This window comes from Perognathus longimembris, chromosome 6, assembly GCF_023159225.1.
Source record: "Perognathus longimembris pacificus isolate PPM17 chromosome 6, ASM2315922v1, whole genome shotgun sequence".
In the NCBI taxonomy this organism is placed as follows: domain Eukaryota; kingdom Metazoa; phylum Chordata; class Mammalia; order Rodentia; family Heteromyidae; genus Perognathus; species Perognathus longimembris.
The window spans coordinates 30,001,078-30,073,166 of NC_063166.1; positions in this window are offsets into that span (position 1 = coordinate 30,001,078).

Consider the following 72,089-nt stretch of genomic DNA (forward strand, 5'->3'; position numbering starts at 1 on the left):
GGCTTACACCCTATAATTACAACTATTCAGGAGGCAGAGATCTGCAAATCCAGGATGAAGCCAGGCCCAGCAGAAAAGTCTTTGAGATACTTATCTACAATTAACCCACAAAAGGTGGAAAATGGGATTGTGGCTCAAGTGGAAGAATACTAGCCTTGAGCAAGAAAGGTAAGGGACAATGCCCAGGCCCTCAAGTTCCAGCCTGAGTACAACACAAAAACAACAAAAATATCCCCCAAACCATAATCCAATAGTTCACTTAGAAATTCAACATGAAATATAAAAAAAGATGAACTTTCCTTTCTACTCCTTACAGTTTGGTCCCACTTGTCGATGTATAGATGATGTTAATTACTACCCTTGGCTTCGTACTTACATTACATACATTACTTCTCTAAGATTTTTTTTTATCATACACATACACATGGGCCCATACACACACGGGATATCCTAGAAATTAAGCTATATTATTTACATATCACATCATATATAACCAACATACCGACACTTTTTTCTTTGAAGTATTTATTTTTATATGTTTAAGACTAGTTCATCATTTTAAAGATGATCATGCCAGTATGTACATGTAATCTACTGTAGTATCACCCTTTCCCACTAAACAATGGCTCTGCTGTGTCTGTTCTTACATCAGAATAGTTCTTCTTAATTCATTATCATAATTCATTATATCATAAACAAGATTTCAATTTTATTGGATGATCTTTACATTTTGGAGAGGAGTAGTTTTCTTTTCATCTGCTAGCTAGTGTAATAAATCTATTGATAGTTTTTCTAAAGTACATAATGGTCTTGAATCCATGGACAGCCCATAAATTATTCTAGATGAATTAATTTATATGTTCACAGGCTAGTTGATTAATTCAGTTTGATGATACTTTAAAAATGTTTGGACACTTGTTTTGAACAAGAACACTAACTTCTAATGAGATTAATCCCTACTTTCATACATTGTCCTTTACTAGCTTTGGTATCAAACTTCTTAATCTTTATAAGTTCAGTGTCCCTGGAAAGTAGTAAATTGGGGTCACGTGTTTGAGTGTGCTTGAGCACTGCTATCTCCATATTTGATCTTTATCTTCTCATAGGTTTCCATCTCTTCCTTAGGCAGTTTTGGCAAGTTATATTGATAAGAGGCCTTTCACTTCATGTGAGTTTTCCAGTTATTTCTACCAAGTTCATTGTGTTGTTATATTATTGCCATATCTCCTTTCTTTGTTACTGAGTAGCCTTTTTCAAAGTTAGATGTGTTAGCTATAAACTTGTACTATCTCTTTTTTTTCATTATTTTTTCTTTATTGTCAAAGTGATACAGAAGCGGTACAGATTCATATGAAAGACAGTGAGTACATTTCTTGTTCTACTTGTTACCTCTTCCCTCATTCTTCCCTCCCCCCTTCCCTGTCCCCTCTCCCCCCAAGAGTTGTACAGTTGGTTTACACCAGATGATTTCATAAGTGTTGCTTTTTTCTCTTTTTTGTATTAAACCCACAAACCTGTGTCAATTGACATTTACATTCTACTCTAATCCTCTCATCTTCATCAGTTTTTTGGTCTGATTTTTTTTTCCTTACACTTGCTAGATTTTGTATTGTTTTTCTATTTTGAACAAACAGCTAAAATTTTGCTGTTTTCCAATTTTTGGCTATTTTCTAGCTTTTTTCAAATTTTATAATATGTTCTGAACAATATAATAATGTTCATAACAATAGTACATATGACTTGAGTAGATACTCTCATGTTTTCAGAGTTTATACCTTGTTATTATTTAGTTCTAGATATTTTCAAGTTTCCATTTATATTTTTATATCTTTAATCCTTCCTATTAAAAACAAAATCACAATATCAAGGGTAATAAAGTCAGTTACAGTGACATCAGGGGTAAAACCACCAGAAAGAAATACAAAAGAGAAAGGGCACAATTTCACTTGGTATGTTGAAAATAACAACAACAATGATACATCACTTGTTTCCATAACTTGGAGTTCATTTTGCTTAGCATTATCTTATGTGCTCATATGGGCATAGCTGTTGAGCTATTGTGATCTGTTAGGACTATCCTAGACATGTACTAATTATTCCCAATGAGGGATACGACAAAGTCTATGTTTCTTTGGGTCTGGCTCACTTCACTTAGTAGTATTTTTCTAATTTTAGTACCCTGGTTATTGTATATAAGTGTATTGGAACTAGGGAAGGGAAAGGGAATACCAAAATTGAGACACAAAGGATAAAAGGACAAACCAATGCAACAGCAATACTTACAAACCTATATGGTGTAAACGAACTCTATGACTCATGAGGGAGGGAGAGGGAAATGGGAATGGGGGAGGGGGGGAAATGAAGGAGGTAACAAGTTGAATAAGAAATGTACTCACTGCCTTATGTATGAAACTGTACCCCATTGTAAATCACTTTGACAATAAAAAAATGAAAAAAAGACAAAAGATGCAAAAATAACAAAAGGAGAGGAAACAAAAAGAAAAAACCCCTCTTAGTTCTATTGTTCGTTTTGACAAACATCAGTTATATGAAAAAAAAGAAAACAAAACCACAGTCTTAATAAAATGAAATTGCCATTTAATCTGTAAGTTATGTGGAAATGTGGGGATAAGATTTGTAACTTTTAAAAGGTTTTGCACCATTATTTCCCTGATATCTTTGGCAATTCAAGTCCCTTTCAAATGCTTTATTTGTTGCAATTTTGCATGTTAAGAGCTTGTTCTTGGCCAAATTTTATCTATGTGAATCTTTGAAACATATTGCTTATTCTGAGAGAGCAAGCATTTGCTTTTGCTAGCCATCTCTGAATTACCATCATTGATTAGAGTAGCCCTCCAAATAACTATCTAAATTTTACTTTAATTTTCATTTCAAATTTCTTCATTCACACAGAAATAATGCATTTCAACTTTAGTCTCTTTTGAAGGTATGCCAAGCATCCGTTTTTTTTTTTTGCAAGTTATTTTTCAGGCACAGGGTCCAGGTTTAAACTTAGCTTTCCTGGTACTATCTCTTTATCTGAAGAAGAGTCTTTAGAAGACATTGAGATTATGTGCATTGGTTATGTATCCATCTTAGCTTCCAATTTTATCAAGGCTAGAACCTTTCTTCCCAATGACTTGATTATCAAAATCTAAGAGTCTTTCCTTCTTGAATTGACAAAACTCCTCAGCATGAGGTATAATTAGGTGAACTCTGTCACAGTTTTTGTCTCTTTGTCATATAAAATCTCTTTGATATTAGGAAATATATGCTTGTCCATCATAATCATTTCTAGAACATACTTCCAAATTCCCGAGAATTACCTAACTGAACAAAATAATGATGAAGGAAAAGGCTGGGGGCATAGTTCAAGTGTCAAGACTCAGGGTTCAAGCCCTAGTTCCAAAGAGGAAAGAAAGAAATGAAAATCCCTGCAAGTGGGGATGAGAGTGAATTTCTTTGTATATAGCCTACTCTTGCTGGGCTGGAAAGCCACTCTTCAGTAACAGATGAAGAAAAGAGAAATCTGATCAACTTTGAATGAAAGTTTTGATGATAATTTATGTGCCAAATGTTTGATTCGATATAGAGTATTTTTAGGATTTGCAACAATGTCACATACTGGAAAATAAGTGAACATTGCTTAGTTACTTCAACACCTGAAACTTATTTCTGCATTTATGGCATTTAGTTTTGAGCTGTGTTCCTACAGTTCTTAGAGGAACTATATAAGAAAATAGCAGGTGAACAGAATTTCCTTTCATGATGTAAATGAAGGGTGGTAGAGGAGGAGAGGACATTAAGACAGGAATTACCAGTGTAGTCTACCTGATACTGATCTGTTTACATCACTTCTGAATGCCTTAGTTACCTCACCTGGAAAATGGATAATGACTATCTTCTAAACTTGTCATAATGGTTTAATGAGCTAGAGCCTGTTAAATAATATGCATGTCATAAGTGATAGATATAATTATTAGTTATTATAAGGAATAACAGAGCCAAGTCGTGTTCTAAGGGTTTTCTGATGTGCTCATGAGTCTGGGAAGCTAAAAGACACATAAGTAGCCTGAGAAAATGAGGGAAAAGTAGAATGAGCTAGCATGGGGTGGCATAGAGAAACAGACATACATGCACAAATACAGAGAGAGACTGGGATTCAGATGCAAGCATTAATGGGAGTGAAGAATGACAGATGCTGCGCTTTTGTTTTTGTGATGGAAACCTGAGTATTATAATCATATTCAAAGTATATTTTGTTTATTGTATTAAAATTATGTTTTCTCCCCACAGGTAAGGATCAAATCTAGGACCTTGTATGTACCACAAAAGTGATCTACCACTGAGCTCCACTCCTAGCCCTGAAGATAACATTCTTTTTCAGAAAGTAACTCTGTACTAGTGTTCATTATTTTATAAAAAGTCCTAAGCGTGGACATGGTGGTGTGGTTTAAGTGGTAACGTGCTTGCCTTGAGCAAAAGAAGCTCAGAGATAGCAAATAGGTCCAGAGTTGAAGCCACAGGACCAGCAAAAAAAAAAAAAAAAAGGTTTTATTGTTCAAAAGACATGTACTCATTATCTGATATATGCAACTGCAAACCTTTATAACACACTGTGCATCCATCACTTTTAAAATAAACAATTTTAAATATATTAAAAAATAAGTGTCCTGATACAACAATATAATAAGACAATTGTGACTCAGATCACAGAAAAAAAGCCATTTCACAGTCTCCATTTTCAGCTGTTCTGTGGAAAATTTTAAATGAGTCTGTTTTAATCATCTTAACACTGTATGTATAAGTTATGGTGCTCACCTTTACCTGAACATTTTAAGAGGAAAAAGCCCTAATCCTAACAATTCATGTTTTTATTCAAATTATTCTAGAAGTGAAGTGGAGTTTAAAACCTTCCTTTTCAAACACAAGTCTGCGAGATATAAAACTCTCTGGTTTACTCTGTTGGAGATCTGAGTCATAACCTGTGCTATATCATTGAATGAACAATTTTTAGAAAATAGTTTTATTTATAATCTCAAAATAAATCTTTTAAATGAGTGTACTGATCTCCAAAAGGGTGAAGGGAAACTTTCACCCTTTCACCCAGATAAGGAATAAGATGCTTTACCACTGACATGGGTCACTGTAAAGGCTTTCTAGTTCAAATCTATGGGGACAAATGGTGAGAAAAGCCATTAAGTAAAAAGGAAAAATAAGACTATGGGAGAAAAGGAAGACTTTAATTCTCTTTTTCTTTAAATTGAAGGGGGGTATTAAAACCTCCTCTTTATCAATACTTGATACAGATGTGTATACAGTATAGGATATATAATGGAACCACAATGCCCAAAGAACATTACAGACCTTTTCTCATCATGTGGCCTTCAATGCTTGCAGATGACTACCAGAAACAATTATAAACCCTTTCTAGACAGTCGTTGCTGAACACAAACATCTTCCAAAGAGCCTTAAACACTCTAAACTCTAACAGAAAAAGTGTCAGTCACAAAACACTCAAAGGTAACAGCCACCATAAGAAAATGACACAGAAATAACAGACAACAGAATGATGAAACACAGGATGATTGCCAATTGTGGCAGTATGCTATGCTGAATATAACACACAGTGAGCTATAATGAAAAAATTGAAGGGCAAGTTAAATGCAAGCACAAATACATGTACACATGCATGCATGAGAAAAGAGAAGTTGAATATCAAACATGGCATCCATCTTTGAAACAAAAAAATAGAAAGTTAACATATAAGAGAGCTGTGGCTTTACCACACATTTAATTTGGCATGTGACATATCTCATTGTCATCTATTAAGCAACTGAGAAATATCTTAATCACAATATCTTACTGTTACCATCTCATTCATATGGTTTTTCATGTTGCATTTAAACCATTTTGTACAAAGACTTAAAAGATAATTTTTAAAAAGAAAATAAAGTGACAGGAAAAAATTGCCATATATGTTGGTTTTTCCTTGTGATGAAAGCTTGGATCAGCTGTTTTTATCAGATGTCTTTGTAACATGGTTATAAATCAGCTATTTTTTTTAAAGAGGGGCTGAGATTTGGAAGGTTTCCTTCTCATTTGGATATGGCTAGAATATGATCAATAATTCATTGCCAAAGAGCAAATAAATTCATACTTTGGTCCTTATTCAAATTCATTTTGCAGTTTAATGATTCTTTTGGCCAAGACTGTTAAAAAGGAAAAGGCCATGATGTGGGACTTATTGTCCCCAGTGATTTGCAGTCATACCTTAAGCTCCTTTGACTTCCTAAGACCTCATTTTCCTCAACTGTAAATAAGGGTACTAAAGCTGATATTTCTCAGACCATTTTCATGTGTATAGAACCAATTACTATGTTTTAAGCTCCTATTAACCATAGCAACTTGTATAATGTAGCCAGACATTCATTACCTGCTATTTTTCTCAAAATGATACATTGTTTACAAGGATCTGAGATTTTTGGAATGCAAGAAAAATATGTGTGAATCCAATTCAAACTCTTTCAACCAGGTGCCAGTGGCTTGTGCCTTTAATCCTAGCTACTCAGGAGGCTGAATACTGGAATTAAGCTTTGAAGCCAGCTCAGGCAAAAAAAATTCGAGACCCTTATGTATAGCTAATCATACAAAAGTCCAGAAGTAGAGGTAAGGTTTAATTGGCTGAGCAGTCATTTTTAACAAAAAAAGCCAAGCACAGTCTTGAAGTCCTTAAGTTCAACTCCCTATACTAACACAAGAAAGTAAAAAGGTAACTAAATAAGTAAGTAAAAATCAAACCTCTGTGGCTTTCCAACTCTTCTATAAATCCATCTCATAGTAGTTTGTAATTTCAAGGTTTTAGTAAAGGTCAAATGTTTACTAATAAGATCTAACAGTAGAATGCAAAAAACAGTAGAATATCAGAATTACTATATATACACATATATAATATTATATATATGTTAAAAGTGAGATCCTAGATACAGCATTATGTTACACAGAATCTAGGTATTACTAGTCCACTGAAATGAACCTAAGGATGTTTACAATTCAGTATTTATTGAAAATAATTTTCATATCCTCTTCAGATTTTGCTAATCTCGCAAGGTTATAAATTCTTCTTAGGGAATAGTGCTTAAAATATTTTTTTTTGCTTCTTTACATGATGCTGGTAATAAAGGTATGAGAGACAATTGTACTGTTACTTTTGGCCATTTTCAGTTATTATTATTTTGTATTTTTAATCTCTTTTTTTGATAGATTACTCAAATAAATGTTAGGTGAAATTTTTCCTCAAGAAATCTCTGTCAATATATATTTTTAGTGGCTTCAACCTTGCTTTGAATATGAAGAATTATTATTTTAAATTCAAGGTTAAAAAGCTTTAATAGTTGCATTAAACATTATTCCTCCAGGGTCACCAGAATATTACATATGACAGAATCTTTTATATCAATTAAGTTTGAATAGAAATCTTGGAACTGAAGCATCTTATAAAATTTTAAGTGTCTTATTCAAAAAATAAATGAATAATTTTGTACAAAAATACTCACATACTTTTTCAATATATTAATATAATTGATGCTGTTAAATATCAAAACTTTAAAAAGTAATTTTAGTAGTAATTGTAGAATCATGCCCAAATGTCTTCAAGTCACATTAATGCTAAGAAGAAGAAGAAGAAAACATTTATCAAAGCAGCAATTTTTGAAGCCAATTTTATATTCAAAGTATGTTTTTGCAACAGTAGTTTTAACCAAGGATTGTCATTTATAAAACATGCATGGCCATAAGAAACAATATTATTGTTATAAAGATATTTTTAAATAGAAAGATACTTCTAAATCCATTTGTGGAGTGGTGTGTGTGTGTGTGTGTGTGTGTGTGTGTGTGTGTGTGTGTGAGAGAGAGAGAGAGAGAGAGAGAGAGAGAACTAGTGCTTGTCCTCAGGGACTTGAGCTTTCAGTTGGCCTCTTCTTCTCAATGCTGATTCTTTACCATTTGAGCCACACTTTTACTTCTAGCTTTTTGCTTGTTAATTGGAGTTAAGAGTCTTAAGGACTTGTCTGTCCAGGCTGGCTTTGAGATCAAGAGGTCTCAGCCTCTTTACTAGCTAGGATTACAGATGTGAGCCTTCAGTATCTAGCTTAACTATTCTCTAACAGAGATTTTCTGTAAAACATTTTAAGGACATCTTTTAGCAAAAACAAATCCTTCATCAAAAACAAATAGGCAAGGGACATGCCGTGACAGATGTTGGGTGCTGCTCTACATCCCGTTCATTTCCCATTGGCTTCCAGACCAAAGGTACAATACTGTGAACACACAGCCAAGTGAGCATGTTTAAGATCAAAGCTTAGGGACAGGGCAGGGCCTGAGGACTTCAGAAGAAAGCTCATCACTTTTCAAGTAAGGAAGAAATTTTGTTTTAGAGACATTAATCCAGAGCAGATCATCTAGCAGCCATGTCCCTTGCACCTCTGTTAATCAGCCCGCTCCACACCGTGTACTTACTTCTTTGTTCCTGGAAGTCAATTCCTAATATTTCCTTGGTTCAGGCCCAAAATTTTATACTTCCACAAAATAGTGGAAAGATTATTTTCTCTCTTGTTATTCCCATAACTCTTAGATATTCACGACCGTGATGGCACTCACAAACAGAAGATGTTCTAAATGCCAAATGCCCTTAATAATGACAATGACAGTAACACCATGGCAACTCCATGAAGCTTCTCTCTTTACTGTACTTGTCATTATATTCTAAGCCAGTGAAAGTTATAAACTGACATCAGGAAAGGTACAAATACCTGTTCGCTTATAATTAGTGAACAATTTTATTCTGATGTGTAACCGTATACTTTTAACATGAACAAAAAATCTCAAATTGTACTGTTTCATTCATCTTTTATGAAGGCAATGTAACCTAAGGTTACACATTCATGAATATTTGATCTAGTCACATTATAAAATAAAACTATAGTCTAGTGTGGATGGCTTACATCTGTATTTATAGCTATTTAGGAGGTCATGATCTGAATATTGAAGTTCAAAATCAGGCTTGGAAAATAATCTCTGGGGTCCTTATCTCCACCTAACCAGCAAAAAAATCTGAAAGTGAAGCTGTGGCTCAAATGGTAGAGCACCAGCCTTGAAGGTAAAAGCCAAGCAAATGTGGGATGCTCTGAGTTCAAGCCCTAGCATTGTCACAGTAAACAAACAATACAGAACTATGGAAATACAAAATGTATCTCAGTTATTTTGCATATGTGTATTTGTATGTATTTCAGTACATGGTGTCTGGTGAATATATTATGGGGTAGGAGAATGGTAGAGCACTGGAATCCAGCTTGTCATGTTGAAATGGTATGTGGTTGAACATGTTCTTAATCTCTCGGGATCTGGATATATCTGCAGGTGATTTTTTAAAACATCAGCAATAGTGTTCATAAAATATAATACCTGCAATATATGCAATTATGAATCTAACAATGCTTATTTTGTGTGAGTGTTGGGGTATGGGTATGTGGGCACACATGTCCACAGATGTCAGTACTGGGGCTTGAACTCAGGACCTGGGAGCTGTCCCTGAGCTTTTCTGTCCAAGGCTAGCACTTCAAGCTCTTTGGTTCTTTTTGGTACTTAATTGGAAGTTATCCTCCTTGTCCTGGATGGCTTTGAACCATGATCCTCAGGTACTGGCTTCCTGAGTTCTAGAACTAAAGGCATGAGTCAATTGCACCTGGCCTGATAATGCTTATTATTAATTTTTAATTCTTATTTAAATACCATAGACATTTTAAACAATAGCATAATTCTGTAAATATATAGGACCATTGACAATTAAAAAGTGCATAGTTAAAGTTCATAAAGCATTGAAAAATATTCTGTATTCATGAATTTACAAAATACAATTGCTAAGAAAAAAATTGAAATGTTCACATGAAATTCTTTATAAGTTAATTAGTTTTAAAAACAAATATTTCTCCTGTTGTAAAAAGTCATTTAACACTAAAATAAAGAACCAGGAAACTCATAATTTTCTCCAAGACAGTCCTCTTGTACTGAGGTGTATGTTGGGAAGTAGAGAATGGTTATATTACCATTGAACCTACTATATTTTAGTAATTCGTTTTTATTTATAAAATACAAATCGGCATCATATTTTAATCATAGAGGCATTTATGATATACAATGAAAATATTTATTTCAATCTATATATTTTTAGGATTCTTACAGTACATTAGAGTTCTCCAGTTCAGAAATAGAGCCATAATATAACATGCCCAACAACTCCAAAGATGTTTCATCAAGTTCTGGAGCCCCTTTCCTGATACCGCCTGGAGATCATGAGTTATATTGGTTTTACAGGCTGTTCAAGAAGCCAGTTCAAGAAGTTCATTTGCATGTGAAAGCTACAGATAGTGAATCCTACTAGCAGAGTATTATAAGGAGATGGAAGGTGGGTGAAATTAAGAGATGTGGGTCAGTACTGTGATGAATGGCTCCTGAAGTGATAGTAGTCAACAAAATCATCTACTAAAATTAAAAAAAAGATCTAAAGTATCAATAACACACACAATGACACACATACACACACAATGATAGATATACACACAAAAATAAAATACTGTAGTTTTCATATAAAATCTTATCTAGCTTAGCTAGTCACATCAATAAACAGATTTAGTAATATTTAAATGGCAAAGACTTATTGGAAGCTTTTTTCATTTCCATTAACCATATGAATTACCAGATAATCTGGAATTTGCCAAGTTCTGTGGCCAGAGCAGAACAGTCATTACTGAGTACTTATATGTGTGAGCCACGAGGTCTCCTCACATTCTTTGTTTAGATATCTTGTCCAAAGACCTTCCTCTATGAATGGAGATTTGCACAAAAATGATAAAATAGAACTTGGACAATCCCAAAAATTATTTTTTGTACTTTATTTTCAAAATACCAGTGAGACTCATTTTAGATCACAGTACCTTCATCTCCATATGGTTTCAGAAAAGATCCCCCCCGAAACTGGCAAAGGCATCTAGGAAGTAGTTAACATGCACAGATTAATGCTCTATGAAAGCATAGGTATTGGCCATCCCAGAGGACCATGCGGAGATAATCAGACAGGAGAAGAAGGCTCATAAGGTTTATTAGTGGGGCCATAGTTCCCATGGGAGAGGGGGCTACATGGCCTCTGCACCTTATCCAGGTGGCAGCAGCTCTCTGGGGGTAAAGGGGAAGTAGTTAGGTAGTGAGTAGGAGTGGCTCATTAGGTATGGGTGGATCTGGGGGCTAGTGGGAAGAGCTGAGAACCTGAGGCTAGGGAAATGCTAACATTCCCCCATTTGTTGTTTATTAATAACAGAGGAGGAGTACCAGGCCGGGAGTATGGGCAGAGGTTGTTTCTTCTGGAGCTACTTCCTGCTGAAAAGGGGTGAAGTAGTCAGGGGTCTCTGATTAGTCATTTGGCCTGGTACCGTCCAGTTTGGTTGGTAAAAGTCCTCATCATTTCCATGAGAATGGTTATCAGGGCCAATGGGTGCCATGGTCTCCTTTGGCTACCTCCTGCAGCTTGGGCATATCAAGGACTCACAGGGGCTGGGGTCTTCAGGGTCCAGATCTGTGCTGGGCAGAGAAGTGTAGTAAGAGGATGGCCTTGAACTGCAAGTTCCCAGGTGGTGAGGATCCTGTTAAAAGAGACTTTTGAAAAGATCAGACAAAATGCTGACAAGTTCACGGGACCAGTTAACATGAACGACATGGGAGGGAGAACACACCCTGGGCACAGCCAGAAAAGTTCCATTTGGAACATAAACCCAATTGTGGCCCATTACTAGGAAGGAGGAATAACTGGACTGGGGGCAGGAAGGAAGTGTTTAGGGATAGTGCACTGGTTGGCAGTAACCAGTCAGAAGAATATATATATATATAAATGGCAAGTAACAAAGGCAAGAATGCAAGTTTCTGTCCAGATGGAAAATGGACAGGTATGGACATTAGGTGGGTAAACAACTATTCCTCTTGATCTCCTAGCTCTGATTAATTTTGGAAGGGCAAGTTTAAATTGACTCCATTTAAGATGAGACTTCATCTCCTCTTACTACTCTCCATGGTTCCTCATTGTCAGGATTGACCTCATCCTGAAGGCCTAGGTGCTCATTGCTTAGATAGCTTGTCCCAGTTGGCATTCACGGGGTTTGAACTCAAGGCCTGGGCACTGTCCCTGAGCACTTCTGTTCGAGGCTAGTGCTCTACCACTTGAGCCACGGTGTCACTTTCAGCATTTTGCTGGTTCTCTTGAGCCAAGCTTCCAGTCTGGCTCTTTGTTGATTAGTTGGGAGATGGAGTTTTAGAGGGATATGTATATATATATATATATATATATATGTATATATAAAATATATACATATATATATACAAATATATACATATATATATGTATATATATATTTTTCTTCTTCTTCTTCTGCCCAGGCTGGCTTCGAACTGCAATTCGAGGAGTTTTAACCATAAAATCGCTTTTTATTCCCAATTAAAGCAACAAGGAGAAAAATAGGAATAGAGCTTACCTGTAACTTGTTGAGAATTGACCAGAGTTCTGCTGTAACACTTAGAGAACAGCAGACTGAATAAAATCCATGTGCCATCAAGTCAAATCATCATTTAACCTTACTGGTAGGTGGAAGAGAGCACAAATGAATTAATAATCAAGAGGGCAAAGGGTTAAGACAATGTAAAAGTCTCAGCTTCAGCAATGGCTATGTCTTCTATCCTGGATCAGCAGGCTTCATTAGTCATGTGTGATGGAGGCAGGCAGGAGAGATGGGTTGGATCTGAGCAAGGCTGCAGTCGCATCTCTCAGAATCCTCTGGATAGATTGTCACATCTCCTGCTGGGTTGCCCACAAAATTCTACACAGACTGGTTAAAGACATTTAAAATCTCCCAGTATTTCCTGGTTGCTTACTCTGAGTACTATGGCTTTTGTAGGCTGGTACCCTATTGGTTTAAGCAGGGTGACAACTTTAAAATATTTTAGAATGCTTGGGCCTTTAACCATCTTCCTACTCACAAAATCCACGTGGACCAAAGGCCAACCAAATCTGCTCTCTGCAACAGCCACAACAGTTTCTGAGACATGGAGGGGGAAGACACCAATGATATCCCGATGCAACCCTGTGGTCACCAAACACAACTCTGATGCTTTTAACCTTGGAGTAAGTCTTGCTTGCAACTCTGTCATGATAGGCCTGCTATAAGCCCAACTCTTGTCTGGGGGGCGGGGGTGGGGGGGTGCAGAGCCAGGGCAGGAGCACTCTGGGCCTGTCAAAACCTTTACAGGACTCCTAGATTCCCTGAGTGGTTTTCCATGCGAGAGAGAGAATAAGGAATCACTAGTAGTGAAACCAGGCAGTTTAGGAGCAGACTGTGGAGGCAGCTTCCTGTAGCCAAGGACCGCCACAGTTCACACAGCTAGCACACTTGTCAACCTGCATCCTATAAAGCAAAATATTAATCCTGGGTCAGGAAAATTGAGGTTAGCAGCCACAAAATGACTCTGGTCCCTTGATCTTAAAGAGTTTATGAGAGCACAGGAGAAAAAAATGGAGAAGCAAAATCTTAGTCTATACAGAAGAATTGTCAGGATCAGATGTACACTTGACTCAGCATAGATGGACATAAAAAAATAACACACTGGTTTTACATCATTGTACTTATATCACGTGCAGCATATTAGGACCTTTTGGAGTTTTTTTTTTTTTTTTTTTTTAGACACATTTGTTTGCACCCAAACATGATCAGTTTGGGTTTAGAACCTGAGTTTTTTTGTTTTTGCTTGGAGTCTGGTGATAAGAGTCAGGATTGCCTCCACGCTGTTCACTGTGACTCCACCCACAGGGTGCAAAGACTTAAGTAAGTTAAAATAGTAGTCAAAAGCAAGTAATTTTGAAACCATGACGCCAGTTTTTACATGGTTTACCAACAGACAGACAAACAGACATGCAGACAGTTGTGCAAAAGCTTTGGAGAGCACTTAGAATTTTTTTTTAATTGGCCATGTAAGTTTTCTGGAATTCCAGTGGCAAAATTATATTATTTTGCTCATATTTTAGAACCACATGGTCAGTTAGAAAACAAAAACCTTTTCCTAGAAAACAAAAATTTTCACAGATTATCTGGCAAGGAAATGAAGAAGCCACATTTTGAGAAACCAGTTTAGCTCCAATGGGGAGCTGAAGTAGGATGCTAAGACCAGAGAAGTTCCAGGAGATGGGAGACAGGACATAACAGAACACAGACATGTGGCACAGTGGCGTAATGGTGGTGGGGCTGGTCAGATCCTTAGCAGGCTCATAGCAAGACACATTCACCTTATAGCATTTGAATTACAAGGTACATTTGAATTGAAGGCCACAGTTAGAGTTTAGGGTGGGGGGGGGTCAGGGTTACTGGGAGCTGGAGTCTCCACATCCCTGCCCTGCCTGGAGGAATTTGAGGAATTTTGCATGCCCATTACCTGGGGGATGGGTGGGCTCCACCTCCAAGAGTTATTGGAACTTTGATGGAACCAAGATGGCGCTTGCTAAAACCAATTTTATTGCCCACCACTTGGTCAATGCTAGAGAAAACAGGATTTAGCCAACAAGCAGCAGAACTTAACCGAATCTCCATGCTTAACAAACATCAATAGATGTTAAACAAATATTGGTACCTTTGCAAGCTTGTACCAGCCCATCGCAGGCAGGCAGGCATAGAGAGAGGCAAAAAGATAGATAGATAGATAGATAGATAGATAGATAGATAGATAGATAGATAGATAGAGAACTCCATCTGCTCGAGCACTCATAGAAGTTATGTGAGTCCTGTATAATATTCCAAATTTGTAAGATTAGGCTCAAACTTGAGCAGCTTTAGACTGTTCCACACTTGATGAGTGACCAGCAGAGCTGAACTAGAGAAAATCCAAGCTCCTGGCTAATGGTCACTCAACTTGGTTGGAGTTTCAAATCTGTTGTGGTGGATGATTGTGCCCCTCCCATGGTAAGTGATTAGCGGAGCTGAGGAGTTAATACCAAGTGTCCTCGGTATTACTCTGGTCAGCTGAAATGTGAGAGACAATCAGCGATGGAATCGTCACCCCAATCACTGTGTCTCAGACTGAGCGTGGAGTATGGCTCTGTGGCCGCGGCCCTGTGACCCTATGCTACGGTCATTGAGTGGGGCCCGGAATTTGGCGCCAAGATTTTTGGTGTGGCCCAGAAGCCATGGCCCTGTGGCCCTATGGTAAATTGGAAAATCGGATCCGAGCCCTCGTTTAGATGATCACTTACCCTGGGTGTGAGGGCAAATTTGTAGATTGTTGTGGTGGATGGAAGTAGAACACTCAGGAGAAGTTACCTCGGTGGTCATCTGGGTGGGCTTAGGACAGCAGAATAGGTCCCAGAGCCAGCCTGGCCCCTCGAGAAATGGGGGAGGAAATCCACCGGGGAGCTTATCCCAGGTTCGTCACCAATGAAAGCATAGGTATCAGCCATCCCAGAGGACCATGCGGAGATAATCACAGACAGAAGAAGAAGGTTCATAAGGAAGTTTATTAGTGGGGCCATAGTTCCCACGGGAGAGGGAGCTTCATGGCCTCTGCACCTTATCCAGGTGGCAGCAGCTCTCTGGGGGTAAAGGGGAAGTAGTTAGGTAGTGAGTAGGAGTGGCTCATTAGGTATGGGTGGATCTGGGGGCTAGTGGGAAGAGCTGAGAACCTGAGGCTAGGGAAATACTAACACTCTATATTCCTTGAGAAAACCTAACCAGAGTTATAGACTGTAAAATCTTATGAATGCTAGCAAATCTTTTATACATATATATGTATATTCCCATGTATGATATAAATCTATATACATATATAATACACATGTGGTATACATTATGTACATATATGTATATATTAGCATTTGCTAGGCAAGTTATATAAATTCTCAGAATCTTATTTTCTTTCCTTTCAAATGGAAATTATATTCTTAGTAATTATCTGTCATAAAACACAGGAAATAATTTCATCAATACTCGCTTTCCTTATTATTACATAGGTCATCACAGAAAACATTTCCACCACAAACATCTTTTTTCCTATTTCTTTTGCAACATTTCTTTTCAGAAAATGCATATACCATCTTGCTAATTGAGAATCTACTGAGTTATAACCAAATCACCGTGAAGAAGACACAACTTTAACAATTGTTTCATTACCTTAAATTCTATGTGCTGATTATTTTGGACATAATGGCCACTGCAAGAGCAAGAGCTATGTTCCCCTAGGAACATCAATTAGTTAATATAGTGGTTGTGTCATACAAGTTAATATTTGTGGATCCATGTCACAACCAACAAGGCATTAGGTGAACACTGGAGACTGGCAGGTCACAAAGGCAAATTAACTTCACGGTGTGACAGGATAGAAAACTCTACAGGCTATGACAATAGCTGTAGGGGCAGCTTGGCCTGTCAGATCCCAAGGACGTGGTGAGCTCCAGCGACCAACTGGAAGGAAGTTTTAGGATGCACTGGGCAAGCAGGCAGAACAATAATCAGAGCTGAACATTCCGAGTTGAGTCACATCAGATGTTCTGAAAGCATGGACTGGCAGGAAGGAAAACAGGACATCACAGCACATATCAAGGCAGGAAATCTGAACAATGTATCCCCAAGGCTGAAGTCAAAGCGATGGGCTGATCTTCTGCAGGGCTGCCAGCTGATGGTGTTTTGATTATTGGTATACATGACTAGGCCTGGCATATGGAAGGAAGGAGATTATTCTGTCTTTCACCAATCATGTGTCAGACTTGCTTCCTTATTGTTTTGAGTAGGAAGTTCCTAGCTAAGGATGTGTCAGGAGCGGTGGAGGAGACATTTAGAGTCACTGAAGTAAATCCATCATTCCTCCCCAAAGGACACACTGATCTCCTCATTATTACATACACAAGTTCAAAGAATGGTTACTTTGTAAGATCTAGAAAGGGGGTGGGGGGGAGTGGGATGGGGTTGGCCTTCATTTTGAAACTCTATACCTTTTAGACATCCATCCTGTTCTTGACCCAGCCCCTGTCATACAGAGTGGGAGCTCAACATGAGAAGTGACTTAAATTCTAACTAAGCCACCATAGTTCTTATTTGGATGAATTATGAAAGAGCACATTGCTGCTGATGGCAACAATAAGTCAACAGTGGGCTTGCTGCTCCTAATGCAGTAAAGATAAAGAGGCATTCAGCTACCTGAGTTTGGCAAAACATGTGGTGCAGCTTGAAGATTGTGGAACCACTGTTCTGTGGTGATGTATTCCAGCAAAGTGGATGCACGGTGCCCTGTCAACCTTCTGCTACATCTTTTCCAATTTCATTTCATGTAAGACCTCAATGTAAATTTCAGTAATAACTGAAGTGAATGAAGGAAATAACCTTTACCTCCTTAGCTCCTATAGTAAAAGAAGACACATTAGAAAGTCATAGAGATAGAAGCTTGGAAAGGTACATATTATTATTTGAAAGGTTTTTTTTTTTTTTTACTTTTGTACTCCCATACTGAGAAAATATTGGACACCTGTTGTCCATTCTGTATGTGTTTATAAATGTTTATAAATAAAAGATTAAAATGAAGGTCCACATTCGAGAAGGAGGAAGGAAAATCCATCTTAAGAGCTAGGCTTTACTTCAGCCAAAGTAAAAATTTGGGGAAAACTGTTTATAGTTCCGCTCCTTCATAATAAAAATCATATTAATATATCCAACTCATGGATAGTTATATAGAAATAACTAAAACTAAATTAAACTAAATGTGCAAACCACTGGCATCATGTTCTATCTACCTTCTTATAATGGCACAAGAGATCCTAAAATAAAGACTTGCATGCAGGATGTTTATTGAGAAGAGGCTCATGAGGAAAAGGAGAGAAGGATGGAGAGTGACACACAAGAAGAAATCCCTGCCATACCCAATCAGAGTGCTCTGCCTGGTCATTCATGAAATCTCACCCATTTACAGCTACAGTTAGTAGTGGTTAACTGAATTTTCTTTCTGTATATATTTTATATAGGTTTGCTGGCATAATTAGCAGCTTGTGTTTCAGATGATGTTCTCAACATAATTGATATCCATTATCTCCCTCTCCTAATACCCACTGTGAAAGGTCTTCACCTTCCACCCACATTTAGATTCTTCTGGGTATTTTTTTTTCAGGAGGGTGGGGTAAGGAGGTCATGGGGCTTGAACTCAGGGCCTGGGTTCTGTCCCTAATCTCTTTTGCTCAAGGCTAGCACTCTACCACTTTGAGGCGCAGCAACACTTGTGGTTTTCTGATGGTTAGTTGGACATACGAATCCTACAGACTTTCTTGCCAAGGCTGGCTTTTAACCCAAAACCTCAGCTCTCAGCCTCCTGAGTAGCTAGCATTACAGGCATGAACCATTGTCACACAGCTTTCTTCTGGGTACATTGACAGGCAAAGAAAGCTAGACTTTCATTCCTGAGTAGTCTAACGATTACATCTTGCTGTTGATGGATCCTAGTTATTGTAATTACCCACTTACCAAATCAGAAGCACCAAGAGAGACTCCAGTGAATTCTGTGGGTTCTTGTTACATCTCACTCTCTACAAGGCACAAAAACACTGTTAGCGTCTGATGGTTATTAGTATGAATTTTCCCAGCAGGATAACAATTCCTTCCCTTCATGAAGCTGACCAGATGGTAGTCTGACATGTAAGTTTAATGGGAAATTTACTGTCTCCTGGTGAGAGCATTTCTCCTTGTTTTTTTGAACCAAGCATTCTACCCTGGTAGAGGCCAGCAGCTTAAGGAGAGGAAGCCCACATTCTATACAGGTTTCATGAGAAATTTGGTATTAAATGGTTGCAAAAAGCCATACTGGGTGAACTCCCAGGATGGAGGACACTGAAGTGTGCATTTTACTATAAGATAGACTTCAAGAAAAAGAGCATTAAAAGAGATAAGGAGGGATATTATTTCAAACTAACAAAAGGGTTCCTTCATCAGGAAAATACAGGCACAAATTTTAACCAAACCAAAGGAATAGATATTTATGCAGTTAGAGCATTACAGATGCTAATATCTACATCCCAGCAATTGACAAAAAGTAAATGTAAGTATTGAGCATCCCAAGAGACAAAAAATGGAATGTTATCAATCAGTAGATGCCTAGATAACACTACAGACAAATACAGAATACACATTATTTTCTAATATACATTGTATGCTCAAGATGAGCCATAAAGAAATCTCAATATACTATAAATAATTGGGATTATACAGAGTATGTATTTTGGACACATTAGAATTGAATTGGAAATCTATAGAGGCTGAGGGTGTGGCTCAATACTAGTGTGTTGTGTAGGGTCATGTATTAAATCTCCAGTCTCCAAAATAAAGCAATTAAAAATTAAATAAGGTAAAAACATATAATATTAAGATATTTAGAAAGGACACAATATTTCATAAGTTCAATAGCATACATAACTTTGTAAACAAAGCTTAAAGATGAAATTTTAAAAATTGAAAACCATTGCACACCAAATCAAATTTTAGCAAAGTAGCTAAAACCATAGTTTCAAGAAAAATCCTACCATCAGAACCTTATTACAAAGAAAGATAGATTGGGGTATATCTCAGTGGTAGAGAGTTTGTCTCACATCTAAAAACCCATGGGTTTGATCTCCAGCACCATACCCCCCCCCAACACACACACAAAGGATAAAATCAATCTGTACTCTGAAATGTTAATAAAAATAGACTGCGTTAGACATGCTGCCTTTCCTTGTTACTTTTAGAAAGCCCTTGTAAGTTAGTGTATCCAGCTACATTCACTGCAATAAAATAACTCATTATTCTATTTATTACACCAGAATTTTTAAAGTCATACATATCAGGACAGGCAATATGAGAAAAAATATTCTTGGTAAAACAAAATGGATTCCACCTATACCTTCTCATCTATTCTCATCAGTCTATACAGACATTTTTGTATATGTGTTCAACAAAATATATCCATATTAAGGTTAGTCTAATGCAGAAAGAGTCCCTTATGGGTTTCTCCACATTCCCTTCTACCTTATTTCCTAAACAATCCAGTGCTTCTGTGCTTGGCTCTCCAACAGGCTATAGGATCCCTTCTCATGGGAACTGTGAGAAACAAACTTTCTTTTCAGTCATTAACAACTCTGGACCAGTTGGTCTCATAATACCTGAATAATAAGTCCTTAAGTTAAAATGGGTGTCTGGCACAAAGGAGACAGCAATAAAGGCTGAATACAATTAAAGTCATAGAAAACAATTTATAACACAGTATCAAAGAGCAAAACATCACCTGTTACTTGTTCATTGTAAATAGGGATACATAGAGAAATACTTAGGTATATACATAATGGAATGTATGTCCATAATGTATGTGTATGATAGAATAAACCACAATGACAAAGCCCACCAGTTTCATAGACACAAATCCACATTTGCTTTTGTAGAAATCTTACATCCCAAAGTATAACTGATTTCTTTTTTCTAATTTCCAGTGTGTTGTGGGATATGGGAATTATTTATATCTTCCCTCTTGCTGAGAGGTATAGTTCAAGACAGGCCATAACAGGGCTCTGCATGGGTTCTTATCTAGACTTCTTTTGCTGTATTACTGACAAACTACTAAGCAACTGATGGCTAGAGCAGTTGTGGTATGATACAAAATTTAAATCTACATTTGTACCTGTTAATACAACTTGAAAAGGAGCTACTTTATCCAATACTGAAAACACTGACTTTTTTTCAATCTCCAGTTATGCAAAATATTGTTCTACATAATTTGAAATGATTGTATGCAGATAAAGATACTCATTAGGAAACCCACAAATCTACATACCAGATTAGAGTCCTTTCTTTTAAATTAAAACAAAATAAGCTACTTTGTAAGTTTTTTAGTTTCATGACATGGCTTAAACCATTTAGAATGTAAAAAAATTATTGTTTGCTAGAAAAATCAAACTCATTACTTTATGTCTAAAGGATATTATTTCCTTGTCCAATTAACTCCAATAGTCTCTATAGAATTATTCAGTGGCCTACACAGTTCTATATAGATCAACCAAATTTGGTGCTATGCCTTAGATGGGATGATATATATGTATATATTTCTTTTAGAGCAGTTGGCAAGCAATTGCAATAGGATTTCACCTCTTTGAACATTCAATATAAAATAGTGGCTTCCTATTTCTTAATTCTTGCAATGGTTTGGTTGTTGACATGTACTGAAATATTAACTGTAGTTCACATTTAAAACTTTTCTATGTTTAGTAAAAAGAAGTTTCCACTATAACAACTAATGAAAAGCTCAATGGGACCAGGGCTGCATTATGGCTTTGTAATTGTTGGGATAATGTGTGTTACTCGCATAAGTACTATGTTAGTCAAATGCCTAGGAAAACCTGTTCACCTTCGTTCCTAGCTTGAAAATTGCAGAATTATGCTCCCTCTAGGTTCATTTATACACAATTAAACAAAATGTGTGTAATTTTCCAAGTGCAATAATTTGTGTTTCACTAATTTTTTTGAGTAGCAAAGTTAACATGAATGAAAAGGATGCTGAGATACTTCCAGTCCCTGCTGAGTTGGTTTGCACATATTGTGGAGATAGAATTGTTTAAATTCAGCTAAAATGGTCAGGCAAAGGAGGGGGCTATGATTATATGGTTTATATTAAGCTAAACATAAAATTTGCGTAGGCATGAGGGTCATAAGTGTGAGTGACAAACCTGGAAAAAGTTGGTTGGTTTCATGTTCCTAGCCACTTTATTCTGAATCCAGAATTCTATTGTAAAGATGAGGAGAACGTCCCATGATGAGTCACATGAAAATTGAAATCTTCAATTTAAAATTGCTATCCTGATAGATTAACAAACCACCTCATCCATGTGTACAATCCATTTTCCTTCTCAGCATCTGGATCATTGGTTCCTCTCAGTGGAATTTCTGAAAGCAGAAAAAGCACAATGTGTATGTAGAAGAAAATAACGATTGGAACCAAAGAGAGTGTCAAGAGTTCAACTTACAACTTTACCAAAGCTTAACAATAAAAGCAAAGCTACTGCAATAACAGGAGAGTCCTCATCTCTTCGGGTTCCATTCCTAACCCTGCCTGATCCACGCTGAGTAGGGCTGCACGGGAAGTGCCTCCTTGGTTTCTTTGTGGGCAGAGAATAAAGGACAATGACCCAAACAAGCAATCTTGTACCTTTTGTCTGTTGTGAGAGGAGGACTGATGGAAAAGGGCTTGTGCCTAAGCACACGTGGTGTGATGCAGAGTCTGATGTTTCTTTACTGTTCTCCACCCAGCCACCGTATTCTTGAAACGCACGTTGAGGAACTATTTCCATATAAATCCAGGAGATCTGGATGTTGAGCCTTTTATGTTGGCAGGGATAACCAAAATAAACTAAAAGCTGGAAATACACTGTAAAATGTCCTTTCAGATATTTGGATGCAGTTTCTTTAACCCAAACCATGTCACATCCTGTGCAGGCTGCAGTGTGTTCTCTGTAGACTAGCTAATGAAAGTGGACTTTTGTCCTATAGATAGAGGTTTACACCCATGGGATCATGCTACTTTCAAGTGAGTTGGTTTGACTGACTGTAATTTATTTCTTTCACTGGTAGGTTATGTGTGATCAAGTAAAACCATTCTTAAATTCTTGGGCAGAGAGTAAACGAGATATGGGATAGAGTTAAGTTCCTGCTCAGACCTACCAATGCTGGTAGTATTGCCTGGATACAGTATGTACCTCCAAAGCAGGACAGACATGTTTCTTCCATATGAACTGCCCAGAGGCCCACCTCTGCTATGATTTGGATATAGCTTGGGTGCCTTTCAAGGGTTCATGTGTGGGAAACTCATTTTTCTGTTTGAGAATATTGGGAGGTGGTATAGATCTACCTTTAAGGAGTGCAGCCAATTGGAAAGTCTTTAAGGTACTGACCATGCTACCCTTCTAAGGAACTGAGGAACTCCTTAATGGATTGTTCTTGAGAAAGAACAATTTGTCATGGTTTAAAGTAAGTTCAAAAGTGCTTAGCACAAAAGACTCAGCCTTGCTTAGGATCTGAACATCAAAGTGAAGTAATGTTTTATGCCTTCTCCTGTCACAGAATAAAATGTTCCTGAATTGTGGATAGATAGATACAGGTATAAGCAAAGGCATTTGTTGTTATGAGTAAAATTACACTGATATACCTTTTTATATGTATTAATCAATGGTATATATGCATATCTTTGTGTAAATATATAGACATATACATGTATACAGACATATACTCTGTGTGTATGTGAGTTTGTGTGTGTGTGTGTATGTGTGCACATATTTGTGTACTGGTACTAGTATTAGACTTGAATTTAGGGCTTCATGTTGTCACTTGGCTTTTTTCCTCAAGGCTACAACTTCCTGAAACACACCTCCACTTCTGGCTTTTCACTGGTTAATTGGGAGATAAGATGACTTTTCTGTCAGAGCTGGCTTTGAACCATGATTTCAGATTCTTCAATAGCTAGGATTACAGTCATGAGCTGCCTGTGCCTGGATTATGTACACCCTTTAATGTATAAACTGACAATCACCCAAAAGCATTTAATTTGGGGTCTTTTGGAATGCAAGGTTAGTTGAAGCTGGACTTTGGGATGGATGTATAACCAAACCCTCAATTTAGCAGCATATAACACTGGCTTTCTTATTTTTAATACTATTTACCTCAGCATGCTTGGAAATAAATATTACCCAATTATCAACCACATACCTAATTATCTTTGGGAGTCTTTCCTATCTTAGAAACAGTAACATGATACAGTGGGGCGAGGGGGGGGCAGAGAGTGATGAACTGTGACTTCTTGTTCAAGTCAATGGATCGTGTCATCTTGAAAATAAAGCTTTCCAATGTGCAGATTAGCATTTCTTGAGACATTAAGTCAAGTGATACTGTACACAGTTTGATTACGAGATGTAATCAAATCCAGGCCTGCTGTTCAAGACTAGAATTTTCCAGCCAGAGTAAGCACTATTATTGCCTACTCTTTTTTTTCCTGGTTTTCATCTGATTTGTACGGTAGGAAAACAAAGGTCATAATAAGCTCAAAAGCAAGGGGAAAAAATAGGCTAAGTAGGAACTTGCCAGAAACCTGACTTCCTTTTGTCTCACCTTTCCTGTATCACCAATTCACTTCTGGGAGCAGGCATCAATGACATGCAAATCTAATTGCAAAAGTAATAAACAGAAACTACATGGATGTTTCTCTCATAGTTAATCCTGTTAATGTCAGACTAGAAGCTGTCCAAATGTGTAATCTTTCATAAAATCAATAGTAACACGTTTTAGACAGATGGAACGGTGAGGGAGCACAGAAAAAGAGTTATGGAAGAAGAGCTCTTCCAGATTCTTATAGCATACCCAGAAGACGATTAATATATGCTATGTTGTGTAAAGGCACATTAAGAAAAGGTACAAAGATTAAGATGGGAGACCATATTAGACTCCAATTAGCTTTCATCAACCTCAAATGGAATTGTCTTGCTCCTTTGCATGAAACATAAATACAGAGAAATATAAATGGGGATTAAATATAACCCAAAACACACAATTCTTACCTGATTTCAAAGTTAAATTAAAAACAAACTTAGTGATTGTCACAGTGTGATGTCTATTTTCATTATCTACAACTTGCTAAAATGCAAATTCTTAGACCATGCACCAGACTACAGCAGAAGCTTTGATTTATAAAGCTCCTGGGAGTTGGGTAATGGTAGTTCATTCCTGTGATCCTAGCTACTAAGGACGCAGGGATCTGTAGGATCACTATTTAAAGTCACCCTGTACAGAAGAGGTCTGTGAGATTCTATTTCCAACTAACCAGCAAATTTCAGGGGTTGAGTCATGGCCCAAGTGATAGTTCCAACTGTGAGCAAGAGAAGGCCCAACGAGGGCTGGGGATATGGCCTAGTGGCAAGAGTGCTTACCTCCTATACATGAAGCCCTGGGTTGGATTCCCCAGCACCACATATACAGAAAATGGCCAGAAGTGGCACTGTGGCTCAAGTGGCAGAGTGCTAGCCTTGAGTAAAAAAGAAGCCAGGGACAGTGCTCAGGCCCTGAGTCCAAGGCCCAGGACTGGCCAAAAAAACAAACAAACAAACAAACAAAAAAACAGAAAGCCCAACGAGAGCTGGGGGCCCTGAGTTCAAGCCCTGGCAAAATGAATGAATAATGAATGAAGGAATGAATAAATATATAAACCTTCCAGGTATTTCTGCTACATATTTTAAGAACAACTAAATTTAGACACATTCCCTTCTCCCTTGGTTCTCAAATGAATAATTTTAAAGGCCTCATTTTCCTAAATTTGTACCTAGCAATTTCAAATCATCAAAAGAAACTGCAACCAATTTCTAACTACTATTTGTAAATAGTTGATTTTATTATACCAGTTAGACAAAATGAATTGAAAATAATTATGATGGTAAAATTTAAAGGAATGATTCTATTTTTTAAACTGAAAGATAGCTAATATGACATCCTGAAAATGGAACTATTTCTGAACTTCTCTACCTCAGCAATGTTGAAAATATGCACAATAATTTCTCAGGGGGGAAATGGTGGTGTTGAGCTGAATTTTTAATTCCTTAACCATTTGGAATGAAAATAATAAAGGCCAGAAATATGCAGGTACATCAAGAAACTTTTATTTACACCATATTTTCATTGTTTCAAGAAGTAGAACTTCCCACAGCCATTAAGTTTTAGTACCACCCATGAATCATTGCCCCGAGTCCTCGGAACTTGTTTAGCTGGAGATCCCTGGGTCTCCAGTTTACACTCAAGAAGCTGCAGCTCTTGCAAACTTGGGAACATGCTGTCTGTAATGACCTTATGCAGTTGTTTTGCTTCAATGTTCCGGAGGAAACCAGTTTATCCTGATCCATGAAGTCATAGCTAATTACTTCTTTCATGTCTATTCCCGCCAATGTTAACCCTCTGAAATATGGAAGTGGGAAAATGAAGGATCCTTATTTCAGAAGTCTTCTGACAACATATGTTATTGTTAAAATATAGCTGTTAGGATTAATGTTAGTTGAAGATTAAACAGAATGAGGTATAGTGACATTTTTAGCTTATTACAGAAAATGAAGAGAATCAGCCGACGTGTGTCCTTTTGACATCTCTACATGCATAGATAGGCTTCTCAGTTTTGTGTGACAATGACAAAAGTCAGCAAGCTTTCATTTTACCGTAACGAAGAGAGTGAAAAATAAACCAGAATAAATTTAAAATATGAAAACAGAAGCGATCCAGATGACTTTGTCTATTTCAGTTTTTATTTTTCTGAACTTGAGAAAGATTTCTGTCAGTTGCTCTGTATACACACAAATTGCAAGACCATTTGAAGCTCCGCTCCTGGCAGAGCATTGGAACAGGGCTTTCAATGTTATTAGTATTCTTCATGGCTGTTTGTTGTCTGCTGGGGCAATTATCTTGCTTTAATTTAGGTCACTAATGATATTATGAGGTAGTTTGATGGTGGTGTAATTTCTTTTGATGTTGTTTTTGTTGCCATTGCTTATATCAACTCATTGTGATTCCATAAAAGACTGAATTCTATACCCACTCAGGGAGAGTGGGAGGGGAGCAGGAGGAGGGAGGGAGGTAGAGATGCTGAGATTGTCTTCCCTGCTCAGCCATAGGATCTGGCTTCCTTGCTTCTAGGGTAGGGTTTTTCTTCTGTCCTGCTCTGCTTCTCTCCCAGCATGAGAAATGAAGGCTGGGACCACACTGCTTTGCTCCATGTCCTGTGAGGGTTGAAATTATTTATGACAGGCTACCAAAATAATTGGTCCTTCACTTAAAGAGCTTTTACACTAGTTGAAGTCTAATTTATAAGATAGATCATTCGCTCCAGTGAGTCCTATCCCTGAACTTCCTCATATACCCTATGTAGAGACCTCATTTGAGGAACACAAAACTTGCCTGAGCCTGGTCCCCTTCCCCTCTCCCTCTTTTCCCCAACCCTACACAGAACCTTAAAGGGGCAACTGGGAGGCTTCCATTGCTCAATACTCATATTTTTCCTTGGCACTCAGATTTATGTATTAGTGTATGAGAAAGACACAATATTTAACTTGAAAATGTGTTTATTGGTTTTAAATGTGTTCTTAAAATAATTAGCTCTGGGATGGGTCTACTCTATTATTCCAAACACTGAAGAAGGAATGGCTTTGTGCTCACCCACAGAGATGGTCTAACCAACATCTGATACATTTTAAGTTCCCTTCTCTTTACCTCACCAGAACAGCTATCATCCACAGGTAATGCCAGTCAGAATTCTCAGTGGGTTTTCTGGTTTTATAGGGACACATTCCTAGAATCCAAATGTATTTGTAGGATAACTAAACCATTTGGAAATCTAGAAATATTACTTTGTAAAGAATATCCTTTAAATGCAACTATGTTTAGAAAATACATTATAATTTAACATATTAATATTAGAATTTGGGAATAGCAGTCCAAAATATTAATAAATAGTGCTTTTTTGAATACTGAAGTTTGAACCAGGATCCTATGCTTACCAGCAGTTCTATACTACTCAAGCCACATCCCTAGCCCTTTTTGCTTTAGTTGCTCTGTTTGAAATAAAGTTTGACTTCCCTCCTCTTCCCCTTAGGGCTGGTCTTAGCTTCTATTCGCCTATCGTTTCAGGTAATAGTATGGAATATGGACATATGGTTCCATGCCTGGCTCCAGAAACTTTTAAAACAAAGTCTGGACTATATATTTTTGTTCTTGTAGTCCAGTCAATAAAGTAATAATATTCACAGTCACTGTTCACAATTAGAATTGTAGGGAACCCAACAAAAATGCACTTCAGGTTGAAATGTAGCTACTGTACATTTTCCAATTTATCTCTATTCCCAGGCAAAACTGCCACACAGGATTGTTTTAAACATTTTGTTCACAAACTGATTAGGAAATTCAATTTCTCCTTATTTGACACAAAAGCTATACGCCTGGTAGCCATCATTCTTAGGATCATACTGGACCTTGTAACTATTCTTTTTAATTGTCTATCTGTTAGTCCATGTACACCATCTGCACCAGGTACTTGGAGAGGTTGGAGCATTTGCTTATCTCACTAGTTGGGAGCTCATCACTGAGGCTGTAAAAGATGGCTTTTTGTGCTGAGGATTCTGGGAGAGTTTCAGATACTATGTATTATTTGACCACCTGGCTCTTAAAGGTGGTGTGAGTTAGAATCTGTATTGATGGAGTGAATATTTTTCAAACAAGAAGTGATACAGCTTATTTTTTGTTTATTTTAGTTCTTTACAACATTGTCTCTGGCAAAGGAGCTCTCATTTTACACATACACACAATAAATCTTGAAAATTTAAGGTAAAATATGAAATGTAATTGACAATAAGAGGATTAGGATTAAAGTCTACATCAATAATTTGTGAAAGCCACACATAATAAATTTAACCTAGAAAATAAACATGAGAGTCGGGAGAACACATGTCTCGAGGAAGGAGACCAATTTATTCACGCTTGGTCCTCTGCACGGGGCAATGGGGTTAATTCCCTCTCGTGAACTCTGGAGAAAACAGGTATGGCCAGATTGGGAAAATCAGTTTGCTAAGAAAATATGAAAAGAATGTTAGAGGAGCCACAAATAACTGTTGGAAATTTCTTGTCTACACTTAACTGAAAGATGGAATAGATGGCAACATAATGGGTGGTATATTGACTATATGGTGACAGTTCATAGGTTTCAAACCATAGCTTATTTCATTTAGGGAAACACTACAGCAAAGTCATTTAAGATAATCTCCCTGTAACTTGATGGAAAGTTTCTAACAATTTCCTTTGTTTTCACCTAGAAAAAAAAACCTGTCTAATTTTTCTGTTCATCACAACAATGGAAGGATAACAAAGTGGACATGAATCATCTAATCCTCATACAAACTTAGAGTGTTTTCCTCAGTCACCTTGGACCTTATGGACTTTTGTCAAAAATATGAATGAAGCCACATGCTACTGGCTCACGCCTGAATCCCAGCTACTCAGGAGGCAGAGTTATGAGGATGGCAAGGAAGAGAACTCCCTGAGACTTATCTCCAGTTAACCACCAGAAAAGTGGAAATATTGCTGTGGCTCAAAGCGCTTAAGTTCTAGCCTTGAATGAATAAGCTCAGGAACAACACCCAGAGCCTGAGTTCAAGCCACACAGTTTACCACAATACATACATATATTATATATGTACATATGTACACATATGTGCATATAGGTGTGTTTATGTACATACATGTATAAATGTATACATATGTAATGTATACACATATAAATTACATATATGTATATATATATTTATAAATGAGAAATATCTAATTCTATTTCTCTGGGAGCCTGTGAAATAATGGAAGCAATGAACAAGAACGTACAAGAGGTAATGTACAAAAACCTAAAAGAAGGAGTGAGTACATCCTTGTCTCTTGACCTGAGTGAAACGAGTCAAGAAAATTAGATATAGCATTGAAGGAAGCAAATCTTCAAAGTCTTTCAAAAGAAAGCTCATCTTCATGACAGCTTCCATGACTGTCACTTTCTGGTTTTCATAAGGCCATTTGACCTTTCTAAACTCATAGAATGAATGCATTAGAAATGAATGCACCACTACTGGGATTAGCTGTGAAGTATTAGGGTTCTTTTAAACTCAAGATGGAAAGCAAATTTGAATTGGAAATAGAGCCCCGCAATTTTGATTCAGGTTATCAAGTCCCTAATATTTCCTGTCCTTTAGATTATTTTACTATTTACCCAATCATTTTTCTCAATGCTCCTCATAGATATTAACAGTCAAGTCTCTTGGTAAAGGAGCAAAGCTAGAAGACCAAAAAAAAAAAAAAAAAAGCAATAGTAGTCAGTAGACACAGAAGGACTCTAAACCAGCTTTGTTTTATATAGTCTTGTTTAAAAAGATCTCTCAAATTCCAGCTGTGTACTGTTTAAATGCCTCCTTAAATGAAACTGACACAGAGAGAATAGGATCCAATTAGTAAGAGTTTCCTTTCTTGCATGTGATAAGTTAACATCTGTGCCTTCTGATAAAGGCACTCATTTTTTTAGTGTCATTTGCACTATTCATTAGTTCCCTTTTAGTGCAAATAGCTGACTTCAAAAAACACCCCAGGGCTACAATGAATTGTCAGACAGGTGGTAGACAGGCGTCACCTGAGAAGGAAGCTTCTCCAGATATACATTTGGGTTTGCACATTAAAATGTGAAAGAAAACTGGATGAGTCACAATAGGTGTCTAAATACTCCAAGAAAGTCATTCACTGAATAAAATATAATAAGGATAAGACAATATTGATAATGAGGAAAGACTAATTACTAATGTGTAATCATTTGCTGATTCCTTTAACTGTAGATAGAATATTTATCAAAGTATGACTTTTCCCCTTGTGATTTTGTGCCTATTTTAGACAGATTTTTTTTTAACCCTGAATCTCAAGTATCAGCTTCAAGGATCATCTTTTACTGTGCACAGACTTCTCTTGACTTATCTGATTTTCTGCCAACTTGTCCCTGAACCTTAAAGTGTCCTTCTATTGATTCGGTACTTCTAGTATAAAGAGATGTTGGCAATTTCCTCTTCCCCCTAACAACCTGAAAAGTCTGCAGAGCTGTCAAAAGCTACCACTGCAACTCTCTAGAAAATGACTAAAAGAAAACAACAAAAATGGAATGCATTTACCAGTTCAAAGCTCTTGGGTTCTAGGTAGAAACAGTGGGAGGAGGTTCATCTGCCTTGGCTAGAGGGCAAAATGCTGCACTCAGTGGTACTTTCAATTAAGGAAGCACATGAAGGAGATACAAAAGGAGATCCTGCTTGGGGAAGCAGTGGAGTCGTGGAGTAGCCCACTACTGAACCAGCAAGCCATGGAAATGAGATTCCTGGAAGACTATGTCAACTCATGCACAGCATACCTGACTAAAGAGTGAGTAAAGAAAGTTCTAGAATGGTCCAACCAAAGGAAAGGCTCGCACCAACATGGAGGGCACATAATATTGAAAGGCATATTTGAACTATTCTCCAGTGTCTTCAGAGAACACATAATCATTACTAGCATGGAATGTTTGAATGAAACATCAAGTCACATGCCTGATTACTACTATGCTGTGTAGTTACAGATGATACACCGCATAACAAGCTAAAAAATAAAAATAGAAAAAAGAACAGTTGATAAGGTCATGACATTCTATGCTGGAAGAACAAACACTTGGCCACCATATAAGCAAATCACTAAAAAGCTAAGCAAAACACCTGTATTTCCACCTACTTGGAAGATGAGGTTCGTGATGACTGGTACAAAGCCAAATCCGAGCAAAAGAAAATAGAGTGAAACCGCCTCCCCCATCTGAAGAAATAAACTGTGTGTAATACAGTGTGTCTGTAATACCAATTACAGAGGAAAAAGTAGGAATATCACAACCCATGGCCAATCATGGACAGAAATGCCAACTCCTAGCTGAGAAATAATGAATGCAAAAAGGTTTAGGGGCTTGGCTTATGTGAGAGAATTTGCCTAACTAGCAAGCTTAAGTCTTAGATTTCTAACCTCAGTACTGTAAACTCTCCCCCCCCAAAAAAAATCATAGGAGACAATAACAATTTAAAAGGAAAATAGCACCTAATTGCTACAGTAAGTTAACTGAAATTTCATTGTGTTTAGCCATAAATTATAGGACATGCAAACAAGTGGAAAATGTGATTGAAAGAACATAAGTAAAGTAGAAAGTGTGTGCTAGTGAGTGAAGATATTGGATTTAGCAGACAAAAGTCTTAAAAGCAGTTGTCATATACTATGTTTAAAAACTTCAAGGAAAATAGGATGACAATGCTGATAATGACTGAAAAGATAAAAATCACAGTCAAAAAGACTCTACAAATGACCCAAATAGAAATTCTCAATTTGTAAGACAAATCCCTGCAATGAAAAATTTATCATGTGGGCTTAGCAGTAGATTTTAATGACACAATCTAACCTGTTAGATTTTAGAAAGTTAGATTGGCTTCAAACTATAAGTGATTCCAACTGAAATCAAGAGAGGAAAAGACCAAAGGAAAATGACTAGGTCACTAATGGTGCAAGGAGGAGCATGCACGTCTATGACATGTAGGTGTTGAGAGTTCTAGAGAGCAAGAAGAGGACAAGTTCATGATGACAGTCACATCTCTCTCTAGCTTTGCCAAGAATTAAAATAAAAATGATAACGTAAATCTAAAGGAAGAAATGAAGAATGTAAGAAGTGCAAATTACATAGTTAGGTATAAGAGAACATGTTAATAAAACATTTTTCTCAATTTCCTTAAGTCATAAGCAACTCTCAGAACATATTTATCATTTTATAGCAAATAAACACGTAATACATATGATTATTAGAGCACTAAAAACAAGGGAAAGACTTACTTTAGAAAAATAATTGTCACACTTTAATGTATTCAGCTAAAACAGATTTTGAATGGTTTAGAGTATATCGTAACTACTACAGCAACTAAGTAGGTTGAGAAGCATATTAGACTGTAATCCTGTAATCCTAGTTAACACAGGAGGCTGAGATCTGAGGATTGTAGTTCAAAGCCATCTCAAGCAAGAAAGTCTGTGAAGGCGCTTAATTCCACTTATCTTCATTAAACTACCAAAAAATCAGAAAAGCTGGAAGTGGAGCTATGGCTCCAAGGGTAGACTGTAAGCTTTGAGCAAAAGGAAACTCAGGGACAAAGCCCAGGGTCTGAGTTCAAGCCCAGAATTAACACACACATACACACACACACACACACACACACACACACACAAGCATTTCGGAATGAGGCATATTGTATAACTGTGGAAAATGAAGAGGCATATGAAAATTCCTAGAGTTAAAAAAGGAACAATAATTAAACAACAGAATAACAAATCAAAATAGCTATGTCAATAATCACATTAATATGAATGGACAGTGCACTCTAGTAAAAAGGCAAAAAAGAAAACGATCAGATTCAACTCCACTAGAGAAACACTTTAGATCCACAGACTTCAATGGGTTGAATGCAAAAGGATGGAAAATGTGCTATGCATAGAGTAACTGTAGGAAAGTTAACTATCTCTGCTACCAAGAGAATAAATAGTCTCTAGAACAACAAACATGACAAGAGAAAAAGAGAAACACTTTATAGCTATAGCATTAACCCAAAAGGATTATCATAAGCACACTCACAACAAAAGCATCCAAAAATACATGAAGCAAAAACTGACTTCAATGAAAGGCAAAATTCAGCAATTGCAATTAAAGTCAGAGTTACAATATCTCCTTCCAATAAACAATAACAATAGAAAGTACAGCTGAACAACAATCACTCCAACTACATATTATGAAAAACTTCTCAACAGGAATAAAATACAAATTCTTTTTTTCTTTACACACATATAAAGGTTTCTAAACAAATCAAATGCTAAATTTAAAATAACTCAATAAATTTTAAAAGTTGGGATATTCAAATTATGTTCCATCATCACAAATGAAATAACATTAAAAGTGGATAATGGAATTTTGAAAAACACCTCAACATTAAAAAATCAAATGAAATATTTTTTTCATTGTCTTCATGTTTTTTAATTTTTTTCTTATTTATTGTCAAAGTGATGTACACAGAGGTTACAGTTTCATATGTTAGGCATTGGATACATTTCTTGTACTGTTTGTTACCTCCTCCCTCATTCCCCACTCCTCTTTCCCCCTTTCTCTCTCCCCCCATGAGTTGTTCAGTTGGTTTACACCAACAGTTTTGAAAGTATTGCTTTTGTAGTAGTTTGTCTTTTTATCCGGTGTCTCTCGATTTTGGTATTCTCTTTCATTTTCGTAGTTCTAATACCAGTATATACAGTTTCCAATGTACTCAGATAAGAAACTGTGATAGTGCAGGTACAACCACAGGAAGAGGATACAAGAGGATCATCAACAATAGAAGCTACAGTTTCACATGGCATGTTGAAAGTAATTACAACAGTGATATATCACTTGTTTCCATAACAGGGAGTTCATTTCACTTAGCATTATCTTATGCATTCATAGGAGCATAGCTATTAGGCTCTTGTGATCCTCTGTTGTGACTTGCCTAAACCTGTGGTAATTATTCCCTATGAGGGAGACCATAGAGTCCATGTTTCTTTGGGTCTAGCTCACTTCACTTAGTATAATTTTTTCCAAGTCCTTCCATTTCCTTACGGATGGGGCAATATCTTTCTTTCTGATGGAAAATTAGAAAGTATTTTGAACTGAATGAAAATCAAACTAAATATATCAAATAATATTGATTCTGTAATATTTAAGTAACTGCAGGAGATATATTTCAATAGTTGTTAGGTTGCTAATTTATTTTCAAGTAACATTTATTGGAGGTTCCAATTAGTAGGATTAGAAAATACATCATTTTTTAGCATACTGCATTTTTTTTCCAAATTCATGTTTTGGGGTGTTACTAAGATTAAGCTTGACCATGTCCATCAATTTCAGGATCTCATCATTCTTGATTTAAAATAATTTCCACTGTCTATGACAGCAAAAAGTTGAGATACCTACTTTTCCAGATTTAAGAAAAAAATATATTTTCAAAGAATTATTCTCAGCAAATGGGTTATTTTTTGTGTTCAGTTTTTTCGTATTTTCATGATAAAATTTATAAGTATAATAATAAAATACTTTATTTTTAAAAGATAGAGAAACAAAAATTTAGACAACTAAACTCAAAGAGGCCAAAATATATGAGGTTTAATCACTCACCCAGGAGTTTAATATGGATACCATTTTGTAGCAAGCATTAGAAAAAGAAGTGACAGCTTACTTCTGTTTCATATCTTCCCGTTTTTCTGTAGAATTCCTTTCTGGGATGTCTTGTGCCAGTCAGGAATAGTCATCATGAAGCTACCTAACAACTGAAAATTGTCCATGGTACAGACAAATATGCCTCTATCCTCTCTCATCTGGGGTCAATGAGGTGCTCTATACGTCTTGAGTTTTCTATGATGTTGACTGCTATCCAATGACCTTACCCAGTCAATTCAATATAGGCCACTCACTGTTGCCTCTACTGTCATGTTAGGTATGTTTCGAGAGCAAAGGCAGAGGAATGTGGAAGAAAACATATAGCTGAAAGTCATGAGTGTGAAACAACAATGGTTCACCCCTAGTGAGAAAGGGTATTAAAATTATAGAAGCAAAAGTGTGATTGGTGACACAAAGAACCAAAGGCACATTTCCTCCATCTGTCTCATGCTACAACCCTGTGAGTAAATTTTGTGTGCATTCATTTTTTAATACTCCATATTGTGCCTCCTTTCTCCTCATCTACTATTATTTCATTATACTTTTACTATCAATTCTTATGGTCTCGTCTTCAGCTTTATCAATCTAACTCTCAATCTAAACTCTAGAAACACTGTTCATTTGTAAATCATTGCATCTCTCCAGCTCTTTTCTTCCATGATATAATTGTCCCATCTTCAATGTCTGTGTCCTAATAATGTGACCTGAAATCTCATTTCACTACTCTCCAAGTACACTCATTTCTCAAGGATTCATTTCTTTCTCCAACATGTTGGTACCCCATGATCATCAGTTAAACCTCTTCCTTGTTATCATTGCTTTTCCCTCATGTTCCTTCTCGGAAAACATTTAATACAAATGGAATCAACTAGCCACATTTTCCGTACATACACCTGGATTGCTGAGTGAGGCTGAGGAAAAAAAACAGAACTTTGCTAAGGCTGATGCACCTAGTCATCTGTAAGAAGTCGATGACATTAAAATGAAGGAAGGAAGTGGTGGGTAGCAGAAACAGGTGAGAAAGCTGAAAATGGTAGTGACACTGATCTGATATTGTAACATTTGTAAAGGAACGGAAAGACCTGGAAAAAATTATGTTAAGTCAAGTAAGTAAGGCCCAGAGAGACGAAAGATCCCCTTAGATACAGAAACTAGATTTAGCTTATAAACTTGTAAGTTAATACATTGGGTACATGCAAATATGTTAGCTGAATTACAGTAGATTTAGAGGAGATCTCTGTGTAATTCATTAGAAAGGTAAAATAAAAATTCATCAAAATAAAACACCAGGAAATGGGTACATGATAAGGGAGGACTTAAGTCCCCTTAATGAATAAAGAGAAGAGGGGAAGAATGTAGTCAAGAATCCAGTGTATAACCTATGTGGCAACTCCTTTGTATATCTATTTAACAATAATAATAAAAAACTAAAAGATTAGTGCTGTCTTTTCACAGTGACAATGTGTTGCTCTTAATGGATGTTCTGACTGACTATAGTGCACATTTTCCAGCATATCTGCTTGCATTTGTAGAAGGCCATGGCACTTAGTCTGTTCAACAGAATTGCATCATATCTATATGGTCACTAAGAATAATTTCTGTGATTTTCTAGATACTGCTAAACCAACTGCTTGTAGATATAGAATCAAAGACTCGGGTCTCAAAGGTAAGAGAGCTACAAACTGGAAGGAGACTAATGGCTGATAAGCCACTAGGGAATTCACAGAACAACATAGAATCAATAAGAAAAAGACATATCTGGCTATTTGTTAAGGCACTGAAAATTTGAAGTAGGCTTCTTCAGCAGCATATACTACATAATAAGTAAAAAAAGTGAATATATAGGAGGGCCACAGGATCTGGTGTCTGCCATATGACTGGTACCTAGAATGTGGTTCTGTAATCTTGATCCAGGTTCCTGTCAATACTCTTGGATTTCTTTCAGCAAATGTTCTACACCATGTCTTCCCTCCTATATCCCATACTAGTATATTCACCCTCTTTCCTATTATTTAGAAGAAAAAATTGCTTTCTTTTCCACAAAAAACAAAATCCTTCTTCCTCTGAAATACATGATCCAAGAGAACATAAACTATGTCTAGTTTCTTATTCACTGAAAATGAGACAAAATGCCCTTTGACAAGTATTTGAACATATGAGGAAACTAAAACCTAAACTCTTTTAAGAGTCAATGGGATTTTGACATTTAGAAAAATATTATGGAAAATGTAAGTCATAAGACACTGAGTGAAATAATTTATTATAGCAGTCCCTTAGCATGTTTCTCCCAGGTTTTTAAATAGAATAATTACATAAAAAAATCATCCTTTAGCAACTATTTTCTAGGATCATCATACAGATTGGAAAAGTTTGTAGAGTAAAAGTTCTCATCTTTTTTTAAATGATTAATGTCTTACTTTCAAAAGTTAGAATATTAGCCTATCTCAATAAGATAAATCCTTAGCAAGCTTAATAAGCAAAACCTATAACACAATCATACTGTTCAAACTGCTTCCAAATTTATAAATACTTATTTATTCACTGTTTTAGAATTGTATTAATTTTGTATAAAAAATTTTGTTTTTAATTGTCCCTGCTATCATTGAAAGAAATTCTCTCACAATTTAACTTAAACATGAGGCAATTCTTAGCTATCAGTTCTCTTTTAAAAATAAAGCTAAACCTCTTACTTCTTGTTTATAGCCCCCATATATTGAATTCTTTCATTCTTTTCAGTAATCATCCCATTATTTGTTTTGTCTGAAAAACACTACCCCAACAAAATAAATACCTAAGTACATATATTCAACCTTAAAGTGATTTAACCATTTCCCACACATTTGTCCAGGACTTAGAGCACCATGCAATAGGCTACATGTGTGTTTAGCAGAAATAAATAGTGCAGAGAAATTGGAATGGAGAATCTACACCTAAAAAGAAAAAAAGAAGAGTGAAGATGAGTTTTCTTAGTGCAGACTTGGTGAGCTGCAACTAAAGACTTTCAAAAGGCAAAATAGTTTGTATTATCGTAAAAGGATACTTTTATAATATGGTGAAAAAGTCAAGTCAGGAGAGGATGCTTTTTACTTCTCATTCTAAATTGTGATTTGTTCATTAAAGATGAAATGAAATTCAAGATGCTATGAAGAATCACAGCCTCCAAAATTAAAGTTACCATCAGTGTTGAGATTGGAGGAAGAATCTTAATGTTTGTGTCAAGAAGAAAGAAAGAAAAAAGAAGTAGAATAAAAACAGAGTAGAACTAGAGATGTACTTATAAAAGTAGTGTCATATGTGTGGCATGGTGGAGGAATGAAGTGTTAGAAAGCTATGCTTCTATCACATCTGAATTCCCGACTGATTCTTATGTCAGGAATAATGATCATTGTGGGAACCTACACAAAAGAAGACTATAGCATTTACCAATCAATGAGCCATTTCAGTTTATCCTTCAAACACAGAAGAGAACTAGATTTCACTATGGGGCAACAAGCACCCATTCTACGAGCTGAGCACACATCATAATTTTAAATAATAATACCTTACATTTGCACATCTCTTCAGAGTTTACAAAGCCCTATTATGTGCATTGCTTCATTTATCAATCTCTAAAAGAGGAAGAAAAATCTAAGAAAAGAGAAGGATTAATATCAGTGTTGCACTGGATAGATGAGGGTGAGTTTCTATAATAATAGAAACCCTCAACAAATCTTCATCAGGAGCTGATGAATGGCCCATCTCAGATTCATTATCCTTATCATGAGCACTTAGGAGAGAAATGAAAAATTGATGAGTGCCGTCATAATCAAAGAGAATAAATGTTGCTCTGTTAAAGTGAATGCATAATCTTTTCAAGAATAAAATAACAATATTCATTCATTATTAAACTCTGATCATGCTGACACCAAATCCCGTTTCCACCAGAGAAGGACATTAGCAACACAGAGGCAACTTTTTTCATTGGTTGGTATGAATCTACATTTACCCATGTAGGAAATCCCCACGGACACACTATCATCTAGCTGTTTTGCCTCTCCAAATTGGTTCAGTATTTTCAGCATCTACTTAACAATAAATAGAATAAGTATTCATTGCTGATCTTCTACAAACAGACTATTTCTCAAATAGGTAGATGGGATACTCCCTAAAAGTGGTTGAACGAATTTTAGAGGTAGCAGATTCATGATTTATAGCAGAAGTTAAATGTGTCTTACATCAAAGATTTTGCTTGTGTCATCAGATTTTATTAGAAGATTATTTTGTTGTCTTTATTTGTTATCCTTCATTCCATTTCAGCCTATCCCTATGCAAGTATGATGGGAGAAGTACAGTTCACCCCAGTAAGTAGTTACCTATTTTATTTGATCCTAGTAATTATTTCCAGAATATTAATAAAATATAAGTAGTGATTTTACATTGATTGCTTTAAAATGTGTGATAGTAATGCAGGTTCTTCTATATTTGTTACCACACACCCAAATTTGAGATTCCAAAGTAAGCTTAGATTTATGAAAATAAGCAAATACAAAGAATAAATGGAAATACTCAATACATACCAAAAGATTGCAATCTTATACAGCAAAATCCTTGTTTTTTTTATTCTTTTATGTTTTTTTTTGTGTGTACCTGTGAATCTTTGTGTCCGTGTGTGTATATAGGCATGAATGTATGTGCTTGTATATGTATAGTGTGCATCTTTTTTGTAAGTACTCTGTAGTTAGTTGGATACTTTATATCAGCTAGAACTTGGGCTCTCCATTACAAACATTACAGGACCTTTGGAAATTTCCATAGTACTCATGCTACATCAGAGCATATTCTCTTCAATGATGTATTACTTGCCATTAAGAATCACTGTACCATTCAGTCTGTATCAGCTGAATAATCATTAGTGAAAATATGTTTTAAAAATCATAATGAGCAATCAATTTTATATCCTCTTGGAAATTAGCAATACAGGTAAAAAATATTGAGGCCTCAATGTAAGGGATTATGATCTTTTAAAAAAGATATGCATATAATAATTATATCAAAAGGACAATTAAATACATAGTATGTTTGAAATACTTACCTTTATCTAAAATGGATTAAGCCTTGAAAACTGTCTTAACACATTTTAGACAAAGATAGTTTAATCTAAACTCTAAATGTATTATATTCCATCTGTATTATAAAAATGTAGTAATTTTTTCCCTTTCAATTTGGCTCTCAAGTGTCATCCTGGGAGGGAGGAGAGGAAACTTTCAGAGGAAGGAAATAGATTCCTGTCATTTGGCCTTATACACTCTAGTTTAAGGAGACTCTTACAGGTAATACGAGGGCAGGCCAAATTTCAGATTCTTTATTGTCCCATTTCTCCCTTGTGACAATCCTTTTCTTTGATTTTACCTAGGATAGCATCTGGTGTTAATATCAATATCTATCCTCCCACCACTGACTTAATAATATTTACTCCTTTAGTGGGAGATCACATACCACCTAAGCGAAATACTGAAGCTTGATCTTTGACAACTAAAAGCACAAAATACTTAGTGAAAAATTTTGTCATTAACAGCCCGACCCCAGTGGAATTGAACCTAAGGCGTGTGAAATGCACAGCAAGTGCTTTTAATACAGAAATACACACTCAGGCACAAAATCTGAAGGAAGGTTTTATTACTTTCTTCATTTCTTTTTTATGGTGGTATGGAATTTGAACTCAGGACTTCATCATGCTTCCTAGGAAGGTATTCTGATACATGAGTCATGCTTCTAGATTGTTTAGCTCTCCTTACTTTTGAGACAAAAATTCACTTTCTTTATGGGTTGGCCTGGACCATAGTCCTCATATGTTTAGGTTTCCTGCCATATATGGGATAATAGGTTTATATATCTGTACCAAGAGAGATGAGGCCCTGTTTATCTTTTACTCTATTTTGTCTCCGGTCCAAGTACTAACCAGGCCCGACCATGCTTAGCTTCCAAGATCAGATGAGATCGGGTACATTCAGGGTAGTATGGACATAGACTCTATTTTGTTTATATCCTGGGGTAACTTAGAACCTGGATCCTCTCCAACTCAACCTCACTCCCACATGGCTGGGATAACAGGTTTGCACAACTAAATTATTTATTGAAATGGGGTTGCCATGAACTGTTTGTTTAGAGAGGGCCCTTGAACTTCAATTGTTCCACATCTCAGCCTCCTAATAGAATTTCAGGCAGTAGCCACTGTTTCATACCTGAAATTCTTGAAAGAGAATAGGATGTCTTACTGTTTCTGTGACTTCTTCTTTTATGTAGCACGAGAAAAGTTTAAGGACATGAGCACAAGGCTTTATTCTAAACCCTGTTATTAAGAGGAAGAAGGTCAAGAAATAAGGACAGTGTCTTTCACATGGAAAAGGGATAAAAACAGGAAGATAAGATCTCTGTTACAATTTGAAGCCAGCCAAGTGGGAAAGTTCCTGTGACTCTAATTTCTGTTTAGCTACCAAAAAAAAAAAAATTCTGGAAATGGAGTTGTGGCTGGCTGACATTGCCCCATTTGTAAGGAAATGAAGACTTGGAAAAAATCAGATTAAGTTAAGTGAGCCAGACCCAAAGAAACATAGACTCCATGGCTTCTCTCATTTGTAATAATTAGTATATATCTAGGATAGTCCTAGAAGAGGATCACAATACTTCAATAGCTATGGACATATGGCCATATGAGATGATACTAAGTGAAATGAACTACAAGAGATGGAAACAACAGGTTTTTCTATGTTGTTGTTGTTGTTTTTAATGTACTGTGTGATGTTATTTCTTTTTTCTTACACTTTTTCCTTTGATTTATCCTCTGTTGTCACTATATTTGATTTTGGTACCTAGTGTCTGAATTGGGGAAGGGAAGAGGGACAACAAAATGGTGAAGCAAAGAACAAAGGACGAACCAATGCAACAGCAATACTCATTAAGACAATGCATTGGAAATGAACTGAACAAGTTAGGGAGGGAAAATGGGAGAAAATGAGGGAGAGGGTAACAAATTTGACAAGAAATGTACTCGCTACCTTACACATGTAACTGTAACCCTCTATACATCACCTTGACAATAAAATTAAATTAAAATAAAAGCAGGTAGACATTGAGATGTCAATCTTTTTTTTTTTTTTTTTTTTTTTCCCAGTCTGGGGCTTGGACTCAGGGACTGAGTACTGTCCCTGGCTTCTTTCTGCTCTAGGCTAGTACTCTTCTACTTGAGCCACAGCGCCACTTCAGGCCTTTTCTATATATGTGGTGTTCAGGAATCAAACCCAGGGCTTCATGTATAATGAGGCAAGTGCTCTTGCCACTAGGCCATATTCCCACCCCCAAGATGTCAATCTTTAAACATGGGGATCCTCTGGGTACTGGTAGCTCATGCTGTAATCTTAGCTACTCAGCAAGCTGATATCTAACAATTACCATTCAAAGCCAGCTTGGGCAAGAGCATCGTGAGGCTTTCATCTCCAATAAAATACCAAAAAGCTCAAACTGGAGCTAGAGTACTAGCTTTGGGTAAAAAGAAAGAAGAAAGAGAAAGAGAGAGAAGGAGAAAGAGAGAAAGAATGGATGGAAGGAAGGAAAAGGAAGGAAAAAAAGAAAAGAAAAGAAAAGAAAAGAAAAGAAAAGAAAAGAAGAAAGGGTGACTGAGTGAGGTCTGGAATAGCATGTAGGCCCTGAGTTCAAGCCTTTGGAACAGCACCAGAAAAAACAAAACGCAAACCAGAAAACAAAAATGAAAAAACAGGAGTCACGTTCTTAAAGGGCCTTAGCTATTTCCAGATGTTTGGATTTAAAAAGAAGTTTATAGTTTCTTAAATTGCCATGCCTTTTGAAATGAATATGTTGCAGTATTTACTTTAACTTGAAGAAGTGAACTTAAAAACTAATTTGTCTAACCATCAAGACACCACTTCTAAAGTCCATGGTTTCTGTAGCAAAGAAAATGTGAAGTCAACCCAATTGCCTTCAGCAGAGGCTCTTGTCTCATACTGATTCAGAAAATCTCTGAGATCATTTTGCTATTGGAAAATAATTTACTATTTACACCATTTTCCTCTTCTTCATTAAAGTCATTAATATCAAATTTCAAAGGCCATCTTCATATCTTTAGCCTAAACATATAAGGGCAAAATATGGAAAATTGAGTGAAATATACATATTAGAAAACAATCAAAAGAAGATGTTATCCTACCATTGAAGTTCTCTAGTTTTTCAAATTCAAATCAGAGCAAGGCATAAGAAATAACTTCCTCCTCCTTTGAAGAAATTATATAGTAGACTATGTCTAGAATATTATGGAAAAGACATGGTACAATAGAATATCAGGGACCATTTTGCTTATGCTATTGCCAGGTAAAGATGTGATGTTAATATGACACATTCTTTTCTCTGTGTGTGCCCCTATTTGGCTTGATTTCAGAGCCTTGCACTCTGTTTTAGGTTTATCGAACAAGGCTGGCATGCTACCTCTGAACCATATTTCTACTACTGCATTTTTGCCGATTATTGTGGATAATTGTCTCACAGACTTTTCTACTTGGGCTGGCTTCACACTGCCGTCCTCAGATCTCACCCTCCTGTGTAATTAGGATTACAGGAATGAGCCAGTCGCACCTGGTTTATACCATATAATTTTGATGCTACTTTGGAAATGCATTTGTATTTCTTAAGAAACATGACTAAACAACTGTATTACAAAATACCAAATTTGTCCTGTCTGAGGGGAGAGGGCCTTATCTGAGTATTTTTCTATTATTTCTCTTTTAATGAAATAACATCCTGTACAAAGAAGTGAAGGCTAGATACTAGAAAATGAAAAAAAATTGGTAATTTCCTGTTTATGTTTTTAAAAAGGTTAGTGACTATAGTGACTGTTCCTGAAAAAAAAAAAGGAGAATAACTCATCCCACAGAAATAAACACATAGTTAATGTTACAGCATGTCATCAGTTGGTATGTGGAGATGCTCTGTCTGAACTAATTCTTAACTCTTTAATGTTACTGTCTCTCAGCACAACTGCACAACTCTCCCTTTCTCTCCTTACCACAATAGAAACAGGTCACACATTGGCCACAGACACAAGGGGCCATGCTCCAGTGTAGCTCACCCAGGCCTCAGGCAGCTGCTTGATTGGCCAAGATTTTGAGAGGGAAATTTTCAATGATGACAAGATCAACAGGCATTTTTGGCAGATGTCTCAGGTCACCATGAGTAACAATATTCTGTCTGAAAACCTAGAATGAGGGCATACTTAACATGGAGTACTCCTAAAGTTCACAGGAAAGATTTTGGGTCAGGAGCATGGTGCAACATCTAATTTCCCTCTTTCCTCCATGGAAGAAAGCCAGGCCCCAGTTGGAGGGCTGCAGAACTGAAAATGCAAGCATATAGGGTATTTTCAGAAGGAACAACTCAAATAGCTTCAATGACTTATCACTTTCCCCACCCCAACCCCCTAAAAAATTTCTCCTTAAAGATCAGGAGTGTTAAGACATTGACATAGATCCAGGAGAAGTGACCCGTAAAGTAATTAGAAGAGGAATTCCCCCACACCCCACCCTCCCTTGGAAGAGCTGGGTCAGATGAAAGAAGGGTCTGTTGACTTCCTGATCCACCTAATTTCTGTAACAAGGACCATCCCTCACTCATCTCCTAGCAGCTGCTATAGCTGAAACTCAAGAGGTTGCCCCAGGCATCATGGCACCTTCTTAGGAAGACTCAACCTTAATGGATTAGCTTTTCTTAGCACAGGTGGCAATTTACCAGGAGACTGACTTGTACACCAGTAGGAGACCACAGAAAGAAACTTCAAAGACTAAAGGCCTAAACTATTACTAAGAAAACACAGAGCTTCATAAAAAAATGTATGTCAAACTTCATCCTCCCTCCTACAGCACACAGGAGAAGATAGTTATAGGCATAGCAGTATTGACAAGGGGTCAAAGTTTAATGATAAAAAGATGTAAAATGAGTTTTGTATATTTCCATGATCAAACTGCAATTATCATAAACCAAATTGTGAAGAACTCATATTTTCATGGGGACAGATGGTCCAAAGGAAATACTGCTTTATTTTTGCCTAAGAAATATATTTTTAAACTTTGGAAAGTTTCAAAAGCAATAGCAAGGATTAGTTTATTCCTTTGCTCTTATACAACTCTTTTCATTTATTTTTAAATATGAGAAAAATGATATAACCTATTGTTACCTTTCTCACAAAACAACTTCTTTTTATTAAGCTGTTCATATAAAATGGTAGCATCAAAATATGGATACTTCAGTATCCATAATGGGAGTAAAAGCCCATAAAGGAACTTAGAAAAATCAGTGAACTGTATAGAAAGGAAGAGTAGATGAGTTGAAACATATTGATTGGAGGCAGGATGAGAAAAGTGTCCCTGAAAGTCTCCCAGAAATATGTAAGTTACAGGATAAAACACAGCAAAAGCACTTTGACACCGATACCCATAAAATGTAACAGTTTAGTCATTGAAAGGGAAGCAATCGGGGCTGGGAATGTGGCATAGTGGTAGAGTTGCTTGCCTAGCATTCATGAAGCCCTGGGTTCGATTCCTCAGTACCACATTAAACAGAAAAAGAACAAAGTGGCTCTGTGGCTCAAGAGGTAGAGTGCCATTTGAGCAAAAGAAGCTCAAAGACAGTGCCCAGGCCCTGAGTTTAAGCCCCAGGACTGGCAAAAAAAGAAAAGAAAAGAAAGGGAAGCAATGCTCTTATCTATGTATAATACATACTAACGACATAATGGATAGTAACACTGTTATTTATGCATATAAAGAAACACACGAACTAGCAAAAAAGTTCTTTGATTTTTAAAAATCTCATATTTTCTTCATTTACAGAAATTAGTGATTTCAAATGTGACATTTTCACATTCTTAAAATAATACTCCAGCTCTGGAAATCTATGGGAAGAAAGAAAACAGGGTGCATTATGCCTTTCTCTAATGTTGAGGAAATATAACTTTCGTCTTATGTCTTGGGATTTCTATCTCATACTGACTGACCACGATCTATGTGCAAGTATTGGAAAGAATTCTCACAGAAAATAAAACAGATGTGGAGAAGAAAGCAAAAGCAAATGGTTTTGTTGCATGAGAATAAATAGTCTCAAACTGCTGTATAACTCAGAGTCAGTCTGGTTTTGTTTTCTTTGTTTCATAGGGTAGAAAACTGACAGGAAAGTTTGTAATGTCTAATAGGACATTTGGTTCCATTGTTAGATATTTAATATGTGTGAGATTTCTACTTTTCTCAAATAAAATTTCATTTTTCTATGTCTGGATAAGACTATTTACTACTATTCAGAGTAAAGTAGGTAGTGATTTCTATCATGTGCAAGCACAAATTTATTAAGGTAGGTGGTAATGGTCTGACTCAGAGCTCAGGATTGTAAATGTGACCATTTGGATGTCCTATCATTTTGTCTCCATCAAGGGTTAGTTTATTTTGCCAAGCAAGATCAAACATGGATCCCAGAATCCTTGATGCTGTTCTTTTTTATTTTAAAAATTCTCTTTGTCAGTCCTGGGGCTTAAACTCAAGGCCCGGGTATTGTTCCTGAGCTCTTTTGTTCAGGGCTAGTGCTCTATCACTGAGTCACAGCTCCACTTCTAGTTTTCTGGTGGTTAATTGGAAGTAAGAGTCTCACGAACTTTCCTGCCTGGGCTGGCTTTGAACCACCATCATTAGATTTCAGACTCCTAGGTTGCTAGGATTACAGGCATGAGCCACCAGAGCCCAGATCCTTGCTGCTTTTAAAATCTCCCAGCTCTCACATGATATATTTCCACAGCTGCTTAGGAGCTTAGTATCATGAGAGAGAATTATACTGCATACCATAATAATCTGAATCTCAGCAAGTCTGAGAACTCTGATCTAATAAGTATACAATAAATGTATGCATAGATTGTACCTACTGTGTAAGCATTAACACTGATGTTTCTGCAATAAGATGATGGGATAGCAATCTTCATTTTGACATTCAGCCCTATGACCCTCGGCAGTACTCATAGTCTCTGACCCTTGATGTCATCATTCCTAGCTCCCAAGATTCTCATAAAGATTTTAAAGGGATAATACACAGAGTCTGAATAGCACAGATCTCTCCTTTTTCCTAGTGCTAATTTTATTGCTATTTCTATCTTTATGTCTTTCTGTTTTTTCTTTTCTTTCCCAAAGGATATGAGTTAGTCACTGTTACCTGTCATCCCAGAAGATGGTAAAAGACCTTTACATTCACTAATAAATCCTTTTCTTCCTGTGTCAGTAACTTGTTTCCATACTTTCCTTAAATTAATATTGGCTTTATCCCATGGTTTGGGTGAAACCTGCTTATATGTGTAGTTCAAATACCAAGGCTAGAGAGAGATGCAGCTGGGAATGGAGAAGGAGAGAGGAAAGAGAAGGAGAGGGAGATGATGGGAGGAGAGAGAGGGAGAAAGAGAGGGTGGGGGAATTTGTAAAGAAACAATGACAACAGCAACACTCACAAGACAATTTGTTGGAAATTAACTGTACAACTTGGAGGGTGAGGGAAGGGAAAATGGGAGAAAAATGAGGGCGTGGTAACAAATTTGACAGGAAATGTACTCACTACCTTACATATGTAACTGTAATTCCTCTATACATCACCTTGACAAAAAAAATAGATTAAACAACACCAAGAACCAAAAAGAAACAAAGAATTTAGAAGGATATAAAGAAATCCTAAAAGAGCCAGTGTTTTAATAATGTCAGAAGACAAGAGGCTGATGTGAACTGATACATAAATCTCAGGAAAATACTAGGGTTAAGTAGAACAATAAAGATTTCAGGCAATTTATGTTAGCTATGACATATCTTCAAATGGCAACACATGCAATCCACAATTCGAGCACAGAATTTGAATCCAGATGCAGGTCAGTCGGAGTTGTCTCAAGTTTCAGGGAACCCAGGCACTTAAGTTGGGCTATTCATAGAAGCAGTTAAATTGTTTCAGGAGTAATCTTTGTGAGGGATTTCCTACACTTAGAAATTGTAAGGCAGAGGGTATTCAGTTTTCAGAATGACTATCTAGTTTGATCTCCACGGTAGGCGTAGATGGAATTTTGGAATACCACATTCTGCATTCCCAGATGATCAACCTAAATGTGAGAGGCCAGAGAAGTTTGCCGTAAGTCACACAGTAATGGACACAATAAGACTGAGTTGCATTTTTCCTCCTGCAAATACTAGGCAGCACTAAAATAACTTTGTGATACATTACTGCTAACAATTATAGGAAATAATCCTTTCTACTGTAGGAGCTGGAATAATTTAAAATTAACCTATATCTTTGATAAAGTTTACACATCTCCTTGGAGTTGGAACTAAAAATGAATGATTAAGTATTCTTTTTTTCTTCAAAGCACAAATTAGAAAGAAAAAAATGAGCAAAATAGGAGATGATGATAAATGGATGTTAAATATATTTGTGCTGACCACTGATGGAGACTTTGTAAAATTACTTTCTGGCCTATACTGTAAATATAAGGGTGAACAGATACAGAGGAAGCTGGGCACTTCTTGGTACCCATCACCCTGATGTTGAGTTCCTTCATCATCCTTTGCTAAGGGCATGGTCTCTCTCAAGCTAGGATACTTATTGGAATTACCTGAGGGTCATGCACATTGGCTGAAGCATGCCTCTTTCTCTCTGATATGCTTATTTAACTCCTAGTTTGTGAAGGTTCCATAGATGATGCTTTTTGTCCAACAAAGCCTGAAGATGGAACAAACTGTATTTACTCCTGATTGTCTTCCAACTTGAAAGAGGAGTGAAGATTTGAGAATACATAATATTAACCACCAATTAAATGGTCCTATGACATTGCCCCATTCATAAGGAAATGGAAGGACTTGGAAAAAATTAAACTAAGTGAAGTGAGCCAGACCCAAAGAAACATGGACTGTATGGTCTCCCTCATAGGGAATAATTAGCACAGGTTTAGGCTAGTCACAGCAGCGGATCACAAGAGCCTAATAGCTAAGCCCCTATGAATGCATAAGATAATGCTAAGTGAAATGAACTCCATGTTATGGAAACGAGTGATATATCACTGTTGTAATTACTTTGTTATGGAAACGAGCGATATATCACTGTTGTAATTACTTTCAACATGCCATGTGAAACCGTAGCTTCTATTGTTGATGATACTCTTGTATCCCCTTCCTGTGGTTGTACCCATACTATCACTGTATCTTATCTGAGTACATTGGAAGCTGTATATACTGGTATTAGAACTAGGAAAGTGAAAGGGAATACCAAAATCGAGAGACACCGGATAAAAAGAAAAACGACTACAGAAGCAATACTTGCAAAACTGTTTGGTGTAAACCAACTGAACAACTCATGGGGGGAGAGAGAAAGGGGGAAAGGGGAATGAGGAATGAGGGAGGAGGTAACAAACAGTACAAGAAATGTATCCATTGCCTAATATATGAAACTGTAACCTCTGTGTACATCACTTTGACAATAAATAAGAAAAAAATGTCCTATAAAAATGTGTTAAGGGTACATAAATAACAAAGAATAATAAGAGATAATAAAGGATCCCAGGCGATACACAGAAAACCTTTGAAGGTGAAATATCCACATGTGCATCTTTAATTTCAAAAAAAGAGCTTTAGGTTTTACACTAACATCACATATTTTATGGATGACTGAAAAATCTTAACTCTAATGTAAGTTCATGTTTTAAAAGCCCAATGCATTTTAAAAACAGAAATAACAGTTTCTAGTACCTTCCTACATGTGGACCTTGAAGGTACTTTGTTAAGGGAAATTACAGTCATGAAAGGACAAATACTGTTCAATTCAATTTTTTTCAAGAGGTCAAATTAAACCAAATTTGGGACGTGTGAAAAGGTCCAGAGACTGCTACTTTTCTTACCTTCTTTGACGATTCTGTATAAAAGTTGCCTTAGATGACATGAATAAGACTGTGACTTGAAACACCCACATCATATAACATTGCAAATTAATGTAGTTATTTCTTTAAACTCAAGGCCTAGAGAGAACTCAAATATTCTGAGTGCATCTCAACAATGTATACTTTAAATGACTGCTACCTTGATGTAGAAATAATATAAGACTGGTATTTATGTGTGCAAGAAGTTAGCATATTATAGTATCTATATTAATTATTTGTTATCAATTTATGTAAATGTATATGATACTCCATAATCTAATTTATTGTTATACAGTACAGTTATTTAAATTAATTGAAATGATTTAATTTATATATATTAACTTATTTTAATTAATTATTGTATTTTCTATATGAATAGCTACTCTGTGTACTATATATTATAAACTACTTATATATTAATATAGTATATATTGCTATATTAATGTTTATACAAATGAAATATTAATATATTACACTGTTGTACGTTACTATATACTATATGTGAGTATATATGCAGTATATATGTTTACATACTATAGTCCACATTACTATAGTATGTACAAATAGTAATATATGTATCTAGTATGTGTATATAATATGTATATGTAGTTATATATACATAGTATAGATATACATTATTACATTAATATATACTATATTGACATAGTATATATATAGTATATATACATTAATACACTAATATGTTGCTATATTAATATATAATACTATAACATATACTATGGTAAGACCATATTATATTACAATATATTTTAACTCATTAATTTTGACTGCCTAATTTTTTAAAAAGTCTTGTCTTAAATACTATGCACACAATAATTAACAGAGTAATATTAGCTAGAATCAAGGTAGTGAGAATTATATGCAACCATTAAAATCTGAAAGCAATATATTACCTGAAACTTTCCAATTTAAAAATGCAAACAAGTGTCTTTTCTGTCCTATGAAATAGTGTGGTGATGGTCGTTTTCAAATTCAAAAGGAAAAACAAAGCAGAAATTTTGAATATGTGCTGTATCTTTTTGTCATTTGGGGATTTTGAAAATTATTGTAGATAAAGCAATCAAATTTTAGAAAATTCAATGCTTTCAGGATTTTCCAATTACTGCATGGTCTTAGTATGATTCAACTTTAGTTGTGATTTCAACTCAATTCTCTTTTCATCACAAAATTATAAACAAATCATAGTTTTGTTCATGTTTCCATGATTCAAGTGTGAGATTTAACCAGTGAATTATCTTCTCAAAGAATACTTTCTTAGAAATGTAATAAAAAAAACTTGAATATAATAGTGAATTAATTTAGTGAATTTTTAAACGGAGGTGTTAGCGTCAAAATATAAATATTATCCAAAAAGTTGAGTGGGAAAAATCCAGTTTTTAAAAAATTTTATTGAGCTGCAAATGGTCAAAATTAAAGACAGATAATGCCTGTTACCATTCATTTTTATCTGAATCCAAAAGATTTTACTTTGTTTCTTTACTTCTTAAATTATTAGGTACTACATCACAAGTTATTTACCTACATTTAAATTTGATCCTCGTGTTCATAAAGTCACAGTTAAATTTAAACAATATTCTATATTTATTATAGTATAGAATTGTTTTTAAGTTTTAATGTATTATGTTGAAACTGAATTTAGTACTAGTTTTTAAAAAGGTAGCTTTTGCTTCAAATACAATTCTTTTAAAATATTTTTTCATGTTCATACTTATTTCTGAGAATAACAAAAACTACACCCTGCTTAACATATTAAGGCTGCATTTTAACCCCTAGAATAGGTTTATATGTCTGTCCTATGTGCCTGATTGTAGACTGAGATCTGTTGTCCATATACATACAAATACATCTCTATATTTAACATGGAAATATTCATACTTAGGTCAAGTAAAAGAATTATGTTACATTTACAGGACTTCTCTAAGCAATATAAGTAATACCTATATCATAAGTAAATATATATTCTTGCATATGATTAAAGTAAATGGTGTTCCTTCCCCTTTAAAATAATCAGTTACACATATTAGAAAAATATTAGCATTGAGTTTCTCTTTAAAAATGCATTAATTAAAGATAAAAATAAGGCTGGGCTATAGCTTAGTTGCAGAACAGTTAGCTTAGCAAGTACATGGCACTGGTTTATTCCCCAGCATAACCCTTCTCTGCTTGCCCTACTACCTTCCTCCACACACACAAGAGGAAATGAGTGAATTACTACTCAATAAGTAATCATAAAATATTAATTTTATGCAAAATGTTTAAATGTAACAAACTATAAAGTAATGAATTAGAAAAATATGGTCAATACCCTTTATGTCAAAGAATGTAGACCCTATTATCTTTTTCCATTTCCACATATTTATTATTTGTTGGGTATGATTAAGAGAGAAGGTCTTCCGAACCAAAAGTTAGGGCATGTAATAGTATCACTGGTAACTTTTACTCTTAAAAATCCCTTCATATTTTATTTGGAATAATAATAACTTCAGAGGTTTAACATGATTACAAATAAATAAAAAAATAAATAGATAGATTCAGATGTGTATAACATTTGTACATTATTAATCATGCCTGTCATAAAGTTTATTCTAATCAGTAATACAGTGAAAGACAGCCCTTCTGTTGTCTGGTTCTTCTGTAAAAAGTAAACTTTTTGATTAGACTAAAGGTGATTTTCTCATCCTGGGGTTGTGGTTGCTAATTCAGACTTTTCCTACCCTGAAGATCTGTAAACTAGCCAAGCTTGACATTTGCCTTAGGAAACCATCCAAGTGCAACTGTAGTTATTAGATAAGGTCCCTTGTTTGTATTTTCTCAAAGCACGGGGTTACAAAATATCTGTTTTTACACTCAGAAGCAACATCATTCTTACCGGGTGAGCTAGGAATGCAGAAAGGCTACAAGAGATCAAAGGGAAAATTGTAATTTTGCTTTAGCCAAAATGTCACTAGTAACATTTCCAAAATTATTATGTGTTACCAGAATTCTTAGATGCCTCTAGCCCTCAAGCTAACAGAAGTATTAAAGCTCAGACGAAAGAATCCCAAAGAAGCACCTAAATTTAAGCAAGTGTGCATTAGGAATGCTATCTATTTAATTAACATGTCACTGCCTGGATAGCCAGGTGTTCCTTAGAAGTTACCTATATAAGTATTGATCCACCTAACGCTCACACGACTTGACAAGATAATATGGCAACAGAACTTGGTCTGAGGCAAAAAAAAAAAAAAGTCTGAAAACTTGTTTACTACTTCAGGCCCATTTAACAAGAATCTCACAGTTCTGTCTTTGTTTCTGTGAAGAGGAGTGTCTTTAGAACAAGTTAATGCTTGCAGAACAATTTTACTGTAAGGATTTGAAATTTGGGCTTTAGATATGCAGATTGGGGACACAAAGTTCTCTGAGATTTTCAGACTGTGTTCATCCTTCAAATGGAGATAATCCATCAGATATATTTAAAAACAAAAGAATTGTTTTTGTTAACAAAAATTAATCATGTATAAAATAGATTTGTCTCTTTATATTTAATTTATACATATTTAATTATATGCATATAAATGCACATGTATGCATAGTCCTGCTTATGAATTATAGCTAAATATATGTTTGTACATACCAGTTGCATGTTAAAATGGGGTTTCTGGGAATCCATAAATTTATTAGAATTGTTAATGGACACACACACAAGGAATTATATTATTACATCAGCAAAATAATATCTCATTTTGGGGGAAATGGATGAACCTAGAAACAATTATTTTAGGTGAAGAAATTCAGCTCAGAGAGATAAGGAGTGCATAAAATTTTTCTCATATGTGGAACTTAAGTCTAATGTGTGTGTGTGAAAACCGGGCCATATGTATATATACACAAACAAATTAAATAAAGTATTGTATATGCAGGGGAGGATTCAATGATATAACTCCTTTGAACAATTAACTGACTTACAATTTAATTAAATGAAAACCGAGAGGCTGAACTGTGTTTTCTGAGGAAGTTTGTGGAAGGAGGGGAGAGGGGACCAGGAGCAGAAGTGTACATCAGTGGAGAGAAGAGTGGGAGAATATTGTCAGGACATACAATGCAAACATGTAAAATGGGACTAGGTAAATTAAGGGCATGAATGGAGCTGAGAGAGATGGGGAGACAATGATGGACTGTGTAAAATTTTACTCAAGCTTCACTGTATTCATCACCTAACTTAGGTAATTAAAACCCCTTTGTACAACTATGTTAAAAATACAACTTTTAAAAACATGCATTGTATTCATAAACTGACATGCTGAACTAAGACTCCTTTGTGAAACTAAGTAAAGTTAATAACAATAATTAATTTTAAAAAGAATTATTAATGTATTTGGATTGCTTCTTTTATTATTATTAAATAGCTCTGAAAGAAGGAGCCAACATGAATATGACTGACTTATCTTAAAAATACTTAAGGGGGCTGGGGATATGGCCTAGTGGCAAGAGAGCTTGCTTCATATACATGAGGCCCTGGGTTCAATTCCCCAGCCCCACATATACAGAAAACGGCCAGAAGTGGCGCTGTGGCTCAAGTGGCAGAGTGCTAGCCTTGAGCAAAAGGAAGCCAGGGATAGTGCTCAGGCCCTGAGTTCAAGGCCCAGGACTGGCCAAAAAAAAAAAAAAATACTTAAGAATGCAATTGATTGCATAATCCAGAAGCAAGTTATGATGGATCTAATAAAAATACAGATGGATATAGGGACCAAGACACTGTTATTTCTTCTAATGTCACAAGTGTGGCTATCTTGACATTCCAAAAGTGAATCCAAGCTCTTACTACACAGTCAAAACCGACCCTTTATTACAGGAACCTTTGTAAATGGGCACTTTACACTGTGAGCTGAACAAATTGAGTGCTCACTTTCAAGATTCAAGTAGAAATACTCAAGAAAAATTAAAAGGAAACAATTTCAAGTACTAGAAACTAGATGTGAGAAGGTGATGACAGAATCTGTTAAGCAGTAATGACAAGAAGAAATCTGAACATCCGATCAACCATGTGGGAAGAGATTGGAATATGCACATATTCCAATATAATAATTCTAATAATTCTAATAATATAGGTCAAAGCAGAACAATTGTCTGAATTTCTATTGGTGCATGAAGAAAAGACTTTACTTCATTATGTTTTTTTTTTCAAAATTTGTGATTTTTTTATAGGTTAGATCGATATTCATTTACTTTTTTGAAGAATCTTGTAAACTGCCATCCACACTGGTTTCACTAATTTACATTTCTATTTTTTTCTTTTGTTTTCTTCTTTTTCCTTTACTGTCAAAGTCAAGTTGGATTTTTTTTCCAGTTGTCTCTTGCTAAAGGGTAAATCAGTCCTAAGCTCAATGACTTAAAATCAGTGACCCTTCGAGGAGCATCTGGGTTAATTCCATATCTTTTTTTTTTTTTCAAATTGTTATTATCAAACTGATGTACAGAGAGGTTACAGTTTCATACGTTAGGCATTGGATACATTTCTTGTACAGTTTGTTACCTTGTCCCTCATGCCCCCCTCCCTCCCCCCGTTCCCTCCCCCCCCCCCCAGGTGTTCAGTTCACTTACACCAAACAGTTTTGCAAGTATTGCTTTTGTAGTTATTTCTCTTTTTTTACCCTGTGTCTCTCAAAATTGGTATTCCCTTTGAATTTCCTACTTCCAATACCAGTAAACACGGTTTCCAATATACTCAGATAAGATTACAGAGATAGTGTAGGTACAACCATAGGAAGGTGATACAAGAACATCATCAATAATAGAAACTACACATACACATAGGACGTTGAAAGTAGTTACAACTGTGATATAACAATTGTTTCCATAACATGGAGTTCATTTCACTTAGCATCATCTTATGTGTTCATAAGGGTATAGCTATTGGGCTCTTGTGATGCTCTGCTATGGCTTGCCTAAACCTGTACTAATTATTCCCAATAAGGGAGGCCATAGAGTCCATGTTTCTTTGGGTCTGGCTCACTTCACTTAGTATAACTTTTTCCAAGTCCTTCCATTTCCTTACGAATGGAACAATGTCATTCTTTCTGATAGAGGCATAAAATTCCATTGTGTATATGTACCACATTTTCCTGATCCATTCATCTATGGAGGGGCATCTGGGTTGGTTCCAGATTCTCGCTATGACAAATTGTGCTGCGATGAAAATTGTTGTGCTGGTGGCATTACTGTGATTTTGTTTGTGGGCTTTTGGATAGATACCCAACAGTGGGGCTGCTGGGTCATAGGGGAGTTCTATACTGAGCCTTCTGAGGAATCTCCATACTGCTTGCCAAAGTGGCTGAACCAGTTTACATTCCCACCAACAATGAAGTAGGGTTCCCTTTTGGCCACATCCCCTCCAACAATTGTTATTATTAGTTTTCTTGATATATGACATTCTTACTGGGGTGAGATGGAATCTCAGTGTTGTTTTGATTTGCATTTCCTTTATGGCCAGTGATGTAGAGCATTTTTTCATATGTCTATTGGCCATTCTCATTTCCTCATCAGAGAAGTTTCTTTGTAAGTCTTTAGCCCACTTGATGAGGGGGCTATTGGTTCTTTGCGGTTTTGTTTTGGAAGAAGGTAATTTTTTTAGTTCTGCATATATTTTAGAGATGAGGCCTTTGTCTATTAAATGTCCGGTAATGATCTTCTCCCAGTCTGTGGGCTTTCTGTTTATCTTGAGAGCTATGTCCTTTGCCCTGCAGAAGAGCTGCAGTTTGATGCAGTCCCATTTGTCCAACCTTTCTTTGATTTGTAGCCTTTCAGAGTCTTTGTTAAGGAAGTTCTGTCCTGTGCCAAGGAGCCCAAGTGTTTCTCCTACTCCTTCCTTTAGTGTTTTCAGGGTGCCTGTTTTGATTTCAAGGTCTTTAATCCATTTGGAATTGATTTTGGTGTAGGGTGATATATAAGGATCTAGTTTTAGTTTGTTGCATGTGTTGAGCCAGTTTTGCCAGCACCACTTGTTAAAGAGGCTATCTTTCTTCCATACTATTGTTTTAGCTCCTTTATCAAAGATTAAGTAGGCGTAGTTCTGTGAGTTCATCTGGGTCTTCAATTCTGTTCCATTGGTCTTCAGGCCTGTTCCGGTGCCAATACCAAGCTGTTTTTATTACTATAGCTTTATAATACAGCTTGAAGTTGGGTATTGTAATTCCTCCAGCACTGTTCTTTCTGCTTAGGAGTGTTTTTGCTATTCTAGGTCTTTTATTGTTCCATATGAATTTCTGGATTGCTTCCTCTATTTCATTAAAGAATGGTGTTGGGATATTAATGGGTATTGCATTGAATTTGTAGATAGCCTTTGGCAATATTGCCATTTTGATTATATTAATCCTCCCAATCCAGGAGCATGGGAGGTTTTTCCATTTTCTTAGTTCTGACTTAATTTCATTTTTCAAGCTTTTGAAGTTCTCATCAAAGAGGTCTTTCACTTCTTTGGTTAAGGTTATTCCTAGGTATTTTATGTTTTTGGGGGCTATTGCAAAAGGAGTTGCTTTCCTGATTTCAGCCTCGGTCTTCGGGTTGTTAGCATAGAGAAAGGCCATTGATTTTTGAAGGTTTATTTTATATCCTGCAACTTTGCCAAAGTTTTGGATCAGCTCTAGTAGCTTGGGGGTAGAGTCTATGGGATTCTTTAGGTATAGGATCATGTCATCTGCGAAGAGAGAAAGTTTAACTTCATCTTTTCCTATTTGGATCCCCTTTATATTCTCTTCTTGCCTAATTGCTCTGGCTAGGAATTCTAGTACTATGTTGAAGAGCAGGGGAGAGAGTGGACATCCCTGCCTTGTTCCTGATTTTAAAGGGAATGGCTTTAGTTTTTCACCATTTAGAGTTATGCTTGCTGTTGGTTTGTCATAAACTGCCTTGATTATATTCAGGAATGTTCCCTGGAATCCCAGTTTTTTCAGGGCTTTTAGCATAAATGGGTGCTGGATTTCATCGAACGCTTTTTCCGCATCCAGAAATAAAACCATGTGGTTCTTTACCTTGCTCCGGTTGATGTGGTGGATTACATTAATTGACTTGCGTATATTAAACCAGCTTTGCATCCCTGGGATGAATCCAGTTTGATCGTGGTGTATGATTTTTTTGATGACCTGTTGAAGTCGATTGGCCAGAATTTTGTTGAGAATTTTTGCATCTATGTTCATCAGGGAGATTGGTCTGTAGTCCTCTTTCCGTGATGAGTCTCTGCCTGGTTTTGGGATGAGGGTTATACTGGCTTCATAAAATGAGTCTGGTAGTGAACGTTCTCTTTCAATTTCATTGAAGAGTTTGAGAAATATTGGGGTGAGTTCTGTTTTGAAGGCCTTGTAGAATTCTGCGGTGAATCCGTCTGGACCTGGGTAATTCCATATCTTAGCTATGGTAAACAATGCTGCAATGTCATGGTTGTATACACAGTGGAATTCTACCCTTCTATCAGAAAGAATGATATTGTACCATTCACAAGGAAATGGAAAGATTTAGGGAAAAGTTATATTAAGCAGAGTAAGTCATACCCAAAGGAACACAGGATACATGGTTTCCTTCATTTGTTGGAACAAGAATATGCCTATAAATCTAAAAGTCAAAAAATATTCTTGAGCATGATAAATTAAACAGGTCTCTAGACATTCACATAGTGAGACCAAAAGATATTCTTAGCAGAGAATCAGAAAGGCTCAATAGCTATATGCACACATGAAATAAATGTTATTTATCAAAATGAACTCCAAGAAATGGAAATGAAAGGTATTTCATTATTTTGTTTTAGTTTTTCTCCTCCTTCATTACTATGTTGTTTTCTGGGGTTTTGTTGTTGTTGTTTTGTTTTTGTCTTTTATATAAGTTTATCTGTTCTGGGGAAGATAAGAGGGAGGACATGAATAGTGGAATAAAGGTGAACCAATGCAGCAGTGATACTCACTAGATGCTACCTTGAAAAAGAGCTAAACAACTTTTGGGAGGAGGGGGTGTCAAGAGGAAAAAATGAAAGAAAGCAAGGGAAGGGGACACTGTTCAAAAAGAAATGTGCTCCTTATCTAAATTATGTAACTGTAAGCTCTCTGTACATCATCTTTACAATAAATTTAAAAATAAAGAAAAGCAATGACCCTTTAATATCTTTTCATATCTATCATGATTCTCTGAGTTGTCTGGGCTTAACAGAATGTTTCTTCTTTCCTTTTGCTCCTCTCTTCCCCTCTCCTCCCTTCCCCTCCCTTCCCCTCTACTCTTTCTTCCCTTCCCTCTTTCTTTCCTTCTTTACTGTATTTTTTTTGTTCTTATGATTTCACCAAAATGGCTCTTGAATTTGGCAGGCTTTGGGAAATGCCTCATTTCTCTTCCCCAGGAGTTCTCTGTGTATTTTGGCTTTCTCATAGAGAGAAACTACGTTCCAAAAAAGATATTTCTAAGATGCTTTCGAATGCATGTGGACTTAGTCACTCTCTCAATATTATATTCACTCGCGTTCCTCCTATACACGGTATGGATACAAGAAATCATGTATTCTCTGGAGCACCAACAAATAAACATCCCTGTAATTTCCCTGGACTTTATATGATTTAACAAGGATTGCTGTCGGGAGATTGTAGATTCAGGCTACGAGGATTGGAGAGGAAAAGGGGTCTTGGAAAGTATGGCCTCAGCTCACATGAAAAGTCAGCTGGGTACCATGGGAGGCTATGAGTTAAGATTGACGAAGAGTTGATTCACCCATAAGGCAAGGCGGTTACCGGTGTCGTAACTACACTATTCAGGGTTCAGCCAAATCATTTCTAGGATTAGGAAGGATATTATAGTAACTAAACAGGAAGTACATACCAAACCACACAGATATTCACTGTCCTGTTCCCGAGAATATGAATCCTGGCAAACCTGACTCTCCAAATCCCATGGGATACTCCACACTGTGAAAGTGTCAGTCATTCATTATCTGACTTGACTTTCAGGTTCTACGAAACGAAGACCGAGATTGTTAAGTTTGGCTAGGGTAAAACATTTCCAGAAGCCAAACCTCACTAAAAACTCTACAATTTTCTTGACTCCTACACTGAAGTTTATTTTTTCAATCCCTTTTTTTCTCACTACTGTTATAAAAATTTATAGCAAAAAAGAAGTCCTTCCATTTCCTTACAAATGGAACAATGTCATTCTTTCTGATAGAGGCATAAAATTCCATTGTGTATATGTACCACATTTTCCTGATCCATTCGTCTACTGAGGGGCATCTGGACTGTAAATCTTATTTCAAAAAAATTAAAAATTCAAAGAATTATTTAATATATTTGCAAGATTCAAAAAAGTAGGTTTGGAGGGCACAAAAATGATATGACTACTGTGGAGAGATGAAAAAAACAGGACTTTAAAATATATACACATAAACATACACAAATGCATGTGCACATGCATGAGTGTACACACACACACACAACAATCTGTTTAAATAGAAAATCCACTACAGTTGTGCATGTAACTTTTGTAAAGTTTAAACAAAGATTGCAAAATGGATGGAATACTTGTAAATTACTTCCAAAATTTCCATGTAAAAAGTGTAATTTAATTTAATACGGGGTCTACTAACAATATTCCAGGTTTATTGTGTAAATTGGACTTGCTAAGTGAAATTAATGATTTTGGTTAAATCAACCAAGTCTAAAATTCAAATTACACCAAAAATGTTATAGCCACCAAAAATTATACAAATTATATCAATGAGCCATTTCCAAACTAAAGTGCCAGAGTTACGAAAATGGAAGAGTTTATGTGCATATATGACTACTTCAGTAAAGAGAGCACAAAGTCGAAGATGCAACTTCAAATAAACACTTTTCATGTAACAAACTTAACCTTAAAATCAGTTGTGAAGAGACCATCTCAAGTTTCCTCACTCTATAATGCACTGTAATGTCTCTATAATGGATTTTTAAATAGCACACAAAGCCAAAAGATCTAGCAGGAAGCACATTACCCAAAGAATAAACTTGGGGAAAGGAGATAATTTCTAACAGGCCACAGGATTTTAATCATATAGTCCATATAGTCAAATATTGAAAAATTCTCAAAACAACTGTTTCACTGTTCAAGAAACCAAAAACCACTTAAAATCATATTTAAAGTAACAAACCAAATTGTTACATATAAGACATAAAAAAGGTTAACATTGATCTTGAATTAATGTCAGTTATAAATCTTCAATCAACAACTGAAAGAAGCAATCCTCTGTGTGTTTGTATAGTATGTGTGTATATGCACATGCATGCCTGTGTCTTTGGGTGTAGTGTGTGTGTCGTGTGTGTGTGTGTGTGTGTGTGTGTAATGAAACAACACTTCACATGTTCTAGGTAGGCCAAACAGTAAGAAAATGTTCAACAACTTATTGGAAAAATAAGAATATCATATGGATTCATTTTTAAGTTTAGATCAGTGGTTCACAAACATTGGATACTTTGATAAGTCAGTTACAGTTTTATAATATTAAATACAAATATATAAAATACAAATATTAACATATAAAATATATATTTCAGGAAGTACTTTAACTGAAAACAATATTATCTAGTCTACTTTCAGGATATGTGCACATCATAAACTTTCATGAAAATGTCGCTTGACACTATTGCTTGTGATCTGAGCAAAAATGGGAAAGATAGCAGGTCTCTGTGATGGAAGAACTTAATTAACATGTTAGATCTAACTACCATCAATCTACTTACACAGAGCTGTAAACACCTACACATGTGTTCTTATACTTTGGAAGCATATATTATTATCAGGTTGGCTCTGCTGAAAACTAAGTGGCTACAATAGAAAGTCCTGGAAAAAACCTTCAAAGAAAAAAGTTTCACTGCTGACTGGACCACACAATGAAAGCAGTGTGAATTCAAGTCATTGCATGAAGAGAAGCCTATTAGATGAGCTGCTAGACTCACCCCACCACCTGACAACAATGGGCCCAATAACTCATTGTTTTATTCTACTAAGATGTTTGGGTTTCATGTGTCACTATAGACTAACTCTGCCTACCTCAAAAGTAATAAGAAATGCACTCATAAACAGACATATTGAATTGCACCATATTGAATTGCAACTACTTAATGATAATTTTTTAAGAGGTCTATTCAATAATTGCTACCGAACAAGATAAAGTAAATACATGAAGTACATTACTATCAGCAATAGAAATGACAATGTACGAATTACGCTACATTTAATTTTATCTTTGTTCTCCATTTTAGGATTTAATTTTTTTTTCCAATGGAGAGTATCTCCAATTTTTTTTTTAGTCAGGGAAGACATGTGACTTTAAAATTCTGCTTATTTCATTATTATATAAATATTTATTTTCACATTTTTCTTTAAAGCTAGTGATATTTTGGCACAGAGCCCAGTTGCCAGTGACTTTGCTTCTAGAAAATTTCATGTTATAAGAAAGCAGAAGGCGAATAATTTCACAAAATATCTCATAGATACAGTGAAATAAAGAATGTGGCTGGTGATAACTTATATGTCTCCGGTTACAAAAATGTCGTGAACTGAATTATTTGTCAACCAAACATCATGTACTGTCCCATCTCCAGTCAGTTCATATTGAACTAAGTGGAGAAATTCAGAGAGACATAGAGAGAAACACACACATACACACACACACACACACACACACATACGCACGCACACAGATCCAAACCAAATAAATTGCTTCACTATTTTGCATGGACCTAAATGTATAATTTGCAGATGATACTACATCATGATATTTAAATAATAAAGTCAATATAGTATCACTGAGGGTTTTCCTAAGCCTGTGAATGCTATGTTATCATTTGAATGGTCATCAGAGTAAAAATGATCACATACCTGGGATCAATAGCATTCCTTTAACTTCTGCATATAACTAGGATATCATTCAGTTGAACCAAGAGATGGGTACCCATCTTTGCTCCCAAATTCATAACTCTCTGGATAGCCAAAATGATTGAAAGCTTCAATTTCCATGTTTTAATTTATTTAGAAAATCAATTGTTTGTGTTTCTTTTTTTTCTTATTTATTTTCAAAGTGATGTACAGAGCGGTTACAGTTTCATATGTTAGGCCTTGGGTACATTTCTTGTACTGTTTATTACCTCCTCCCTCATTCCCCCCTCCCCACTTCCCCTCTCCTTCTCCCCCCATGAGTTGTTCAGTTGCTTTACACCAAATGGTTTTGCAAGTATTGCTTTTGGAGTTGTTTGTCTTTTTATCCTTTGTCTCTCGATTTTGATTTGTGTTTCATGCAAATGTTTAATACCTGGAGTCATCCATTTCAACGGAGATATAACAGTTTAGACACGATGCGGTAGGAGCAAACTTTCCACTAATCAAGGCTGGAATTAACATGATCATGAAAGAATGCAAGTTGCGTGGTTTTATTTAAACATTTTCACACACACACATTTTTTTTCTGTGTATTATTTTGCTTGTTCTGCCAGCATATTCCTAAAATGTGTTAGATTTCCTTTCATTCTTGTTTCTATTTCAACCTTTTTATTGCCAGTCTCGGGGCTTGGACTCAGGGCCTGAGCACTATTTCTGGCTTCTTTTTGCTCTAGGCTAGCACTCTACCTCTTGAGCCACAGCGCTGCTTCAGGTTTTTTCTGTGTTTGTGGTGCTGAGGAATCGAACCCAGGGCTTTATGCATTCTAGGCAGGCACTCTACCACTAAGCCACATTCCCAGTCCTCTGCTTTACACTTTTAAACTGTGAAACATGGTGAGTCTGGGAACAATCAGTGAATAGAGTATTATTTCCTTACTTAGGTTGTCTCTTTCAGAGTACTCAGGATCACATGAATTGGATAATCATCTTTGCTTTTCAGTGTTGAGGTTTGATCTCAGCCTTCTGCTCACCCTTTTGGTTTGCTTGCTCAAGTGATGCTCTTCCACTTGAGCTATGCTTCCATCCCATTGTAACTTTTGTATTTTTAGAAATAAGCCTCACAAAGTTTTCTGCAAAGCTGGCCTTGAACCATCATTTTCTGCATCTCAACCACCTAAGTAGTTAGGATTATAGGCATGAGCCATTGGCATGCAGGTTGAATAATTATCTTTTACTTTGTAAACAAAGGGAATTTAGGTGTAAATACTCAGGTAAAATACCTGGCTATGGATTTTATGATATGATTGATGTAAAGCAAATGAATAAATAAGCTGATATATTGATAAAATTGCTCTTTACAATATTCTCTGTTACAAGATCTCTTTAAGGACTGTTTTAACTCAATATTTTATTTTAGATTTTCACTGTAGGCACATTATATGATTTTAAATGTTATTACAATTAAATCTTCTGCTAACAATGATTTCATTATTAGTGTGAAATATGTAGCTATTCCTAGATTGAGTTTATTGAACCTTTTGTATCCATGAAGAAGATTAAACATGTTCATCCTTATCCAGGTGTCTCAATGTGGGATGAGGCAGGTAATGAAAACAAAAGGACTCTTGGGTGCCAATACCACATCAGCCCACATTGAAGAAAGCATATTATCAGATGGAAACTCTTTCTTGCTGTATCAGATTACTGGAAGAAAATGAGAATTAAATGTGTTTGCCATAGAATGCTTTGGCTTACATTTTTCAATAGACTTTACTGGGCAGGGAAACAAAAAGGATTTTTCAGCCAAGAGGCCAATTCACCACACAGATTCTGCCTTGAATATGTCAGAATGAGACACAGGAAGCAGACAAAACAACATTTCTTTGTTCTGAGTATTTGGAGAGATCTTATTTTGCTGTATTGCTCTGATCAAGCAACAACTACCACTTGGTGCCCTCTGCTATTAAACTTGAGTACACTTCTTTTTGTTTTTTTGTTTGTTTGTTTTGTTTTTGTTTTTGTTTTTTTTAACCCTTCCCCATGTCTACTTTATAACTAGAGTAAAAGCTCGACATAGGTAGAGACTTAGTTTGGGGCATTGTTGCGTCTCCAATATCTGATCCATTGAAGATATCTGATAAAATATTTGTTGAAATCCTAGTCTAAAATTCTCCTGAACCTCAGATCCTCAATTTGAGGCACCTGTGGTATTCTTACTAATAAAAAGCTAGAAAGAGCTTCAGGATTTGGAGAAGAACATGTATAACCATTCAACCTAATGGCTCTCTATCTGTTCTAGGTCTTTGGAGCGTAGTGTGAGAAAGTTAGCTCACTGAGTGTGAATCATAGGTCCTTGCGAACATTGAAAACAAAACATAGCAAATGTTTAAAAACAAACGTATAGTTTAAAATTTTTATGATCTAAAGTAAAAAAAGCCTAAAATTCAAAAAGTGGTTAAATAGCTGGGCACATAAGCAGCAAGTAAATCCTAACTGATACAAATAAGTACAGACACAAAAAGAAAAACAGAAAAGCAAAAAAAAAAAAAAAAAAAAAAAGCAAACCTTAAAATAGTGTTTTATAAATATCAGCAAGAAGAAATAACCCTGTGAAATTAAAAAAAATAAACTCAAGGCACAAGTTCCTAATAACAAAAATGAAAAATCTAATAAGCGATAATTCTAAAATAATACAATTAACACCTTTGTGAACTCAATACCAAAATACACACGTGCACATATACACATCCACATCCACACAAGTACACACATTATGCTTGCCTAATCCTTCCACTAGTTAATGCTATTAAACATTTAAATGAACTTTTTCAAAAGAATGCAGATCACTCATTTCACAAATTCATTTTGTGGAAAAAAAATAACTTTAATAGCGACACTTGAAAAAGACCCAAATCACAAGTCAGTAGCCTCCAGGTAACTAGGCTTTAATAAAACATTCACAAATCAAATCTCTTTATGATAATACATCATGACCAAATGGAGTTTATTGCAGAAAGTCTAGGTTAGTTTAATACTCAAATTTCATGTAATTTTTCATATTATCGCAATAAAAAGAATAATCATAGTACTATTTCAATAATGCATAAAATGTGTAATAGACATGCTGCAGAGTGATAAGAATTTCAATTTTACAAAAGGTAAAAAGATCTTTACAGGTAACATTTTTACCTAGTAGCCAACTATTGCATGAATTTCTAACAAATAAAATATAAATTACTTTATTGTCTTTAAACAACATTTAAATGGTTAAACATCCTAGCCACTTTAATAACTATTCAGAGAAGATTAACGACAGAAAGATGAGACAGGAAGAAATAAAACTTTTCATTTGTAGATGAAATGCTTGTTTAAGTAGAACATCTTTAAAAAAATCTACGAAATGACTGTAAAAACTACCTAATGATTCCTCATCTTCACAGTGCAAGAAGTTAATGAATGAAAATATATTGTATTGACATATATTGACACAAATACTAAGCTAATGAAAATGAACATTATGAAAATCATTTGTTAGAATTATGAAAATGGTTAAGGCTAACTGTATAAAAAGCAATGAAAGACAGAAAAATGCTACAGAGAAAAACTTGAAGACTAAAGCAGTCAAAAAACATGCTATGTTCATGAAGTAGAATTGTCATGATCAGTAAATCAACTGTACCAATTGCTTTATAGAGCCAATAAAAGCAGCATCATAATTATTTTTGTTACTTATAAAAAAGATTTTTACAGAAACTAACAAGTTGGTATGAAAATGTAAAAGTCTAGGAATAACCAACCCTAACAAGCAACAAAAATAGAGCAATTATACCAACTGCTTTCAAGATTTATTATAAAACCATGCAGAAAATTATATGAAAGTGGCATAAGTATCAAAAGAATAGGTTAATAAGTGAGACTTAAGAAATTACTTCAGAACACAGATATATGTACAAAGAATCACACACACACACACAGAGTCATCTGACTTCAACAAATGAATCAAAGAACTTAATGGATAAAAGTAAGATTTTCTACAAATTGTACTGGGATGAGTACTTTACAAGATATCTTAAAAACACTAAATCTTATCCCCTTTCTCACAAAAATAGTTAAGTGAAGTGGATCATTAAGCTAAATATAAAGGTTGAAATCATAAAAATTTTAACGATATATCATGAGAGTATCTTCTTGTATGGTCTTAAGTTTTTTTAAAAAAGATGTAGATAAAACAATCTTATATTTTTAAATTTTAGATAACTCTTATTTTTTAAAGCTGTAAGAGAAAAAAGTCAAGTTGTCTTCTACCCAGAAGAAAATACTTGAAGATCGAATTAAACAAAGGGCTAGTATGTAAGACCTAAATATTTTATACGATTCAATAATAAGGCAAAATGCAGGCAAATGAGTTGGGCAAACCTTTAAAACAATAAGCAATAAGTACATGAAAAATAGGAGAACTTAATCATCAGGGAAACAAATTAAAATCACGGAGATCCCACTAAAATTCAGTTAGTTGCTAAAAGTAAAACGATCGGCAATACTGAAAATAGATGAGCATATGAACTAACAAGCTTTCTAAGACACTGCTAGTAGTAGTATAAAGTGGTCCAACTGTATTGTGAAAAGTTTGGCAACTAAAGAGTTAAAAGTCAGTCTATCATCATATGATTCTGTTATGCCATGTATGAAAAGATTACACAATTTAGTTTATATAATTATTTATATATAATTATGTAAATAATATGTATTAATAACACATTTAAATGACTTTTAATTGTGGCCCTATTTATAAGACATAAATAAGGCTTGCAACAGGAGGTATTGATCAATAAATAGACACAGTAAAAAACTATTACCCATTTAAAAACAGCAAACTACTAATACAAAAAAAATGTATAAATTTCAGAAAAGATTATGCTCAATGAGATATTTGCACACGTAGTAGTACTTACAATGAAATTCCCTATATATAAAATTATAAAATGAGTATAAAAAATCTGAAAAAGTTTAGTCACTGAAAGCCTAGGCCCAAGATTCAGTTCCAAGAGACTGGGTGATGAAATGTCCAAATTATTGATAGAATTTGAGATTTAGAGATGTGAACACTTACTAAAAGTCAGACAACATACACATAACCTCTCTATTTTGCTGTAGTTCATTTTACAAAGAAAAGTTTAATGGTAAAGCATCTAATGTTAGTATATAGTACATTAAAAGCTTAATGGCATACGGGTATTAGAACTAGGAAAGGGAAAGGGAATATCAAAATTGAGACACAAAGGATAAAAAGACGAACCATCCCAAAAGCAATACTTAACAAAACCATTGGGTGTAAACCAACTGGACAACTCTTGTGGGGAGAGGGAAATGGGAGGGGAGGGGAGGAAATGAGGGAGGAGGTAAAAAGTTGAACAAAGAGATGTACTCACTGCCTTACATATGAATCTGTAATCCCTCACACTACATTTTGACAATAAAGAAATTTTTTTTTAAAAAAAAAGCTTAATGGTAAAAGTTTAGTGGTTAAAGGACACTGATCCTGTAAATTTTGTTTTGGTTTTATCTATCTATTGATTTTGTAGTGTTAGGTATTAGACCCAGGTCTTTGAACAAGGTCAGTAGTCACTCTACTACTTTACTGAGCTACTTTTCTAGCTCCTGTATAATTTATTTGGAAATTTGTCCAAAAAAGAGATAGAGTGATAGAGCAATGGGAAAGTTGATAAATGGATACATGTGTATTAAAATTTCAGTTGTGGAATCTATGTGAAGAGTATTTGTGTTCATGTTTACTATATGTCCTTAATCTTTATAATACAATGCTCAAAAATGTTTACATTCTAATTTCACATTAATTAGGCTGAACTTGTAGGATATTTAAATACAATTTAATAATAATCATAAAACCTTTTAACATAATGTTCCACATATAGTAAGTGCAAATGAGTTGTATTATTAAGGATTCTCTAGAGAAATGTCATCAATAGGATGTATATATGAGAGGATCTGTTTAGTGGGTTCACACAATACGCCTCTGCATTATCCACAATGGCTGTCTGCAGACTGAAGTTCCATGAAAGCCAATAGGTATATTGAATAGAAGGGAGAAGGCAAACCTTGTCCATGCCCCTTTCTGAATTCAGAAGAAATGATTTCAGATTTTTTCTCATTTAGGATGATGTTGGCTCAAGGTTTGTCTCAGGCAGTCTTTGTTATGTTGAGGAACATTCTTTCTGCTCTTAATTTCTTAAGAGCTGTCATCATGAAAAGATTTTTAATTCTGTCAAGAGCTTTTTCTTTTTCTTTTTTTTTTTTTTTGGCCAGTCCTGGGCCTTGGACTCAGGGCCTGAGCACTGTCCCTGGCTTCTTCCCGCTCAAGGCTAGCACTCTGCCACTTGAGCCACAGCGCCACTTCTGGCCGTTTTCTGTATATGTGGTGCTGGGGAATCGAACCTAGGGCCTCGTGTATCCGAGGCAGGCACTCTTGCCACTAGGCTATATCCCCAGCCCCAAGAGCTTTTTCTATATTGAGATGGCCATATGATTTTGCCTTTCATTCTGTTTATGTACTGCATTATACTTTTTGCTTTACTCATGATGAATAATCTTTTTGATGTGTTATTGGATTCTGTTTACAAATATTTTATTGAGAATGTTTATGTCCACGTTCATCAAAGAGTTTGGTCTAGAATTCACTTTTATTTTTCTTATATCTCTGTCCAGCATTAAAATGAGTTTAATACTGGCTTTATAGAATGAGCATGATAAGGTTTGTTTTCTATTTCATGAAAATATTTGAGGAGTACTGGTGTTAGTTCTCCAAAGATCTGGTTGAATTTGGAAGTGAATCCTTGGAGTCCTGGGCTTTACTTTATTGATAGACTATTAATAAATGCCTGGGTCTCATTACATGTTATATACTTCTTTTAATAGTCGATATCCTCTTTGTTCAATTGTGGTAAGTCAAGAGTATCTATAAATGCATCTGTTTCTGTTTTACAATTTATGTAAGTGTGAATTATCAAGGCTGAAGACCTGGAGATTATCTTGAGGGTCATTTCTGGAAGTCTACATTCTAACAGGGAGGAATATGGAGGTCAAGAGCACAGGCAGAAAAATAATAAATAACAGACAACTTGCTTAAGAAAAAACTAGACTGAGGGAGTCCCATTTTCTTTAGCTTTTGGTCGATTTTGGGTCCTCAGCTTATTGCATAGCTTCTCCATTCCCAGTTCCCTTATACACATCATTACACTTCTTTCCCTTTCCATTCCTGGACACATCCTTAATCTAACAAACCCAGAAATGTACTGGACCAGCTTACTAGGCGTGTCCCAATCCAATCAAGATTACGTCCAAGACTGACCATCACATGAGTGTTTCCTTTTGTTTTTTTTTTTAATTTTAACCAACTCATGAAATAAATAACAAAATACTGAGAAATATTATAGCAGATGATGCCACAATACAATGTACTGGTAAATGACTGGTTTTTTTTTTCTTCAAAATATGTTGTGTTATGATTGCAGAAGGCCTAGAATTAGAGTGAGTTGTTTTGCCTGACATTGAACTTTTCTTTGGGGAGACTTACGGATTTGCATGCTATTTTGTGAGCAGTGGATCTTGTGTGTTTGTTGATACTATTTAATGATATCAAATATATTGTTAGTGAGCTCCTCAGCAGTTGGAGCTGGTGACCTGGGATGACCTTCCAGGAAACTATACATTTGCAATAATGATCATGTGGTCCTACTATTCCTTAGAACAGATTTCTAACTGCTACCTTTAGTGCAAGATTTTAGCACATAATCTTTAAATAAATGTAGGTACAGTACATCATAGACATGAAAGAATATTAAGAAGAGGTAGTAGAGGCTTTACTAAATGCATGGAAGCAGTTTTCAGGGACCTTCCATTTCATGAGCATAAACATCTCAGATGTAAGAAGAAAACAAAGGGCTTTTGGCCATATATATCAGCTTTATATGCTTTGAGTCAATAGTTGAGAAACAACATCTTGGATACAAAGACAATCTGTCAACTATAATTCCCCTTAAAAGCAGCACAGTACATTTTCCTTGCAAATACTCAGTTATTGAATACAAATACAGTTATTGATTGGGGTATAATGACTTGTATGAGGAGAAATTGTGAATAATCTTTGTAGATATTTGTAATATATTCTACTCACTTAACATATGTTAGGCTGGAGAGACTGTCAACTATTGATTTAAAAATCTTATTCTTTTGCATATCTAGAATTCTGAAGTAATAATAACTACATGGTATTTCAGAAGTGATTAAAAGTATTTGTCAGATAATTAAACTTATGATAATCTCCTGAACATAGAGAAATCATAAAGGATAGTTAGATGATGAATAAATAGATTGACAGACAGACAGACAGACAGATAGATAGGTATTAAATATGATTCTATGTTGTGATTGGATTCGGTCACATTTTCATCAATATTATTAAGCAAAGCAGTGAATCTCTAAGATAATTTTTGAAAAAAGCATTTTTTGGCTAATTAAAATTGGAGCTCTATGAATGGATTACCTTCATTCAGCTTACATCCATACCTGAGAATGTATGGAGTCGCAGAAAGGTGGCAATAGAGGAACACTGTAGTCCCCGGGGAACACCTGCAGGAAGAAACTGTGCTTTGTTCTGTGACGCCCAGCAGATGACCCTGTTACTCCTGCACGGAATTCTCTGTTGACCATGTCTTCCCATTGGTGGTCCTTGGGACCTTTTTTATTCATCACGAAAATGTCACTATGTTAAGTATGGCACAGTTTTGGAAAGGTTGGATTAACCGGACAAAGTGATTCTAAGGAATTGAAAGGGTCAAAAGAAAACCGCTATCAATTTCTCTTTTTTGACACAGGGGTAACTTTAAACACATTGTTCTTCTACTTCGACTTCCTGAAAGCTGTAATTTCAGGTGTATTGCCACCAGGCCTGGTATTTATGTTCTGTGACAAGAACATCTGGCTGAACATGATAAAAACAAACATTTTCCTCTCTTTGACATCCTCAGCCTTCTTTAGACATTTAGAATTAGTCCCACAAATATTGATTCCCTACAGTGATCTGTAACCCAAAGGAATCTCACCAGCCGCACATTCAACAAGGGAATTCTCTCTACTGTAGAAGTTGTTGTTAGAGAGTCCCTAAGCAAAAACACATGCCCCTCAAGTGACTATACTATGTATTAATCCTTGTCAGTGGCTACTCTTTTGATTACTCCTATGCATTAGTAGGAAGGCCATTGAAGCCAAACATTTAGAGGAG